This window comes from Esox lucius, chromosome 23 (genome assembly GCF_011004845.1).
Source record: "Esox lucius isolate fEsoLuc1 chromosome 23, fEsoLuc1.pri, whole genome shotgun sequence".
Taxonomy (NCBI): domain Eukaryota; kingdom Metazoa; phylum Chordata; class Actinopteri; order Esociformes; family Esocidae; genus Esox; species Esox lucius.
Window position 1 is genome coordinate 13,974,082 of NC_047591.1, and position 60,948 is coordinate 14,035,029.

Here is a 60,948-nt window from a genome sequence, read left to right on the forward strand (position 1 = left end):
CTATTACAAACAAGGTAGCACCGGCCTCGGAGGCTCCCCTGGGGATGGGGTTCGCTCCATAGTCGAGCGGAGCGGCAATACAGAGGGTCAGAACGGATGGGGGAAGGAAACGCACGGACGGCCTGCCTCATACATGTTTCAGACAGTGTGACCGAGCAGCTGACTTAGCTCAGAGGGAGGGCTAGAGGCTGAGCCGAATGGACTCGTATCCTGGGGCGGTTCCTTACATGAAGGCCCAGCAGGCGTCCCTCGCCTTGCATCGCCAGGATACTCACAACCGCCCCGGGCTCAAAGAGGAGATCCACAACTGGGACTGTCAGGGAAAGGAAGGTTATCGGGCAGTGAGACCCAGTGTGCCTCCGCCAGACGGTGGAGCTCGTTTAGGCTGCACTGCCCCTGAGGAGCCACCACACGTGTTGGCCAAAAACACCCAGGAGAAGGTAAGGGACCGGTTCTAAGGCCTGGAATGGAGGTGGATGTTAGAGAGTTTTGTCGATGGTGCCCGGATACATTAGAATTATGTACATACGAACTAATGTATTCATGTAATTAAATGGATCAGCCAAAGGACTAAAATGATGATGTACATAGTTCAAAGAACTAGACAGTATTGTGCAAGTATTTGTATGGTAAGAAACTGTGAAGTCATGATCATGACACAAGCTTGAACTTCCTAAATTAAGACCACTGACTGCTTGCTTAAAAATCTCTGCCACTGGCAAAACCATTACTCTATTCATTACTATACAGCAATGTAAGATACTGTATTGCAGAAACTAAGGTCTAAAGGGTCCCTGTTGAGAAGCTACTCGGGGACTCCACAGCCAATCAGCTGAGAGCACTCAGCACATCATTAACGACAATACATCATTAAGGAGCTCTGCAGTCAACTTGAACAACAATCAGACATGTCCCTGACTAAAGAATGGTACTTGAGCCTAATTGAAAAGATGTCAGAAAGAGCTCCTCAGGCAACAATTAATAAAATGCAGTAAAACAATTGCTCATACATACAGTACGAGTCGTTTGGACATACCTTCTCGTTTATAGAATCTCTTTTTTATAAATTTTTGTTACTATTCTCCACATCATAGAATAATAGTGAAGACATCAAAGCTATGAAATAACACAAATGGAATCAGGTAGGAACCAAAAAATATATGATAAAAAAAGGGTGTTAAACAAATCAAAATAAAAAAATTTGTTTACTACATGATTCCATGTGTTCCACAATGTTTTATACTATCGATTATTATTCAACAACATGGAAAATAGTAAAGATAAAGAACTACCCTTGATATGTCCAAACGTTTGACTGGGACAAAACATAATGACCGGCACATCCCGCCAACACCTTGGTATAATGATCGTGTTATGGTATGTCACATTTAGCAGACGTTTTTATGTAAATCAACATGCATGCATTTCACATAGGGGGGTGGGGGGGTCGTTGCCAAACGAACACACAAGCCTGGCTTTACAAGCACCACGGTCTACCAACAGACGAAGGCAGTGGAGAGAAAATGCCAGTAACCACCCGTCATCTCCACAGGCACTACGCTTTCTATTCTTCCACATCCCTGAACACAACACCACATCTTCAGCAGAGGCAACTGCATTGGTTTCCATCTCCTTAAGATAATGTTCATCTTTTAGGTGCAGGATTGCTCCGAGATGAAATACCACAGATATTGCTAGTGTACACTGGGAAATCAATAATACATCAACACTGACATCAGACTTCCTGAAGATACAACCTGGGAGACCGGTATGAATGGGGTAAGAGTGGATCCTCCATGTCAGGCCATGAGAGATGTAAACTTGACTGGAAATGCTCTCTTCGGGCAATAAAACTTTTATGGATACAGCCTTGCATTTTATATAGTACACACAGTCTCTCTTGGTACTTCAACAGCTCAAGAAGATTAGTACTTCCTATGTTTCATCCAAAGTGCGACATTCTGCTTAAAAGTAACAATTGGCCGAAGACTGCAGAAATATTAACTTACTGATTAAGAATTTACTGTCAGTAGCTTCCTGCTCACCACAGAAAAGGAGCCGGTGTGTTAGTTAGCAGTGTACAAATGCGTGAAATTCCCTATATCTAATCAATATCAAACCAGTGAGCTCAACTCACCCTGTTTTCTGGGACTTCTCCATATTTACATCTAATTTTCAGCTGATTTCTATAACATCTCCTCCATATTTCATCAGACATCCGGTCTTTATCATCAAATCAATTGTATTTATAAAGCCCTTTTTACATCAGTAGTTGTCACAAAGTGCTTTTACAAAACACCCGGCCTTAAACCCCAAGCAGCAAACAACAGTAGTGTTGAATTTCAGTGGCCAGGAAAAACTCCCTAAGAAGGTTGAAATTTAGGAAGAAACCTAGAGAGAACCCAGGCTCAGAGGGGTGACCAGTCCTCTTCTGGCTGTGAACATATTAAGAGCACAAATTGTAATAATTAATAGTCCAGGTCAGAAGCATGACCAGATGGACAGAGGACAGGGACAACACGAGGAAGGGGGAGGTGTCAGCACAGTGGCAGCTGTAATCGTCAGGTATCGTCTTGATCTGCAAAACAACCAAGAGGACTGAATGAGGACCACGTATTGCCAGCAGAGTACAGCCCAATTGCACAACAGAGAGACAACAACAAGCCAGTGACTCTGTCCCCAAATGGCATTTAAGGGAGGGCATCCCAGTGGCAATGAGAGCCCACCTGGCAAGACAGCAATGGTGGACAGTATCAAGCCTTTCTGGCCACCTTCACACCCCTGGGCCAGACTACACTTAATCATAGACCATGCTGTAGTCTTTAGTAGAAACTTGAAATTATTAGCCTTAATTGGCAAATAATTCCACAATAGTGGAGCTCTAACAGAGAAGGCCCTGCCTCTCTGTTTGTTTAGAAATTCTAGGTACAATTAAAAGGCCTGCATCTTGCGATCTAAGGTTACGCGTAGGTATGTATGGCTGGATAATTTCAGTGAGGTAAGTAGGAGCAAGTCCATGTATTGATTTATAGGTTAACAATAACTATTATTTATAGGCCCTAACCCTAACTGTCAGCCAGTGTAAAGAGGCTAGTACTGGAGTAATGTGTTCAATTTTATTTTGTTCTAGTTAGGATTCTAGCAGCCGTGAGCAGCACTAATTGACGTTTATTTATTGATTTTTCAGGGTAACCGAAAAGAAGAGCATTGCAATAATCTCATCTAGAAGAAACAAAAGCATGGATTCGTTTTTCTGCATCGGTTTTTAATAGAAAGTTTCTGATTTTTGCAATGTTTCGAAATGAAAATAAGCAACTCGAGACATATTTTATATGTTCATCAAAGAAGAGGTCAGGGTCAAGGGTAACGCCAAGGTTTCTTACAGTTATTTGGGATACGACCATGCAGCCGTCGAGGTTCACAGTGAGATCGGCCAACAAAGCTCTTTGTTTCTTGGGTCCTAAAACAAGCATTTATGTTTTTCTTGAGTTTAAAAGCAAGTTCTCTGTCATCCACTTCCTAATATCTGAAATGCATGCTTCCAAAGTAACTAATTAAGGGGCTTCTCCATGCTTCATTGAAATATATAACTATGTGTAATCAGCATAACATTGAAAATTGACATAGTGATTCCGGATTACATCACCCAGAGGCAGCATATATAGTGAGAACAATAATGGGCCCAGAACCGAGCCTTGAGGAACACCAAAACATACCTTTAATTTGTTAGAGGACATCCCATCCACACATACGAACTGATATTTTTCAGATAAATAAGATTTAAACCAGAATAGAACATGTCCACGTAGCCCAAAATGGGTTTCCAGTCTCTCTAAGAGGGAGTGATCAATAGTGTCAAACGCAGCAATAAGATCAAGAAGCAACAGGACGGATGCGGAACCTTTGTCTGAGGCCATTAGAAGGTCTTTTGTTACCTTCACGAGTGCAGTCTCAGTACTATGATGGGGTCTGAAACTGGACTGGAGCATTTCATGATTTTTATTTGTCTTCAGGAAGGCATTCAGTTGTTGGGAAACAAATTTTATTTTGAGAGGAACGGGAGGTTCTATAGTGACCTAAAATTGTTTAATATGTCAGGATCCAGATTAGATTTTTTTAGAAGAGGCTTTCCGCTATTTTTTGTGAGTTTGGTACACATGCAGAGGAAAGGGAGCAATTTATTATGTTCAACATTGGCTGACCTAGCAAAGGAAATAGCTCCTTAAGTAATTTTGTTGGAATCGGGTCTAGCTGACAGTTTGTGGGTTTAGAACTCATTACAAATTTAGTGAATGTGTCAAGCGACATGGGATAAAAAAATTTAAGTGTCCCCATTGACACCTGGTCAGGGAGGTTTAGGACATTCTCAGGACAATTGAGATTTTGGGGATTATAACTATTTAAGGAGTCAGTTATTTGTTTTCTAATGGTGATGATCTTTTCATCAAAGTAGTTCATGTATTCATTACAGCTAAAGTGAAGACCCAGTTCACTTATTGAGCGTTGCTTTTTTGTTAACTTTGCTACTGTATCGAACAGAAATGCTGGATTGTTTTTGTTTGCCTCAGTCAGGTTGGAGAAATAAGCTGATCGAGCAGATGTGAGTGCTTTTCGGTACTGTAGTGTACCAGGCTAGTCTGAATACTTCCAACTTGGTGGAGCGTCACTTTCCCTACAATTTTCTGGAGGCTTGCTTGACTGCTCTAGTATTGTCTGTGTACCAGGGAGCAAGTTTCTGGTTGCATATTTCTGGTGCAACCGTATCTAATGTATTTTGAGTTTAGATCCTCGATTTGATCGTTTGCAGATTTATTTACTGTCATTGATGAGAGAGTTTGTAAGAATATCAAGAAATCTATTTTATAGTACGGCTATTTTATATTTTATAGTACGGCTTTTGAAACTCATTGTTTGCGGAGCAAGTGGATTTCTTGTTTTAACGGCAAATGTAATAAGACAGTGATCCGAAATTCCAGGATTTTGGGGGGGAAATTATTAGATCTACAATATCTTGCCAGGACTAAATCTAAGGTATGATTGTAGCAGTGCGTTGGACCAGAGACATGTTGGATAAAACCCATTGAGTCAATTATGGCTTCAAAGGCTTTTTGAAGAGGGTCATTAACTTTTCAATATGAATATTGAAATCACCATAGATTTGAATACTGTATACCATGACTACAAGGTTAGACAAGAATTCTGGAAACTCATTGAGGAACATGGTGTATGGCCTGGGGGGCCTGTAAATAATAGCTATGTAAAACGATTTATCAGCCTGGTTTACTTTCATGAGTATAACTTCAAAAGAATGAAAATCAGTGATGTGTTTGGGAGTACATTTATATTTACTGTCATAAATATTAGCAACACCCCCTCCTTTTTCGGGATGCACAGGGGATATGATCACTAGTATAGCCAGGAGGAGAGGACTCATTTAGGGCAGTAAATTGATCAGGCTTTAGCCACCTTTCACACAAGCCAATAACATCTAGTTTATGATCCGAGATGAATTCATTTACTGCAACTGCCTTTGGAGCAAGGGATCTAACATTTAGGGGTCCCATTTTGAGATGCGAGGTGATACAGTCATTTTTATTTGTGACCGAGGTGGAGGTAAGGCTTTATCTTAATAAGGTTGCTATTGTAAGCACTACCTTGTTTAACTTTTCTCAGCCTGGAACGAGTCACAATGGCAATAGGTAAAACTGTACCAACTACTCTGGCTATTCTATCAACAGACTCCACTATGCTCCTGTAAATGTTCCTAAATAAAAGAATAGCACCACTCCAGCTAGGATGGAGTCTGTCGCTCCTCAGCAGATCAGGCCATGTCCTATTTCTGGGAGAGTCCCAAAAAGAGAGTCAGTTATCTACAAACCTCCTGCGACGGGCAGAACTCGGTTTTCAGGCAGCGATCGAGTTGTGCAAGTCTGCTGTAGTGCTCGTCACCACCCCTAGCTGGGAGGGGGCCAGACAATTACTCGATGCCCACACATCTTTCTAGCTAGTTTACACGCTGATGCTATGTTCTACTTCGTAACCTCTGACTGTTTCATCCTAACGTCGTTGGTGCCAACGTGAATAACAATATCACTGTACTCTATACTTGCCAGTTTTAGACTTGCCAGCACTAACCCCAGATTTGCGGCTACGTCGGTGGCTCTGCCCCCCAGAAAACAGTGTACGTTCGCAGGCTGATACTTTAGTCTAATACTGCGGGTAATGGAATTGCCTATGACTAAAGTTTTCAGTTTTTCCGGGCAACCCGGTAGAAAATACCTGCCGGTCATTCCCCTCCAAAGACGACTCGGGCCTTGACTCCGACTCCAGTGGGGAAAACCTGTTGAAAACCTCATTCGGCTCTAGCAGCGACATAGGTTTAACTGGTCCACGGCATTTCTTCTCAGTGTCCAAAAGAAAGTTCTTGCCCGGATTCGAGAAAGTTTGGCAGGTAGCCAGGTAGGTAACAGAAAGCAGCGTACAGCACGTCAACAGTCCCACAATCTGTTTATCTAACTGATAGAGAGACGATAAATTAAGGACTAGCTAATGAAGCGAGGATGTATCTCTCTTCCTCCCACTCCTTGAAATTAAAAGTAAAACATTGTCATCCTCTGCCTATTGATGTCCCACAAACTCTGCTATACAAAGCCATGTGGAAATGTCAAAGCAATTTGTTTGTGTGTCAGCACAATACAGAACTCAAGGAGCAATAAATAATGTCCCGATTCAGAAATTACTAAAGAGCAAACATAGGGCTCCACTTGTGATCTATAGTATATCATCGAAACGACATGTACACAAAATAACTGTCTTCAGAATAAGTCTGAGTTTCAGTCTCTCTATTACTGTAGAAAAACTATATTCCACGTATGAACACATTAAAGTAATTTTTTTATAGGATGTATAAAATATTAGTCTTGAGTAGAACTGTGCAATTTAGAGACCATAAACATTCAACAAGTTAGTCTTATGTCTTTACACCCACCCCTTGCTTGTGCAAACAACAGGGGAGCAATAGAGAATAAATGAGAAAGCTCTTCTCGCCTAAAAGGACTGAGATGGGACTATTAACAATTCGTGAAGTTGGATATGAAAAACAAATACGTTAAGGGTACTTGCCAGAAAGCATTTAGTAAGGGGAATAATGGCTCAGCCCTTCCACTGAAGATGGTCTCAGTAGCAGATTACAAGCAACACTTAGGCAAGAAAGTGAAGCCGCCAACAACAGTTTTACCAGAACATTAACTAAATAACAAGATGGAGACAAGTAGAAAAGAAAAGTCTGCATTAAATGAAGGGACATAATCAGCTACTATACTGCATGATTCATAGGTCAGGAAAATTGCTAAAAAAGGAACCACTCAAACCTCCACTTCTGCGAAGTCAAGCACAAAACCAATTCCCTGCTCACTTGTTGCCCGTCACAAAACTCTTTTTAAACAACCTTGACAACAACTTAACTTAAAAAGACACCTAAAAGCTTAGAATCTCCCATCACCCCACGCTGACCTTCAGATCAATGATCCCAAAGGACTTTCATCAACAGGGATGTTAAAACATTTCAGCATCTCGTCCCCTCCATTTCTAGCTAATGGCCCTGGCTGATGTGGTTCTACAGCAGGAGATGGAATTAATTGGCTTTTTGGGGGAGAAAACATACACACACAGACTTATGGCACATCCTCATGCATGCACCCATGCACACACACAAACACGGCTGGTTTCTGCTACATCATTTGGACTGAACAAATCTGGTAAGACGTCCGGAAAAATCCAAGGGGATGGAATTAATTGGCTTTTTTGGGAGAAGAATTTCACATACATGGTATACGCCCATGTCTGGAGCCACAATCACATGTACGGACGGAGGCAGGCATGCGCAAAACCTTTGACTGCTACTGAACATTTCGGAAATAATTACTAAAACATCAAAAGTAAGTTCATAGTCTTTAAATAATTAAATGCAAAAACAACATCTTCCCAATGACTCACTTCTAGGAGACCCCATTTAACTTGCTATGGAACAATCGTTTTTAAGACACATTGGATTGTCAAGGTTATAGCAATACATTGCACATTGCAAAACTATCTACGAAGAATAAAAAGGCCATTGAAATTAGCATAAAATGACATAACAGATAACCAAATGAGATATGAGAACCAAAATACAATCATTATACATCAGGGACTGAGTAAATGTTTCTAATGTGTGTATACAATACAGTATGTGAAAGTTTTGATTGCATTGGAATTTCCAAAGAAATACTGGGTTCAAGATAGTTATGTCCTGCTATTGTCCACCTGGGAGACAGTCAGAATTAAATAGACTAACATTTTTTTTTATAGTCTACGACAATCCAATCCCATCTGCTTTAAATTCTGGCCTAGATTAACAGATAGGGGTTAGTTTGGTCCATTTATGAAAACAGTGAAACTAAATTGACTGTAGTTTGATACATTTTTGGCTCTTCAGGTAAGGAATTGGCCCTCGGAAAGGATTAGGGCCAAAGGGAGAGGACCACACAGTGAAAAACTATTTATATGCACACAGTAGCCTAGCTTGGAGGCAGTGAACATTTTAATAGAGTGCAAAGCTATTCTCTTCAAAGATTCCAATTAAATTACCTCAGATGATCTGATAAGCGATTCAAGTTAATAGGAGAATTAACGTGGAGACTGAATAGGAACAGGTATTTGCTCTCCTATTACTCATGCACAAAGACCAGTGGAGCGTCTAAGTACCATTGTGCACATATTCCAAATTCCAAGACTCTAGCTACTGGATGAAACAGTCCATTTCAGGCCTGTGGCTGGTCTATGGAGCACCTCAGATAAATCCAATGTGATTCTGACTAATTTAATCTTATTGCAACTGAAAACTACGATAGATACTAACATGCCTACACATAGCCCTAGCAAACCTCCTGCCAAAATTTCTATCAAGCAGCTCTGTGGCTGCCAGAGCCATTAGCTACAAGTTAGCACCAGCTCTGATAGAGCAGAGAAAAGAAGGGGATGGATGCCCAAGAACACTGAGACACCATTTGGGCCAGTTTCATAACTGGCTCTGATCAGGCTTCCATCCAAATCCACCATCCCTCGAGTCTGAAGACATTATGATTCCACACAACTGAGCAGGGAACATCACAAAGCGCTACAGTCTCCAATTCACAGAATGTCAACAAAGCAGCACTGGAACAGGGTCTGAGAGAAACAGAGAGAAAGGAAGGTTTGGTAAGACCAAGGCCTGATTAATAAAGGAGTCACAGGGGCCGAGGCCCAAGGGACCAAGCTCATACGCCCCTTTAATAGCTTTTTTCCTACTGAATGTAATAGGTTATTATTATATTAACAGGTCAATCACTATTTACTGTCATGCTATTATTTACCAAAAATGTTTAATTTTTGACTTCCTTAATCTAAACTACAGACAGGATAGTGTTGAGTCACAGATCTTGGGATGAGTACCAAAACATATTTTACAGCATTAAAGGTCCCCAAGAAAACAGTGGCCTCCAACATTTTTAAATGGAAGAACTTTGGAACCACCAACACTAACTAGATCTGGCCACCTGATCAAACAAAGCCATCAGGGGAGAAGGGCCATGGTCAGGGAGGGGATGGCCACAGCTCCAGAAAACCTTTCAGAAGGACAATTATCTCTGCAGCACTTAGCCAATAAGGTAGATTTCCCAGACGGAAGCCACTTCTTAAAAGGCACAACAGCCTGCTCATACGGTTCTCCAAATGGCACCTTAAAGACTCTCAGGGGGCCATGCTATGACTTTTACTGAGCAGTGGCTTCTGTCAGGCTACAAGTAAAAATAATAAAAAATAACCCAAAAAACATTTTAATTGTGATCTCAAATTGTGAGTGTAGATTTAGAAACAAGTTGTATTTAAATGTATTGATGGAATTAAAGTGCAAGAGTGTATGTTCAGCTCTTTCAATTTTGGGAATTACAATTCGTAGTCAGCTCTAGTTGCCCTTGCACTTAAGTTGCAGCCCAAGCACGTGTAAATTTTTTAAGTGTTTAAATACACAGATGTGCCAAAACATTATGAACACCTGCCTAACATGCTGTTGGTCTTCCACGTGCCACAGTAGACCTTGTGTCGGTATGGACCAGACTGCATAGCCTTTGTTGGCCTTGAGCATCGATGAGCCTTGGGTGCCCAACACCATGTCGCCGGTTTGTCCGTCCTCTGACCACTGTGGGCAAGTACTCACTGTTGACCAGGAGCATCCAACACGCCTTGTCATTTCAGAGATGCTCTGGCCATAACAATACAGCCCTTGTCAAAGTCACTCAGGTCTGTACTCTGGACCATTTGTCCAGCATACAACACGTTGACTACGAGAACTGATTAGATGATAAGCGAACAATCTACCCAGACCTTGATATGTGCCCTTGTAAGGAGATGGTCAACATTATTTGGGTCATTCTACAAAATGGGTGCTCTTTGTGTCCCTCTGATATATTTTAATATAATATGGACTATGTTCAAATTAAGCATTTATACTTCAAAGGTTTCATTATATGAGTTTGTTTCTGTTAATATAAGATGCAAATGAATAATATAATGACATAATTAAGCAATAAAAAACCTTTGTATAACTTTTGAAATACTAAATTTGCCCTGTCCCGCAGCATAGTTGTTCAATGACTGAAAGCCATTTTAGTATAAAGAAATGTGTTAATAAACAAAATGCATTCGTAAAACTTACACATGTCCTTTTCTTAAAATATATATTTCAAGACTGGCATATTAATAATTTACTTTAAAAGATAATTTTGTGTTCCTACATCTTCTGTCAAGTGACATCATCTTCCTCTTGGAAACAGCATAGCCTGAGGTGAAGTGTCTCCTTCAATTATTAAAATGTTCTCATATTTTTCTGTTTGACCAAGGGGAAGCTCAATATTGTTTCATTTCAAGATTATTGTTAAAAACTACAAAATAACTGTCATCAGTGCTGACCTTGTGGTCTCATTAACTTCTTCACATTGCTTGCAATGGCTAGTTGAGGCCTAACCCTGTTACCGTGAACCCTGTTACCTTTTTAATGGTAACAGGGCTGACATAATGGTAACAGGGTTCATGAACAATATTACGTTTTAACAGCTCTATGCAATTAGGAGAAATTTATTGATTCATCTACTTGCATCTTCAAGAGAATCGCTCTACCCTAGTATCATTTTGGCCATCGAAGATGTAAAAGTAAAAAGAGTGAAAGGCCAATTAGTCACAGTGAGATTTAATGTTACAGATCTAATATGTTAGTAAAGTGCTTTGGAGTATAAATAGCAAGTTCTTGGTTAAATATTGGAAAAAATAAATTTTCCTAAGTGTTAGAAATGTCAAAATAGAAGGTGTGTTTTAATAATCATTAATATGTTGTATTTCTGTTAGTCATTTGTTTTAACTTCTTTAAATAATTATGCAAAGTTTGGTAACAAGGTTGACATCGAGTACAACAGTATTAATATTAAAACATCCTGAGATGGCACGATAAATTTATGACACAGTTAAACATGTCCTCTCTACAACAGAATGCCAAAGAGCCCCCTAAAAAGAATTTGAAAAAACAACTTCTCAAAAGTGAAATTGCACCTGTTTTGTAGAATGCTATTACACTTTTTGTGGAAAAATAAACCTATACACAATACAATTGTATTTTGTGTTTCACTTGGCTGACCGTTCCTGTTCTATTGTGAACATTATTTAAGGAATTGTCCGAAGCTTGAGAAGAATAGGAGATGAAGAGGAATGCAGCATTCCCTAAAATGAGGGCTTTGAAGGGAGGACAACTAGCTACTGCTCTGAACTTTGTGCAGTGAGCATTCTAGAGCCCAAGTGGGTACCACACAGATGAAGAAAGAAGTCTAGCAGATTTTTTTTACCCCAGATTTGCCCTTTACAAGATCAACTCCATCCCTATCCTCGGATTACCTCATTCTGCTCAAGCCATGACTTGACCTCATCTTTGGAATATTTAGCACTCCAAGTGCTTTGAGATTCAATATAGAATAATATTAATTATTAGTTCTACAGTGATTCTGGAAAAGGGATATTTTGAAACATTTATTTTTTGGGAATTGTTTGACCTATATGTTATTTACCTTGTCTTGTTGGGGTACCCAATCTTTTTTTCACCAGGTACTAGAGCACATTCAGAAAGACTACTGCATCCCAGAACAGCACACAGAAGGTCTGACTGAAAAAATCCCAACCATAAATCCCAACGCATACGGACTTAACAGCAACACTTCTTATAATCTTTCTGGCAAAGCTATACTTAGCTCCCAGCAAGCAAACATTACTTAGGAAAAACTCTTAGATCTCTGCCATCCCTGATGCTAGCTAGCTTAAGAAATTAGCTTTTGCTGTAAGAGAAGTTATTTGACCGTAAGCTATTTACTCACAACACTTCAGTTCTTGTTCCAATCTTGGTTAATGAATATGCTAAACACACTTTAAATATTGCAGCCTCATATCCATGTATGCTCTATATTGGCAGCCGCTGTACTCTCTTACTGTTCTATGAAAAGTTTAGGCAGAACATTTTGTTCCCAGACATTTCGGTACACTTTGTGCTGTAGCCTGGGTGGTGCTGAGTTAGAATGTCAGAGGTGATGTCCGTTCAATATAGGCTACATATCAGAGTAGTATGAGTTTATCAATTTCTAATGGATTACAGAGGAAACCTAACAGTGATTACAACTGCTTTAATTATGGCTTTTTCTTCCCCTGAAAATTTACCCGCACACCTCTAAGGAAGTGAACAAACTGCATCTTTGCGTGTCTTGAGAAAAATAACTTTAATGGAAGGGGGCCTATGACATATTTAGTAAGAGGCCTAAGGGGAAGCCATTACATTTTGTAGCTGTATTGGTGCTGATGAAAGGGAGAAGACACGCTGACAAGCCCCCAGCGTACCAGGTCATGCCGTGTGCTCTCCAAACACTGATACAGCCTGCACTGGGGCGGATCTGGAGGTGATCGCTAAGAGCTTGATTTACTGCGAAGGAACACAATTGGCAAATATAAACCACAGGAATAATATATTCTATCGAACTCTCCTTCCTAATTAAGGCCTTGGGCAAATACAAGTTTACATGGCTCTTCTTGTCCGTGTCATTGACCAATTTAATGGGAAGTAATGTCTTGGACACCTGATACAGCATGATACCACCTCTGACAATTAAAATTGGCACACTTTATTAACAGGTTACCGGGCCCCAATGCCCAACACGGACTGGTTTACAGAGAGATCGATCCACTGACATACAGCCTGTCAGCTCGTAATGGGTTTAAAACTATCACGTCTGTCCAACTCTGCATAACGTGCATTAAAAAGCACATAATCATTGAGTGCACATCGAAGGTACCCCTAAGGACTAGCATGGGCTAGGGCATGGCGGGAGAGGTGCGGTGGAGGGAGTAGAGAGATTGCTGGCTAACTATTACACTGACATCTTTAGTTATTCTTCCATACCCATGGAAGAAGTTTGTCAATGTGACGCCATCGTCAGGGCTGGTATTGACCAGGGGTGGGTAGAGTACTGAAAATCTGTACTCAAGTAAAATTACTGTTACTCAAATGTACTCAAGTAAAGGTTGAAGTACCACCTGAAAAAACTACTCAAGTGAGAGTAAAAGAGTACTTGGTCAAAACACTACTTGAGTACTAGTTACATATATTGTTCAAGTCATTATAACACCATAGTAACAACAAGGGGAAATTATTTAAGAAAGTTCAAACGAAAAAATTCATTTTTAGTGTTTGAATAGGTATCTGTTTTCCAGAGCCCATAGCAATGCAGAATAGAAAAACAAAATAAATTGCAAAAGTAAATAATACTGCATTTCTAATATTAATCTGTGTTGCAAATAAGATTCTTGCTAATTAAGGCCATTATACATGGTAAAAAAGTGATGTGTAGTGATGCTCAGTACATCTTGTCAATCAAATATTTGTTGTTAGTAAGTCAGGTCTTGGGTGGGATGACTGACTGCATTGCAACCTAGTTAGCAGCAATTGCTTTCAACTAAAATCTAGCTAGCTAGATTGGCTGCTAACTAAAGTGCATTACTAAATAATAAAGTTCTGGTCAGGCCCAATGAACCAATACAAATATACTAACAAGTTGTAGTGCAGTGGCGGCTGCTGGTCTTTCAAAGAGGGGAAGCTCATTTTCGGCCTACATTATAACGCTCTGATGGTCTTCATTTGTAGTCACACTCTGGGTTTTTGGGGTCTTTTGGACCCCAGACAATAACATTTAATTTTGTAACAGAACAATATATATATATGTATATATATATTTTTTTACAAATATAATTTTAGCTTCGCTAAAATCAGGTCGACAATATTAGCACTGTCTGCCATCTTGCGCAGTTTCACCCGTGTACCACGCTAGCCTAGCCTACTACTATATGAATGAATGAACTTACTATCTAATAAATATATATTAAACTTTGTAAAACTGAAACAATGATTGTGGTGTAGCCTATAATTGTGTGAAAAGTATGATGCAAATTGGCTAGCAATTTCGCCAAACAAATATCAAGAAATAATTTGTTTTTCGAATACACTTGAGAAATCCGCGATGGGACTGAGCGCAAAATAGTTTCAGTGACTTCTTATAGTACAGACCGCTGTCAGTCAAAAAGAGATGCAGTTTGACAGATCATCAGATCCTCCAATCATCACGCGGAAGCCCGGAGTCCGGGCCAGCCCACTCCTCATTCACCCCCAGAGACGCTGAGCGTCCATGGGCGGGACATAATCGCATCATTTATCCAAACACCGTCTACTTTCGGAGCACTGAAAAAAACTGTTCTGAGCAGCCCCATTGAAGTCAATGGACGCTCGGCTTCAACAGGGAAATGCACTGTGACGCTGCGGGATTGTATGAGAAGAAAATCGAGTCAGCCGACCTGTAGCTGATTCTGAACGTGTTTTAACGCATTTTTAGTCAATAAAATGTTTACACAAAAGTATATTTGACCATTTTTTTTTTTGACATTATAGGGGACGCCGAGCTTCCCTTATAGTCTTAAAGAAATCCCCATTGTTGTAGTGTTATTATATATTGTAGGTTAGCTAGAATATTACATTATCATTAGGATATAGTAAATGTTGTTATAATGTACTTACCTGTTCAATGACAAAAAAGTTGAATCTAAAAAAATAAAGATAACAAAAAAATAAGAAGTTAATAATAGGATTTAGCTGGCTAAGTAGCGCGAGCTGGTTCGCTAACCTTACCTCTGTGCTTGCTGAGCTATGATTATTCGTTTTTGAAAGCATAGATGGTTGCGTCTTTGGGAATAAAAAGACAGCATTTAATGATGACAGTGTTTGCCTAATTTAAATTTAAATCGAAACATGTCTGCAACTGTGGCCAGGGATTGGGATTCCTAGTCAACGTCCTCCAATTGACAACTTCCCATGTCGGTGTCTGTCATTTAATTAGCTACGTCTGTGCGCGCACTCCGATGCCGATTTAAAGGAGCAGAAGGGAACACCCAAACTCAAATCAAATCACGAAACAAAAAACTCAATATTTTTTGACAAACGACTTTAGACAAAATTGTTACGAAAGAGTAGATGAAATATAACGGAGGAAAGAGTACGATATATATTTTTTTAAATACTTGAGTAAGAGTAAAGAGTACAGCCCCCAGAGAGTAACTAGAAAAGTACTCATTCCTCTGAAACTGTACTCTTTTACTCATTTGCGTTACTAGTAACACGTTACTACCCACCCCTGGTATTGGCCCCGTTAAGTTAGACGTGAACAAATGCGCAGACTTTCAAGTCACCCCCGCCAGCGAGATGCACCTTGGCAAATGCGCCGCGACTTCACCAGGTGATGACCGAGACACTAAAGAGATCTGCCTCCACAGGGCCTGGACAGACATTACAGAGATAGAGCCCTGTCTGTATCTACACTACCGATTAAAGTCTGTGTCTGAGGGACTTGGGAATAATAAGCGGAGTGGCGTGAAGGATACATTTAATTGAACTTAGATTCCTGCCTCCATAAGTGAACGGGGGAAACCTTGATTCTGACTTGAATGACAGATGGAGTTCTGATGCATTCTACAGGAGACTTGTCAAAGGGGGATAGCAGGAGTGGAGACATTATCGCTGTCATAATGGAATCAGTCAGCCCTGAGTGCCAGAGATTCTATTACTCAGTCCCTCCATCTATCTACTGCTCTGGCGGGAAGGAACACATACTGCCTAAAGAAAGTAAATAAATCAGCACACCAGACAATAGAAGATCCTTCAAGACTTCACAGCACCATGGGCAATGCACGGACAGGGTGTGAATGAGTTGTGAATGAGCTGAACGCATTTATTTGATGGACCCAGAAGAGATGGCTGGATCTTCGTGGATTCTTTTGACACTTCATAAAGATATTTAAACTACTCCATATGCTCGGACAGAGTATTCAGAAAATATTAATTTAAACCACGGTGCCAAATAAAACAAAAAACTACTGTACCTGGTCTTGAATCTCGGAGATCTTCAATGACGTTGAAACCCTATTATTCCTCCTGAGAGTTTTAGAGGCCGTAAGCAGGCGAGCCAAGCTCCAACAACAACACATTTGTTACATTTTCCACTTGAATGCATTCCATTTCAGCTAATGCTTTGGAAAAAGATGTTCCATTAACTCAATTATGGCTTAGCTGTAACATCTGAAGGAGAAGGCAAGACACTCAACAGAAATAACTAAACATGACAAAACATGAAACTAGAAGAAATTTTACAGGTGGGAACTAAATCCAAAACAATGACCAACAATACACATGGGAAGAAGAAACTGGGCCAGTGAGCAGAGAGAGACACTGGTGAGGATGATGACAATAATGAACAGGTGTCTGAGCTCCAACTGAGGGAGAGAGGGCATTGAATCTCACTGGCACAGCAAGCCTGCCGTGCCGGGACATGACATTAACATAGTACATTTGGACAGAATTCAATTAACCCTGAATGACAATACATCCTAATTAGACTTGATCTGGCAAGCCCTCTACTATTTAAAACAGGCAACACTAATATGTCCAATGCTAGATTGTGCCTTTAATGTGCTCATCTTTTTAGTTTTGAGCTCTGTTGCCGGCCCCTTCAATCTTGTGATGTGATCAGCCACCCTCATGAATACCCTCACCTCTACTGTACTTTCCTCCTGTGAATACAACTCTACCTTGAAACGGGCAAGATTGCAGATACTAGGTGGATATACAGCACCTAATAAACTGTCCACCGAGTGTATGTTCACTACAATATACGAAAGGGTATATACCATTTAATGGGCTTCTTTCTAGTTCAGTACATTCACTGTAATATTGCACCAGATCAGAAACCTTCAAGCTAGAGCTACTAGTTTGCTTATCTAATCTCACGGTTTAATTTTAACCACTAACAGTAGTTACAGGGCAACCCACTACACACACCCCAAAAAAGACGATAAAGACACTGTCCACTACCGGCCTGGAATATTATGCCTCCTATAGCAATATCTATTCCTCAGCTGTTTTACCGACTCTTTCAAAGATCACAGAAATTGACTATCTAGAATGAAACAATGAACAAGCTGTTAGTGTTCAGAACATAACATTATAACTAACTGTGTAGGCATATGTTGTTTTTCAGTAAAGACACGTTCTGCTGGTGCTCCTCCACACATCCACGCGTCCCCCAGTCGTTGTTCAGCAGCTTGCGCTTCTGTAGCTGGCAGCCACGCTGCAGAGTACCAAGGCGCCGTAACGGCGTTCATAAAACCCCTTTTATTCCTAATTAAAATGTACCTAATAGCGTTCCAGACGCAATTGATTTCTCTACAAATAACTATTTAGCTGAGAATGCTTAAAGCCAGTGGGCCCAATGGATTCAGGGCCAAGGCTGTGGCTCTGTACATATTAGCTTGAGTACAAACAAAGCGGTTTTGATAAGTAAACAGCCCGTCAGACGTACTGGATGTCACTGTCACTACTTCTCTCCACAAAAACTCGGTACCTGAGTTTGGCTGAAATGACCTGTTGGCAACTTTAATCCGGTCCACTCTAATCCCCCACCTCCCTGCTTCAACATCTCCCTCCTACTCCCCGGGGCCATATCAAAAGACAGAGACGGGGAAGAAAGAGGAGGAAGCTGGGGCTCAGGTCAACACATGCTTCCTTGACAGCCTTTAATCCTGATCTCCAGTCCGGGGGAAGTTGTAACGCTGTGACCGCTGAACTGAATCTTAATTAAAGTCTGCCATTGAAAATTCCTTCAGCGCTTATGCAATGAAACTATACAAGGAGGTAAGCCAGGCCACCTATTTATTTCACTGTTCTGATCAAATTTGTAGGGCAGCTTACCAATATGCCAGATTTACAGAGGGAGCCCCTGATAGAAAGACAGAATTGTTATTCTGATTTGATACTTCATCAGGATGTGTTTTGAGCTGGTTGATCACAACTTGACTCTATGGATTCTTGGTAGCTACACAAGAAACACAGGCTAACGGATAGCATGTGTGTACATGCTCACACACTAATTACTGCCACTATATAATGGACACAAATCTGCTCTTTCTATTTCCCACTACCTAGGTGACCATACATTTTGTTGAATAACTTCGATAACCATTAACATTGTTATTTGTGAAAGGTTATTTCACAGAAATATATATTGGACTTAATCACGTATGAGGTTGCATAACCACTTAGGAAAAAAAAAACCTAGCGGTTAAACTAGGTGCAGTTCTCTTTGCCATGCAGACGGTGGGAGTAGAGTTCAAGGAAAAAGAATGAGACCAATTGATCTTCATTATGACTGACACAAGTAAAATAGCCCTTTCTCTTCACTTCGTGAGTATATGAAACCAGACCAACTGCCCGATGGAGTGCACTTGTTCAAACATATTTATATTTTACTTTACCCTACTATCACAAATAGCCTTATGCTAAGCAGCACATCAAAGAGACTAGCTTCTAGACTACCTCCAGTATTGAGTACTGGGGATGGCCTCCATTGTCTAGTGAAATGAGGTAAGCTGAGGACTTGATTATAGTGGTTTGATTATGAAGCGGGAACTCCCTCCCTGGTCTGGGCAGATAGAGACGGAAATGCCTGAGTGCATGTCTACCAGGCCTAAGGAGAGAGGCCATTTATAGGCTAAATGAAAACGCAGAGGCGATGAATCCTTTCTTGTTTATCATCAGCTTAAATCAGTTTTTCCCTATAAATATAAAGTATTTTGCTGCCCCTGCAAAGACAAAAGAAAACGAAGCGCTTTGTATTTCCAAGCAGAATTTCCTTGCCAATCAACAATGGAAAGACAGACCTCCATTTCATTTCCAAACAGACTTCTAAATGCGTTAATCGTGTAGGCACCCAATCAGAGACGAGAGAGGAGACGAGCGTCGAACAGAACTCGGAGCAGCTGTCAGAGTTTATCTCAATGTTTCACAGCTCTGGAGTAATTGATTTCTCCTTTATTCTCTGGGACACAGACAGCGGAAGGCTTCAGACACAGGCAGGGGAATGAGAGGCACGAGTTTGATTAACAGAACACTCCATCCTAATGCAAACACTTCACAGGGCTGCCACTACCCTATCCCCACACACAGTATGCTGCCTCTCATTCTCTCACTATCTCTTCTCTCTTTCTACTCTCTTTCATCACTCCAGCTGCCTTGAGTTACGGACCATAATGGCAGCTTGTCTATCAGCCACAGGTTAAACTGGGTGAAATGGGCAACGTATTCTACATTTACATTTTAGTCATTTAACTGACACTCTTATCAGAAGCAACTTACATTGTTGATTGTATAGGCTACATTTAGTACCTTTAGTTCTTTACACATTTGAATACAATTGTTTTTTTGTGGGGGTAGAAGGGATGAATAAGCCAGACTGGGGATGATTAGATGGCTATGATAAGATGGCCAGACTGGTCAGGACTCACCTGCTCTTAGAATATGTGCCATGGGATCTAGATGGTAGTATTAACATCTACCCTGCTTAGCTTCAGAATTCATAGAGCTGGCCATAGTTTCTAAATCTAAAGATGCTATATTGAATTACTTCAGGGAAAGCTTGCAATGTGGGCCAGAGCAGGGTGTGAAAAATCCAGTTTTACTTGTATCATTTCTTAACATCTAAAGGGAAAAACCTAAGTTTCAGCCTACGTCTTGACACCGGAATTGGTTCTGGGCTCCAGCACTTCAGTTGGTGGTGAATCACCAAAACGAGCTGCATACAAATAAAGAACTTTGCCGACGGAAAAAAACGCAGACCACCTAATAGTGCTGTCCACACACTCACAGAACACAATGCTGAACACAGGGATGTTTCCTCCAAAGCACAGGTTGGAAAATCCTTTTAGTCTTTTAACAACACATATCTAAGATTGTTTAGGCCACAAAAAAGCTTTAAATTACTGACTGTGACAAACACTGGAATATCTTTGGTTTCTGTCTGGAGGTAGTAGTATTAAATAGGCTACCTAAAATAAGCCTTGAGTTGGGTTCAGTTATGTGGAATTGCATGAAAATTAGCATGAACTGTTCCTATATACCTCAGATTAAATGATGCTGTACAGGTTCAGCAGGTTCACTCAAAGCAAAAATAAATTAAAGCTATAAAAGGGGTTTTGAAACCACGGCTCTAAACTCATGCCAAATAATGTCCCAGTGTTCTAGACTGTCCCCACTGCATCACAATGGATTTGATCGGCATCCATTGCGGTTTTAATGGTGTAATCAGCTAATGTGTTTTGGAGATAATTTAGAGCTAAAATTACACTATTTTATTCCTGCTATGTATACAAAGCTGATTTTCACAACAATCTGGCTGCGAAAACAATTTCTTAAGATAATAAATGTTGTTGTTAATATTTCAATATGAAAAGTTGGAATTGAAAACTTAAATTATTTAGAACTTAAAAATGTAATTAGAAAACATTTCCACTAGCAAGAAAATGTCATCCACCAGACAGAGCTTCCAGCATTCATGCTCCAATCCTGACGACCACACTGATGTTGAAACTGGTGTTTAATCCTGTAAAATCACTTAAAGCTTAAATAGTGTGCCTCTTTCTTTGTGTGCATCTTAAATTTTATTATCTGATAGGCAGCACCTCTACCAACCCTTTTGGATATGTCTCACTTCGTACCTTCTAGTCAGCCAATTTCCAGTCCGTCCCTACTCATAGTAAATAACTGAGTGCTTACTTGTCCCACTTCACCCATGTTAAGGGTGTATAATATGCATGTACATCCCATTCATCCAGAGCCACCCTTGAGAATGGGATCAGTCAAGGGATCAGCTATTATTTTGCTCAACCTGGAACAATTAGGGTTTGGACGAAACGTGGGTTTGCAGAAGGCCAGTTGCTTAAGAACATTATATTCCCCAAAAAAAGGGATGTTTTACCTTCTCATCTACGATTCAACCTAGCAATGCACAGGTGTTTGATTCCTAAACTGGCTTGTCTGGCCTGTTATTTTGACCCTACACTTGACCTTTTCTAATTGTATCTATTCACACATCCACTCTCCACTACTCTTAGTGGACTGCCAAACAATGCAGTTCATCTCCAAGAATAAATAGGCCCTTTAACAGAAGTGCAATTGGGTACCACTTTAGCATAATCATTATACTTCACACACGTACATTAGCCCTGTTCCAGTGAGCTGCGCATTTTAACTGACAGGGATTCAATCCATCCAGACTTACTCCTAAAAACCAATGTCGCTAAAATTTTTATTGCGTCCTTTTGAATAAATGTGTATCAAGTGGACAGGGAAGATTTTTTGTGTTTCTCACATTTCATAATTGCAATAAATTATACAAAAACCTTTGTTTTAGAATGTATCATGTTTGATGACTACCATTGAAGGTTAAGTTAAATGGGCTAATAATTTTATCAAAACATTGTAATGAAAAAAAGAAAAAAAAAAAGAGCTAGGATGGATGGTGTTCCAACTGGGAGGGTTACTGACCAGGTTCACAACATTCCAAGGACTGTCAGGGGGCAAAAAACATAAGATGCAATAAGTGATGAACGCTGATGTCAGATGGTACATACTAAAAAGTTGTCTGTTTGAGTCAAGCATTAATTAGTGAAGTCTGAAACAGATCAGGGCCTGGTCTCCTCACAGTAAGTTAGTGCTGTGTAGTGCAGACTGCTGACTGGGATGCATTCATTCCAGAACAACAACCATTCAGCCTAGTTGCAAAGCATTAAGTATAACAGATTCTTTTGAAGAAAATGCCCATTGTATTTATTGGACAAAACGGGGATGTAACGACCTGTGTGTAGCCAGTAAAAAAGTTGGAATAGAAATTCTGCAACGAAAGCATTTTTGATCGGCAAAAAACATCATGCCCTCAACTTTCCTCGGTGGAGAAGAATGTGCCTGGCAGATGACCCACGTCTAAAAGCATCAGGGAGGCAATGCAGTGGTCACACTCCCCCATACCAGCACGATTCCTCATTCAACTCATCTGCCAGAAGCCTATCAGAGAGCGACACTCACAGACATCATTTCAAAGAAATGCTGTGCTCCGTCTCAAGCGGTTTGTTCTGGAACATCAGTTTGAAAGGGAGACTTCGTTCAGGTCAAGCTCATATGGACATGGACTGATTTATTTCCTGTAACTCGTGGATTTGAACAAAAGACAAGAAAATATCACACAAAGACGTCGATCTCTCTCTGCTCCAGTTGCATAATTTCAACACTGGAAATTACACAGCCCTTCCCTCAAGCTTTTATTTTGTAAAGTCAGAGGCAGAGGAGAGAGAAACAGACCATGACAGACAGTTTTCTGTTGGTCCTTGAAAGGCAACTTGCTAGGTGTTTATAAACTGACTAAGAGGTCATAACATGGTGAAAGAGCAAGTTCTATAGTTCACCTGAAGTGGGGGCCCTTCCACAAAAAAGGCAGCACAGTGAACAATATGAGGGAGTTATTTTTTCCCCCTCTGCCAGTGACGCGTTCACCACAAACAGCCCAGACAGTATAATGAAGAATCAATGGCTGCCGCTCGTTATTTATTCAGGACACAACACACACGGCTCCAGGCTCAGACAGTTGGAGGAGGGCTTCGCTTCTGCCGCCGCTACGAGTTAGATAAAGACACAAGCAATACTCAGGTCATCCAGATTGAGGGCATGGCTGAATACAGAAGCTCTAGGTACGGATTGCCGTTCTGGGGGCACAAAGCACCTAGGTTAGACGGCAGCCACACAGGTTTGTGCGCACAGTGTGTAGCTGTATACGAAGGCACTACAATAGACAGCATGCAAGTGTTCACCGCTAAGGAGGCTCAGTGTTGACAGACAACGGTGTGTCTTTGTTAAAAGATGGACCTTGAGTGAAGTTCTAGCAGCCGACAGGAAAACAAACGACTGTCACACAGTGATTCATTTGAAGATTTTTTTTTTATTTACGTTTACAGACTTTTCCTCACAACAATGCCAGAGAGAAAGCGTTTGTCTTTTGTTGCCGTTGCGTTGTAAATCTTTGAAAGAAACCAAGAGAAAGGCGGCCATTTGGGAGAGCAAAATAGTAGCAGAGGCAGTGGTAAAATGTGGCGGAGCCAGCAGGGCCACTAATCAAACCCAGAGCGAGAGGAACGATTACTTCCCCGATCCACAGTCTCAACCCTAAATCCCTATACCCGCTGTTCAGAACACCCCACCCCGATCCAATTTATCTAATACAAAACAGACAAACTGCAGCAACAAAGAAATGCAGATCAGAACATGTTCAAAACTCACTCAAAGAAATATGCAAATCTTAATTCCTGCCCTAAAGGTCAAGGTTTACACGACGTCATCATATTTTCATACACAGCAATGGTTTCATTAACAGAATAATCAATATTTTTAACATTCATTTTTTTTTTAATAGCCAACACGGTGATTAGTCAAGAGGGTATGTACGCTATGACATTACTAGGGTACTCTTGGGATCAAATGTTTAGTGTGATATGTTTTGAGTGAAGGGTTACGTAGAGACTGAGTAACCAATATTATCAGTGACCTAAACAGGGATTAACCCCACCCCCCCCCCCCCCCCCCCCCCCCCCCCCCGCCCCATACAGTACAACGACCCCACCCCAGGTCAAACACAGGACAGTCAGGCAGATCTACAGCACACAACCATTGGAACGGGGATGCCACACAGTGATAATGGAAGGAATCTTTACAACCGCTCTCTCCTCTCTAGTACAACTGACATTTGTAAAATGAATATAATAAACAAGTGCCGTTGGAATATTGAGAAGAGCAAAACAAAATGTTAAACCATATTGGTTTATTATTAAATATGTCTGGGTTTACTGCCAACCTTTAAGGGGGTAGGGAGGGGAGTGGCGTGCCGAGCACACAAGATTTGACAGCTATCGTAATTTGAAGAGTTAAGCTCTAATCATTTTTACATTGCATGCTTTGTGTGCTCAGGGTCCAAGCCTGGGTGCTACCCCTCAGTGTGTTTGGTCCCCGAGGGAGACACGAATGACATGTCCATCCAATCAATGGCTACTGAAAATAGTCAAGAAGAGAAAGAATCCCCAAAACATAAAAAAAAATAAAATTAGTGAAAACCAAAGAAAACCCAGCAAACAGACAAAGCAGTGTTGAAGACCGAGGACGGGGGAAGGGGCGTTGAAGACCGAGGACGGGGGAAGGGGCGTTGAAGACAGAGGACGGGGGAAGGGGCGTTGAAGACAGAGGACGGGGGAAGGGGCGTTGAAGACAGAGGACGGGGGAAGGGGCGTTGAAGACAGAGGACGGGGGAAGGGGCGTTGAAGACAGAGGACGGGGGAAGGGGCGTGTCCGCCAGTCTGTCCCAGGAACCACTGCTGTCCGTCTGTCCCTTATAGGCCCCCGGCTTACTTGAGGAGAGCCTTGATGGCGTCGGTCTCGGCAGCTTCAAAGGCGCTCAGGCCGTCTGGTCCTTTCCGCTCCTTGTCCGCTCCCTGAGAGAGAGAAAGACAGACCGACATGGTGGCAGGACATTACAGCGGGTCATTAAGGGGTCCACCCAAGGCTAAGGCTAGAATCGCAGACCCTCCACCCACTTGAAGTCACCGGTTCACTCTGTGAGGAAGTAGACCATCAATCAATCACATTTATTTATAAAGCCCTTTTTACAACAGCAGTTGTCACAAAGTGCTTTTACAGAAACACCCGGCCTTAAACCCCAAGGAGCAAACAACAGTAGTGTTGAATTTCAGTGGCTAGGAAAAACTCCAGAAGGAGGACGAATTTTAGGAAGAAACCTAGAGAGGACCCAGGCTCAGAGGGGTGACCAGTCCTCTTCTGGCTGTGCCGGGTGAGATATTAAGAGTCCAAATGGAATAATTAATAAATGCATGTGGGCTAAATCCAGAGTCTATTTCAATTTAGACTAGGTCAGAAGTATGACCAGATGGACAAGGACAGCAACGGGCCCCCCAAACCAGGTACTCCACAGATGTGGACCAGGACCTAATGTCCTCCTAAAGGACCAATGTCCTACACACCACAGCCAGGATGTACTGCTGGACTCCGCCTCTCTCAAAGCACATTATAATGGACAGTCCTAACATCTAATCACCTATTTTGCATGGCTTATTATAACAATATTAAATAAATCTGTGCCGTATCTAGCTTTGGCCGGTATCCTTATTATTATGGGCTGGCCAGCATTACAATATTGTTGTAAATCAGCCACGTCGACAGTTTTACTGTCAATGGTAACAACACTACTTTGTGCAAAGAGCGTAGTTGGGCATTACACAGCTGGGCAAAGTGCCAAATTGCCTACATATTCTAGTTTGCCATAGAGGCCCATTTTAATCACTTTGACTGTGTTGGATGATTATTGCCTTTTGCCATGGAGGCCCATTTTAATCATCAGCTTTTCCATGTCGAATGACTATTGCCGTTTGCAGCGGACACTCTGCTGTTGAGCTTGGGGTTTTAAAAGCTTAAATTGGCCTTTTATTCCAGCCCCAATTCCACTGAATGGGAATCGTTAGACTGGCCATATAGCCTACGCTTTCAACATCAACCAGCAAATCAATCTAGGAGGACAGTAAGAAAGCACAGCAGACATTTTTGTATTTGAACAGCCCAAATGAAATAGCCCTACAAGTGAGCAAAGTTGGACTTTGATTTAGCGAGTGAACAAGGCGGGAATTTTTGTAAATTGGGCCAGCACTTAAGATGGCTATCCAAACTGCATCCGGTTTTGATGGGGATTCCCAAAGGGAAAGTGGCTAAGGCTAGTGCTTAGCGGGGCTGGCACAAAATCACAACAGGACAATAAATGACATTGCCCAACACTAATCCTTATCCAATCCCCTCTTGAATGTAAAAACAAGCCATGCAAACACCCCTCAACATGGACTCGAGAGGGGAGGTTTTCGCTGTGCCGTTAACGCACGTTTCCAGTGCACGTGACAAACTTTGATTCGGTGAGACCCGGAGGGAATGTCAATGAGAGCAAAGGGGAATGTAGCATGGGCTGCCAACAACAGAGGGGCCTTGTCAGGAGAAGACCAGCCAATGGGTGGTGAGGCATTACCAGAGCGACAACAACGTTAATGGAAAAGCAGGAGCGAGGACACTGTAGGGAGACTTGTCCCTTTGTCTGGCCTGCCAACTCCAGCCTCTTAGCGGGGGCTTACGGAGCTGGGGCAGAAAACACGCCATTGTTGCGTGGAGAAGCCTGAGCCACTGAGTGAGAAAATGCGATAGAGTGGGAAGTTATGTGAGTGGTGTGTGTGAGTTAGTGAGAGGCTGTGTGTCGTGCCACAGGGGCAGCGGAGCGAGGCCCAGGCTACACGGATTAAACAGGATTGGGTGGATACCCTCCCAAACAGGCATCTTTAATTGGGGAAAAAAGACAAGTTTGTCCTGACGCAACTTTATGAAAAGTAACAAAAACACAGACAGGATCAGTGACGTGTGTTGACTAGCGTCAGTGACAGTGCGTGACCTTCCATAGCGGGGTGACAGTAACACGGCAGCTCAGAGCACTGGTAAAAGCGGTTACACAAATCATCAACCTGCAGGTCATAAGGCATATTGAGAAGAAAAAGCCTTTGGAAGGTGTGTTACCGACGCATCTTCAGGCCCGGGCCATGCGGATTGACTGCACAAAAAACCAAGGCCAAAGACGTGGAGGATGAGGCAAATCTCTGAGAGGAAATCATTAGCTAGTAGCTTTCGCTGGCGGGGGGGGGGGGGGGGGGGGGGTGGAGGGCCTTTATGTACCAGCGCTCCACTGGCCTCATTTACTCCGTAGCAAACAGCCAACCTTCACCATGTGACCCTCACCAACGGTCAAATCCTAGGTGTGGTCAATACTCGGCGCGGGGGAACGCTGCTAGCAGACACCTACAGCGGGCTTCCAGCAACAGATAATGAGCGCTCCCGGACTCATTACAGCGCCGAAACCGGCCAGCTCTATCGTCCCGTGAAGACCACCTTGTGTTGTTGTTGTCGTCGTCATCGTGCACTGCCACTGCTTTTCACACTCCCCTGGGTTCTGCTGGGGAGGGGGGGGGGGGGACAAAGCCCGACCCATCCCCAGTCCCTTGGTTACATTATCTATCAGGGACATCCACCGGTCACCACTTACAGTAATGAGCTAGTCTGAATGGAAGTAATGATGATGGCCTGCAAACACCTGACCGTCTAAACAGAATCCGACCAGGAAGCCATCGAAGACAGCCCCGGCGGCTGAGTGAGACGTAGGCCGGCCCTAATGAATAGGAATGGCCCAGTCATATAAGGGACTGCAACCTGAAGCAACTGAGCAGAACAATGACACGGTGGGTACGCCAGAGCCAGCGGTAATAGGGTAAATGGCCAAGTTTTCCATTAAGTCTGCACAACGCAATAATTGAGAGGAAAGGAGAGCCTGCCCATGCATAATCAACCAGGACCTGTGTCGCCCTGAGGAATGGTTATAAATGCAAGGCTTACAGGAGTCTATTGACTTGCTCTCCTCCAGTCAAGCACTGTGGGGCTGTACGAAAGGAATACTTTCTATGGCCCTAAACGAGAGAGGAAAATAAAGGAGAGGGATCGATGTCCGTGTCAGGACGGAGCAGCGCAAATCTGCTGGTTGTACTCCGCTCAATGAAGAGGGAGGGGAGAGGACAGCTAATTGACTGAAACAACGCAGGTGAGGACGGAACACAAACAGGGTGTGTGCGGGTGCTGAAATGAAATCAATTTTAGGCTATAGAAATTCCAAGAGCACTGGATGTCAGTCCACAGAAGACCGGATCCTCCTCTAAAGTTGGGAGAAGCTCAGTAGTGTTGTTGAAACCCCAGTACCAGCATGGCTTAACAAGTCTCTGGTTACTAGCTAACCATAAGCTACATTTAGATGGAGGAAAAGGTCGTTGGCAACATCTGACTAACTCAATTCCTGATACCTATGTGGTAAGTCCATCAAAACTGTTAAATTATAAAAACGTAAAAGTGTGTGCCCCGTTTTTTGTGATCTGAAATAAAATTAGAGAAACATTCTACAGACACAAAAAGCGTATTTCTCAAAGTGTGCCCAAGTTTGCTTGCAAAGTTAGTGTTCATTATTCCATTGTCAAGATAATCCCTCCACCTGACAGATGTGGCATATCAACAAGCTGCTTAAACAGCATGATCATTACACAGGTGCGCCTTGTGCGGAGGACAAAAAAATTCCCCTAAAATCCAGTCCAGTTTTATCCCAACACACAATGCCACAGATGCATCCAGCTTTGAGGGAGCGTTCAAATGGCATGTTGACAGCAGAAACGTCCACCAGAGCTGTTGCCAGATCATTGAATGTTCATCTACCATAAGCAGTCCTCATTTTAGATAATTTGGCAGAACATACAATTGGCTTCATAACCACACACCACATGTAACAACGCCATCCCAGGACCTCCACATCAAGCTTTCTTGTCCGAGTGATCATCAGAGACAAGCCACCTGGTGCTTGCACGACCGATACATTTCAGCATAAACTGTCAGAGAGCGTCTCAGTGAAGCTTAATTACATGCCAGTCGTCATCACTAGACCGGACTGCAGTTTGGCATCGTAACCAACTTCAAAAAGGCTAAAGAGTACCTTCAATTGCCACTGGCATGCTCAAGAACATTGCTCTTCGTAGATTGATCCCGATTTCAACGGTACTGTCATTAACTCAGTAAAACCTGAGAACTTTACATGTAGGGTTTATATTTTTGTTCACAATACATTGTAACTGATTTGTGCGTTTCAACCAGCTTCAAAAATAGTTTTGTCTGCTTTAATATTTTACCCCGCATGTGATCACCACATCATAGTCAAGCTGCCTAAAAGGCGAAAGATTTAATTCTGCACATTCAAATGAGTTACTGATTCTCCATATGAATGATGTTAATGGACTCCTGGCCTAATCTATTTATATACACTGTTAATTCATAATTAACAAGCCTTGATCTCCAGTGGCTTTTGGACTGTAGTCAAGTGAGCGCCTCTCCCTCAGCCTGCTGGCTGGCTAGGCATCAAAACAGGGTTAACAGGCTTTTCATAATGCAGGACCCCCAACCACAGCGCCCACGAGAAGGGCCAGGGGAAGCCCCCAGGGCACACTGCAGAGACGATAAAGCATGTTTCACAGGGACCCTCAGATAGGTCTGATCCAATAGGAGTCACCATGAATCACACCTAATTCTGGAAGTAATGAGCGGGCATGGTTCAATTCCGCCACGTTTCTTGAAGCTGAACCAACATGCAGACATGAATGAATGGGAAGATATTAAAGCACTACTGCTCTTAAGGTGTAATGACGGGAAGGGTAAAGACAACTGAAGTGATAGCGTTTCAGTCTCACTGCTGATTTGTGCTTCTGACCTTTAGGCAGCGCTGTTTTAATCCCTCCCCTATTGGTTAAGGGAGCTGAAATGTGTGATCGGGCAGCTGTGCAACACAAACCAACTAATATCACCATATCGGGCATGATCCCTTATCAGATATGCCCTAGGCTGTCTGTGACCCGGACTGGTTTAATGACAGACACAACCTTCTTGAATCTGCCCGAGAGAACTTAAATTGCTAATAGACCGCAGCGAGACTGCTGGTGCAGGTGATTTGTTGTGTTGCCGGCATACAAAGAAGGCTGACGATTGGCAGTTGAACATAGGCAAGTAGTGGCGTGTTTTGGCGTTGGTGAGAAAGTAGTCCCATCACAGGTACAACTGCTAAGGACACCTGCATAACTCCTGAAGCGATGTGGTGTGTCCAGGCTGATTCAAACTGGCTGGGACTCCAATTGCTTACACAAAGGGAATACTAGCCTTTTTCAGTCGAACAATTGAAAAATCAAAGCAAACTTTGTAGGCTATATTTCATAAACAACTTCAACTGTGACAACCCCCCCCCACCCCACCCCCACCACCCACCCCCCCAAAAAAAATGCATGAATGGTGGAAAACGCAAAGCAGGCAAACTGGACAAAGTGCAAACAATTTAAAACTGGATGGAAGAGCAATTAAACGGGTTCTGGGTATGGATGGTCATCCGATCACAAAGCTGTAAATGGGGTCCGACACACACACCTACACACACACACACACACACACGTTTGTACAGCTACCCTCATGGGGACCAGAAAATAGAAATTGCATGCTCCCTTGCCCTAAACTTAACCCTAAACCTAACCTCAATCTCAATAATGTAACATTTATGCCTAAACTTTACCTAGATGTAATGCCTTACCTTAACCCTAAACTTAACCAACAACGCCTGGACCTTAAAGAAACCCCAATTCTAACTATAAAATCAATTGTAAGTTTGACCCTAAACCTAAACCCTGAGCCGGAAATTGACTTTTGCCTCATGGGGACTGGCAAAAGGTCCCAATTAAGTGATTTTTTTCTGGTTTGACTATACTCATTGGGACATTTGTTCCCCATTCGTTCAGTAAGACCTAACCCACACACACACACACACACACACACACACACACACACACAATCAATCAACACACACACACCTACACCCACACAGATCACATCGCGCGCTAAAGCCGTTTGTAATTCTAATGACATGTCTGAGCTCCTGAGAGAGAGCAGGGACATAAAAAAAAGCACAATCACAGAAGGTAATGAAAGAGAAGTCCATATCACGCTTCTACCCTATGAGGGTGAGTAACATCCATTTCACAGCACTTTGGCTTGTAATCAGAGGGAGACGCAGAGAAGAGAGGGTGAGAGAGAGGCATAGCTAGAGAGAGAACGGGACTCCACAGGGCTGACTGTTAGATAACTCAGGGACCTGTCAATTCTACGTGGCTGCCGCCACAGGTACCGCAACAAGGCAATGCACCATGATAAGCGATAAGCTACCAGCTGGGAAAACGTTTGCTTAATCTAAACGAAATCCAGTGACTGGGTGTAAGTCTACTCTAAGAGGTGCCTGAATAATTTTTTGTATACATACACAGTGTTTCACAAAACTGAAGTCAAAAATCACTACACTGCCCCTTAATCTTTTAGATTTTCACTTATTTGAAACATTTGTTTTACCTGAACAATACCCCAAAACAAACATAGCCTACATTATGATTTGTGGTTATCACAAATACTGAAATCCTAAAAAGAAAAAAGCTTAACAAAAGTACAATGGCTCTATTAATAAATAACTCAATGATCTTGTCCATGCCATGACCATACATACAAATGTAATACAGAAACTGCATTAAAAGCAACACCATGTGTGTTTTTATAGAGCAGAAAACAAGAAGTGGTTGCTTACAAGAAGTTCTGTTAGGACATCCAAAGAGCCAAGACAAACGGTGAAAGCGTCTGTACCAAAATAATATCCTATAACTAAACTATGGCCCTCCTCGGATTTTCCATGGATCTGAAACAATCAAAGGGACACTCAGCTCCAAGGCATCCATTGACAAGCCTACCAGACGCAAAAAAACTCCTCATCTTACCATAAGGCAAGTGACATTGGCAAGTTCCAGGCGTTAGATAACGAGATAAATGTTGATGCCCTTACCGGATTTGAAGCCAGGTCTCCCATGTGAGTCTTTAACCACAACACCACAGTGCTATACGTTTCCCCAGTGCCAGTAAAGCAACACAACATTAGATTTTGTTACGTAGCAACAATACGTTTGAATACTTCGCTAGACACCATTAGGCATTGTGTTAAATTGACTAACGTTTCTTATGAAGTTGTCCTCCACCACAAATATCATCTATAAAATGTATGGCTTTTGACAGCTTATTAGCCAGTAATAGGCTTACTAGATTTTCTTTCATTCAAGAATGACAATAACTGACTTTTTCATCAAGTGAAAAGACGAGAGAATCAGGGAAACCCCTACTCTTTTCCTGCCAAAGGGGTTTTGGGCAGTAAAAGACGCATGGATGCGTACTTCGAATATCCACCAGAAATAGTCGCAATATAACCATGAACAGGTTTATTTTAGGCTTATAACGCAGCTACTGAAGGTTGTGCTTTGGCTGTGATGAGAGTCAAACACGGGACCTATTGGTTACAGGTCTGCGTCTCTAACCATTATGCTATTTAACAAGGGGTAGTTAGTCAGTCAGTCAGACACACACACATTTGCTCTTCTTGGCCAGGATCCACATACGCGGCCCGGCAAAGATTCATTACGAGAACTTGAAGTTAACCAAAAGCACATTGTGATCAATGGGAAAATCTTTAAGTGACATGAAATCTGAAATCTATGAGAGAAAACAGAATGAGAACAGTGCACAGAGACTTCGGATCAGACACCTACACACTGAAACCCAATTAGCAACAGGTGTGGCATTTGAGTAATGCAAACTCTCCTGTAGGCTTACTGATAAACATGACATAACCGCTACTTGCCACCGACCAAGGGTGGTATGGAGCGACTCACCCTGACAGACAGTTACGTAGTTAAAATCTGTCCAGTTATCAACATGTTGCTGATCGGAATCACCAAGGCACTACCGCTAATATCCTGTTGAGAAACAGCTAACTGTTCCCATAACTTCTCACATCAGCAATTTTTTGTCAATAGATGACTGAATGTACGGGTTGCACATTTGATTAGGCTACCCCAATGGGTTCATCATTAGCAAAATCAAAGTGTTGACAACACTAACTCGGATTCAACACCATCACCAGACCAACAACGTTTATGGAAACCATAAAAGCTGGAAACCACTTTTGGTCTGGATTTTTTTTTTCACATTGTCACATCTACTGTACATAGCTCCCCCTGTGTTGATTCACCAAGACAGTTAAACTTAACCATCTACTGGTATAAGGCATTCATGCATTGCATTGAAGGGGGCTGCAAACCACTTTTCTGAAATGAAAAGACACAGGTGTGTAAAAACCCAACCAGGATGTGATCACTTGGTTGCCAGGCTAGGATTCTGATTTATTTACGTGCAATTGAACAAAAAACATGGTAGAACTAGCTCACTTTGTGCCACTATGTTTCATCTTGAAATAAACATGATAATGTCTCTTTAGAAAACTGTTTCAGCAATTATTCAAGCCATCAACAGCACCTACACAAGCCTAAGAGGGAGTCTGTGAGCAGTTGACAACCAAACCACTAGGAAATGCATGTGTGCTTATTTTCACAATATATGCTACTAGGTACCAAAGCAGTAGTTTGTTATGTTAGCTAGCTACCATAATCAAGACCCATATAAAAATAGGCAAACCAGGTAGACGTTAAATGTGTCTTTTGTCTGATTGTCGAGTTCTCGTCTATATACAGAGCCTTCGGAAAGTATTCAGCCTCTTCGGTTTCTCCACATTTTGTTGTGTTACAGAATTTACATCACATCAAATTTTTGAAATGTGAAAATATCCCTTGTACATAGGTATTGAGTAAATGGCTTATTTCTAGCAGTCACAAAAATTTCATGGCAGAAAAAAATAACAATTATGTCTGCTTTACTTCTGGTCCACCTAAATACTTCTGAATTAATCGCAGTGGCAGATGTTACTTGTTTTTTTAATAAGAGCAGATAGAAAAGCATTGCTGTGGCCAGCTAGTAACAGCAGCATGTGTTAGTCTTAGTGTTGACCGACCCATGTTGATCAGGAAGTGTATTCCAGGGCAGAAAATGGTATTCGAGCTGGGGCGTGCTAGTGGGAGAGCAGCATAAACTGAGCTAAACATCACTAACCAATAAACAGCAGCAGTAGTGCATGATTATATCTGGGAACATTCCAGACTATCCAGTGCTCTCAACACAAAACACTGGGGCAGGCCGGGCCAGGCACTCACTACTGGGACTCTATTGTAGCCCTTTGTCATAGGAGTTAGCTCATCAGCACTTGTTTTGTTTCTGTTTGCATGCGTGTGCGCGTGCGCGTTTACCTTTTCTAGCAGAATCTTGACACAGGAGCAGTGACCCTCGTAAGTGGCAGAAAGAAGTGGAGTGATGCCGTGTTTGTCGGGGGCCTGTGGGAGACAGTCAGAATGGGGAAGCAGACAGAAAGTGAACAGGTTTGTGTGTAGACTGGCGTCATACATAAGTGGATCACTGGGCCGTTCCTGCCTCCTACACAAGGGCACATCTCATTATCGCAGCAAATAATTCCTGAGAGAGAGCAGATTTTTTTTGCCTCTCTTATCATTTCAATGAATTACTCAGAAGGAAGTCACTCTGCCAGCACATTTATCTTCTCAGTTCCAGAGCCCAGGCCTTATCTATAAGGAGTGTTGGGGGGGGGGGGGGCAGCGAGTTGAACAACATTTAGAAGTTTTGTTAGTGATACACCGTTCTGCTCTCTTTCTAGTCTCATAACAGCTACATGGATTGATGTGAAAATGAGAACTGTTGTAGAGATCCCACATTGATACGGATGATGGAGGCTGGGGAAGGAGCCAGTTCTACAGCCCCACGTGTTGGTTCACCTGCACACGGCATCAAGGTACGGCATTCCCGCTGTTGCCATCATCTCTGTCTATCTGGGAATAAAGGGAACGCGAGCCAAACGCAGGTTCATTTAGCTAGTGATGGGTAAATATATCAACCTTAACAGCCACATTGGCGAGTGGCCATCGAGCGCAAAGGGGGGGGGGGGGGGGGGGGGGGGCGGACATCCACCCAGAATCTACTAACCTACAGCAACACCACAGCATGAATAACGGAGTCCTCTAACCAGATACTCAAACCAGGCTCCATTTGCACATGCAAGATTTTGCAAAAGAGAGCATGCTGCTGAATGAGTGGACATGGGCTATTTTCAACTCACAGATAAAACCGTAAGCACAGGCCAGCAGCGCAAGACTCACTGTTGAACATTTAACATGGCATCTGCTGTCCTGGGGGGGGGGGTTGAGAAACAGAACCCCAAAAGCATTAGTCATAAAGACTGTGTTTCAGTATGCCTATTGTAATAAAAGACCCTAATAACGTACACACTCAGTGCTTAAGCATGCACATCCATTTTCAGTGACACTTGGCCTTTTTTCACTTTTTAACAAAATGGCTGGTAAAATATCCAAGCGGTCGGTACACTAACACCGGGGCCAAAAGAAAGTTTACTTTCCTCCCCATATGCATCCCCCTACAAAGTAAGGCATATGTTGGCTGAACCACAGAATGCCAAGAAACTACCCCGGACAAGCAATTCTGCAAGGTAGTGTTCCATATGAAATTAACCAACGTCTGGTGTACCAAAACTCAATAACGCTGTAGGATTGATCCAAGGCATTAGGCCCAGTTAGCAAGCTCTCCAAACAAACGGACATATGTATGTGGGAGCGTAACGAGAATTATTGGCCGGTAAGAGGCCGGTGACGGCCATAAGCACATACATGCCAGTACTGCCATATTGAAAGACTGAGGGGACTGACGATGAACTAAAGCCTCAACAGGTTCAGAACAGTTGTATTCCTAATAACAACCGCATGATATGCTAGGTAAAACAACATTAGCGCAAACATTAAAATACAATATTTACATTTTTCATTTGGCAGAGGCTTTTATCCAGATTCACGTCCAGACACAGTTACAATAGGGGCCTCTACCCTATACCTTGTTCATATCACAACCCTTCTTCTATCCTCTACTCCAGTGTAAAAGCAGATCAATTCTCTCCACTGCAGTGTGATGGTGTGTCTAGGCTCAGGGGAGCATTCTATCAGAATGTGGTCTGGCCAGTGTGGTGGTGTGTCTAGGCTCAGGGGAGCGTTCTGACAGAATATATAGTCGGACCACTTAGAGTGCGCCTCTCTGTATACCGACAGAATGAGCTGAGGAGGAGGCTTCAGGAGAAAGACAAGTCCAACAAAACTGGAATCCTTTCACTCCAAACAGCCAGCAATCTTTACGTGTCTAAACAACACAGACTACGGCAGTAAAATCATTACTATGCAGATGATTATAGGGCTTGACTATAGTAGAAGCATTGTATGAGTGGATTAGAACCAAGGGAATGCGGTTTTCCCTCGTGCTATTAGTTTACACAACAGGCAAATTAATGCAAACATGCAAGAACAGGGCAACGTTCCTACTTCCCTTTCTTGGTTGTCTGTCATCATTGGTACAGTATCTCTAACGAGTAGATGAGCAAAAACATTTGTTATTACCAGATGTTAATAGCACATAGAAGGGAGTTCGGGCAGTTTAACACCAGCACGCCAATAACAACTGTATCGGGCCTACAGAAGATGAACAGCAGCGCTCCCAGTAGCAGTGCTTACATTAACGTCGGCTCCCTTGGAGAGAAGGAACTCCAGCATCTCGGCCTGGCCGCAGTCAGCAGCGTAGTGGAGGGGCTTCCTGCCCCCCTCCAGGGTCCTGTTCACATCCTCCTCCTGGAAACACACAAACACACACCGTTACGATACCATCGCCAACTACACAACTCCCCCCTCCCGTCGAGACTTGAGGTCACCCAAGAGCTGGAAAGTAAACAGGAACAACATGAAAAACCCTCGCACGGACATGAAGACGATACGATCGTACGTGGAATCCATTCCTGTCATGCGGTACTCGGTTAACCCGTCGCTCCACCCCCCCCAAAAGCCAGCGCACAAACGCACCAAACAATACGACCCCCTCCCTGAGCCTCTCCACTGTGGTATTGTCAGGCCTCAAAACGGCCAAGCCTGAAGCAGAGAGGAAAGACAGATAGCGCTCTGATACACCACCGCCCCCACACGCAGCCTATTGTGTGGAGCGCCAGGCTAGCACCGGAGAGACAGTAGGCTACCCATTATAGAGACCTGTCAATCAGAGCAAGCAGCGCAGTCAGTGCCACATCATAACGCCTTCCATCATAACGCCCTCAGCTCTGCATTAGCCCACTTCCCGATGGCTGGCATTGTCAAGAGAAAGAGGAACGACATGTGTTTACCTGCTTATATATCCTGCTACCAAGCATGAACTAACCTTATGTCGGCTTTGAAGCATTTCTGTTGTACCACACCGGGCTAGCTACATGAGGGAGTTCAGAAGTATAATTAACAGCTCTACAGGTTACGGAGACGCACCAGCGTACAGGGGAACATGGAGAGGCTAGCCACCGCGGAGTCTGTGAAAACGCACCAGAGAAACCTATTCGATTACACGAGGCATCAGTACAACAGAGTGAAACCGGAGCGGGAATCGAATGAGAGCAACAGCAGGTTTATCCTACACCTTTATGTTGGTCACCAGGAGATCTGAAAAGGCAACCCGCAGCTGAGGCAGCCTTCATTCAATTGGGCGCCATGGCTCGGGAAAAAGTAGCCTACTGTTGATCCATGTGTCCGATACACAGCTTACGCATTTCAAACTGTGATTTAGACCCGTGGTTTGGGAACAACTGATTTAGACTAACGCAGGCTGACCAGAGCCTGGTCAGCATGACTCATTCCAGAGAAAACGATGCAAGTTGTGCTTTGTGTAGTTTGAATTTGAATAAGTAAATACAGGTCCCTATAACAATTTCTATGACAGCAATGTCTGGCCAAATAGCTTTAGGTTCCTGTATATTACAGCATAAGAATGTGACAACTGTGTTACATTTTTCTAACAAAACCTACATTAACTCAGTTACAAAACTGTCTTGCACCACCTGCACAGCTCACAGACAGATGGCCTGACATTCGCCTCTGAAATTCTCTGATGCAAAGAATTCATGGTTCCTTCAATTGACGGCACACTGTCCAGGTCCTGCTGAAGCCCACAAAAACATAACCACGCCACCAGTGCTATGAGGTTTCTCTTTGGTGAATGCAGTCATCACGAGGCCCATGTCACCCAAGACGTTCCACTTAGACTCATCGGCCCATAGACAACTGTCCCAGACCTGTTGAGGATCACCCAGGGGCTTTCTGGCAAATCCAAAACAAGCATTCAGGCTCTTCTTAATGAGCAGTGGTTTATTTGCTAAACAGCCAGGAATCCCAGTCGTGCCCAGTGCCTTTCAGCTGGTGGATTCATGAGCACTGACTTGAGCTGATGTGAGATGCCTGCAGTCGCCTGGATGTTGTGCTTTGGGACTTCCTGGATGAATTTCCACATTGCTCTGGGAAAGATTGTCAGGACAGCCACTCTGGGAAATACTGACTGACTTTGGTGAAGCCCCGAAGCCTTAAAATGGCATTGAAACACATTCCAGAGTAATATCCAGGAATTTATTTGGTTCACGGCATGATGTGGCTTTCAGTCTCAAGACATGGGCCAAATTCAGCCCAATACATATTTTGCAGGGCTGGCCCAAATCAGGCCTGACTGACTATCCTGGCAAAAAAACACCAGATAATCTTTATAATTAATAACTTTGAACTACCTAGCACACCAAACAGATGAAACAAACACCTAGGTGTTGTAATTTGTCTCTCAGACTCCCCCCCCCAGACAATACACAAAGATCTGACCAAATTAAATGTGAAAATGGGACACAGAACTCCTGACGGGGGCAAATACTTATTCCACAGCACTGTAGCCTACAGCAGCACCACATCACCCACAGAGCCCCTCCATGGTCTGCCTCTGGTATGATCACCCACAGAGCCCCTCCATGGTCTGCCTCTGGTATGATCACCTTAAATCACTCAAGGTCAAGGACAACACACGAACACAGCCGAAAATGAGATTCCACTTCCTCATTTTACACCAAATAAAACTAAATCCATTAGCCATGGTGGATTCTTATCTCCTAGTAGTTTCCAAACCTACAGGAGCTACGCCTGTGGGCTAACTGAAATTGTATCATTAGATTTGAGGGATAAGGGCAACTGCAGTGGATCACAGCCTTTAATATCCACATACATAATTAAATGTCTGAGCTGCCCGCATTTGAACAATCAAAATGACTATGGCTATTGGCAAGGAAAAAATGCTATGGGAAAGGAAAAGCCCATTCATCGTCATAAAAGAAACGGTCAAAACTAAATTTGTATCCTATTGCAAAGTAGACTGCAATCAGGGCTTATTGTAAATCGATGAGCAGCGCAGCACCCCATTGCAATAGAAACATTTCTTGTTCCTGGAAATAGCCACACTTCCTTTTGATAAGACTGAATTTTGATTAGACTGAAGTATAAAAAGTTGAAAAGAAAGCACATCAGCAGCTTACAATTTGATAAGTTAACGCAACACAAAATCAAATATTACACCACCCAAACACCTGTATTTACACAGTTATAAGCAAATCAATATTAATAAGAGATTTATAAATTAAATGTTCACACCCAGAGAACTAAAGAAAAATTTAATTAAAACATTGAAATAACTGAACATTAAATGCTACAGGTGTCCAGATTGAGTATACAGGCAACAATATTAAATATGAAAGCTGTTTGAACCACTCTGTCTTCATTTGGCGCAGTAAGCAACCTGCAGGGCAGCATGCCAAATGGCCCATTCCCTTATTTTCACATTTGCAATAGGTCATATCCTACATGCTCAGAAACATACAGTATGTGGTAGACTATTAACTTATTGCAAAATAACAATTAAAACTGTAGAACAAGGGACAGAGGAGAACAGCAAGCAGCATGTAATGTCTAATTGGGTAGGCTGACCCTTTTCACGATCAACCATAATATTCTTCATTCTATTGGTCTAATGGAATTCCATTTCAGGAAGTCTGTTTTTGCTAAAAATAATAATGAGAGAATTGCAAAACAATTGCAAGAGAGGTTAACTGCATTAGAAAGGAGGAAATTACTCCTTGCTGAACTAAACCTCACCATTGACTTCAGTAAATACAGCTGCAGTAAATATTACCATGACAAGCTAAACTTGAATGGGTTTTTTGTGAATATGCTATCAGTAATATAGTTAAATAAGCTGTCAGTAAACGGATTTATAACATCTGTGAACTGTGGACATTTGTCAGGTTGTCTCACAAGCAACTTAAAAATATACTGTGTTCATAATAAAAGCAACAGCAGATATACTATTGAATATGCCATTTACGCATTCTTCATAAACAATTTCTTATGACCGAGCTTAAAGCAGTGTAGCACAGTGAGCGAAACAATCTGAAAGTATCCTAAGGGAAACAAATCTCCCAAACAGTTTACATATTAACTAACAAAATTATTTGAAAGGCTACTATTACAAACCCTTATAACAATTTCATTTACATGGACTCGGGCCCTGAAAACGAGCTGCAAATATCTTACCCAGGTAAAAAACCTCACTGGAGGGGAGGACCTTGACACCATCAATATGACGGCTGGAGTCACTGATGCTAACCAGGGTGCTAGTTCCAAATAAGATGACAGTGTTTTTGCAGTTCAACTGCAGGAAACCTCACTCCATCCACACTTCAATGTCATGTAGTCAACTGACCACAAACAGTATTGCCTGTGTCAGCCAATGTGGCAAATACCCATCAGAGGACCATCAGCATAACAGTGAGAGATGAGTCCATGTTTCCTTGTGGTGGCATGTAGGCTTGTTCGCACCAAGCCTTGAGGGCACTCCCCATCAGACTCTCCATTACCGCTGTCTGACCGTCAAGGGCTGATGGATACGGATTTGGAGTGATTTACCTATTCTTTAGCAGGGGGATCTTATCCAGAGCTCCTTACAGCGGAGCGTGCATACATAAAAAAAAAAAATGGTACACGATATTAAGTGAGACTGGACCTGGACCTGGACCTGTCATGTAGGGTCTGACAGGCTAAAAGCTTCTTTGTGGGGTCCAGCACAATACCGAGGATGACCGTGTCAAAGGCTGCACTAAGATCATGGAGCTCAACTGGCAGCCAGAGTGACAGTATTCATGACCAGGTCATTTGTGAACATTAGGCCTAACAATGCCCTGAAACCTGACAATAAGGGCTCTAGCAATTTGTAAATGGCCATACTGTTCTTTATATAAAATATAAATTGCCAGCTATTCCCAGGTTGCTTCAATTCATAGTTCTAGATGAGTACACTCGAGCTCTGGTCAGCCAACACTAGTCTCCACCCAATTGCATTGTAAAAGGGAAAGTTGAGTTAGCTTGGCCAGAGTAAGTTAAAACCTGGCTGAATAGTTAAAACCAACCAAATCTAACCCATCTACACTCACAATTCAACTGTCAAAACAACGAGGCCCGAGACTTGACTAAAGATATACTTACACTACAGACAGCTAGCTTAACCATCAATGACTGATTTCCAAGTCGCAAAGCTAACCAGCCGTCTAATTAATATGTACTCTACTTGACCCCAACATGACATCGCCTTGTGTGCAGACATAAAACCATTATAGTCTATATACAACTAGTTAGGCTATCCAAATACCCCAGCTAAAATGGACAGACACTTACACGCTGAAGTAATTAGATCGCCACAAGCTGTTTCACAGAGTGGGATGCAACAACGAGTAGCCAGTGTAGTGATAGCAATTTGTGTCGCATGCTAGCTAACAACTGTATCTACCTAACGCCGTACCTAGTAACGCTATAAAAACCGTTACCCATTCTAGCATGCAATCTCATTTGCTTTTCAAACGTATATAAATTGTAACTTTACATTATCTAACTACAGTGAGTTGCCTGGTAGGTAGCTAACTAGTAAACTAGTGAACAGATAGCTTACTACCTAGCTAAGTTCTCTTGTAGTGTACAGTAGTTAGCTGGGGTAGCTAACCTTGCAACGCCACAGCTGAATAAATACAAAACGTCGCTGATTTGCGAGTAGATTATATCTTACCTTCATTAAGGACTTAACCTCGTCCAGGTCTCCATTTTTCAAGGCCCACGTCAATTCTTTATCCCCCATTTTTCTTGTGTTCAACAGTTCACTGCGGCTTCCCTGTAGAGAAAAGGCAGCTGTCAAGCTAGGCTAACGTTAGCTGGCTGACTGGTTATCAAACTTTAAGGCCAGGCAAGCAAAGCACCACAGATCCCTTGTTGGTCAAGGGAATAGTGTGTAAAATTTGCAGTGTAACAGAAATGTAATTATTTGTCAGGATGAGCACCTGGTACTTTTAGAGTGCAAGCAATTGTTGAAATTGTTAAAAAAAAAAGAAAGTTTCAAAGACACAGCAGTGCAGGGATCCGCCTTTCTCTCATGAAGCATTTCCGATGCCGCATACCCGGAAGTTCTCAGATAGGCTTTGGTTTCCACTAGAAGCTATAGTTACACAGTCAGATTCCACAGTCACAAAATCAACATGTGAATCAATAGGTTAGGTTTAAAATAACACTATTATTTATTTAAAATAGGCCTGGTACCAGGGTTATGACATTCAGGGTATGGAATCTGGTATAGAAAGCAGTGGTGAGAAACAAAACGTTTCATAGGTCATTCCACAAAATTAATTTGAAAATAAAGTAATAACACCATACAAAGTGAATTACATAATTATCTCCACAATTACCTCCCATTGTTAACTGACATTTCTTCTGATATTCACAATCAGAATCACCTTTAATCACTAGAAGAGGCTACACTTACACTAAGTCAGAATATTTAATACTTGGTGCAATGGTGCTTCTAGTGGTAGACAACATATTGGGAGAGACCAAATTCATCTGAGAAGACTATTTTAGAGTCTATTTAGACTACAACTATTGTCATAATCACAATTTAATTTAAATAACATTAACATTAAATCAAAATACACTTTTCCATTCACAGTAGCAACTAGTTACTCTTGCTGCTCTGTACACATAGCTTTTGCTAGACTGCTGACCTGGAAGGCGTACAGTATACACTCACTGACAGTGTTGTTTTTCTGGTCACTTACACAGCTCTCTCCATTGAACAAGGGCTGTTACTGGTGATAGAAGAATTGGTTGGGTGCCAGTGTGAGATGTTTTTAGTTGCTTCCGAGCAAAGACAAAATCTGATTCCATTTACGGAGCTGGAAGGACTTAGCATTTTCACGTCATTATAGTTTTATTCAGGTGAACAAGACTTGAGACGACATTTGCATCAGAGATACATTGAGAATGGCAATTGTCGCCCTCCACCTTCCGAGATGGGACACTTCCTATGGTTGCTGAGGTCTAAAGATTATGTCTCGCTCAATGTGTATTGGAGTGTAATGAGTGGTGACATAGAAAGTTAGGTTCTGAAGTCCTTCCGTCTCAGAATTAGAAAAAAAACATGGTGTCATTGGGAAGCAATTAAAACACTGGCACCTCAAAACATTTTACCAAACTATAACCAAAAACAGCATTTGTTCAAAGAAGAGGGCAATGTTAATGAAACAACATAGTCAGTGAGTTTATATGCTTTCAGTTACCTTTCCAAAAGTCTGCCAATAATTCAGAGCACTGTCAAATTGAGGGTTTTTGGCATAATATATAAGGGGTATACAATACAAACTCAATCCTCTCACAAAACCTCTAATGATCAAACAAAACAATTAAGAGAGTTAAGTTCCTCATTTGATGGCTTGAGCTGTTACTGCTCCACAGTTGGTGAAGAACCAAAGGCCACAAGCCATGCATGAAATTAAGGAAGTGCTTCTATCTTTATATAAAAATTGTTGTTGTGATAAGTAATAGAATTCTATCTCCATTTTACTGCTCCAGCTATACATTTGGAAGCAAGAATGAGGAATAATTTGTAGTTCTGCCGGTCAATGCCCGGCATAACATTAGACTGTCCTAATGTACCAATGCATACTTTCTAAGATAGATGGAGATCACACATACTACAGCTTAAAGCTCTAAAGGATAGAAATTAAGGCCATATTAAAAATTGTGTGAAGTACCCCTTTAGATTCAATCGATGTGAAAGATCCAAAGGGACAACAAGAAGTTCAAGGCTATAATATATCATGATTTCTAGCCTCTTCCCCAGGGCCCCCCCCCCCCAAACACCCCCACCCCCCCACCAACATTCATTCCACCCTCTGCTACCCCCACGCTTCCCCTCATCCCATGCTATGAAACGGCTTTATATGTCCCCTTCTCCAGTTTTCTCTGTGATAGATGGCCACTGACAAAGCTGTTTGTAACACTATTATTACAAGAAATACGCACACGAGAACAGACACACAAAAAATAATAATCTGGCCGGCAGACCAAAAGGAACTATTAAAATCACCATTTTGAGAAAACTCAATAGGGCTCTGTGTTGGGAATAAGTTAAAGCCATGGTCTAGCCCATCTCCTCTGCCACCACCTGCCAGCAGCACAGCCACTACGTACCCCCAATGGTCTAAGCCTGGAGGATATACAGTACACATGTCACTTGTGTGGGAAGAGACCCAAGGTAGCCATTAAAGCTGGTTAATGCAGTTGTAATAAACTCAAGAGTACAGGTTAGTCACCACATGGGGATGAGGACACCAGCCATTACTGTCTACGTTCCTCTGCTTGGAACGCTGTTGTCTCATCCATGTCTCAAACAAGTCCCTGTTGAGTGATGAGAAGGTCACATGGTGCCAGATACGTGAGCAGCGGCATGATACAACATGTTGTCGCCTGATTGAAGATAGACTCAGCGGAATGACATTGTCAGCAGCACTGCAGATGTTTTGTTGGGGCAATATTCAAGACTTGAAGTCAGACAGAATTTGCACCTGTGCACAGGTTTGTTCACGTGACTTCAATACACATCGAGCAAATGCAATCCATTCAGACTGCATTGAATCGGCTCCGTGGCTTGGTCAGTGATTGATTTTGAATATCAACATATTGGAGATTATAAATGGGGGGAAAGGGCTCATTCATCCACTCTTGCTTATACTCAGGTTCCTGCTTGCTGTGCTGAGATTCTCTCTCTCTCTCTTCTCTCTCTCTCTCTCTCTCTCTCTCTCTCATCACGCCTAGAATAATGTTTTGGGATGTTAGTTCTATCTTGAAAAGTAAGACCTTGTGTGATCATCACATTGTGTGAAGTAAAAATAACACAATCCTCAAGATTCCATGCATCGGTTTCATTATTGCCACCATTCATATTGCTTGCATCACTCCTACTTTAAAATCATGGTGGTATATATGGTTTAATAGATCTTGTTTGCATTATTTTATACAGGTCAGATTTGAGTTACACACTTAACTGTAACCATTACTTTATTACAGTTTGTTGCTATGAGCGTGATGATTCTTACCTTACCAACCTTACCTTAATTGTAAACATGTGTTGTTCCAATGTATCTGTCCAACCCCTCTGACAGCAGGTGCTTGGCTGAGATGCAGTTAATTAATAAACCACAGTTTGGTGGTTAACATTTACCTGCTTGTTGTTCCAATACTGATCAACTCTCTCATGAGAATGGAACTGCTATCTGTGCATCTCTGTTAAAAATCATGAATGGCTCCCTATGTTCCAGGTATGTATCGAAATCCGTTAATAAATTGGCAGACGTGAAGCCAAAATTTGACTGATCAAAATAAAAATAAAGTCTATACTTACTCTTCCATTCTTCTGTTAAAATGTAAAAGCTCACCGCTTTCCTGAAGTTATTCCAGAAGTTGCCTGAAACTCTCCAGTCTGAATTTAGACAACATCATACTACTCTGAGACTGCATAGTAGTCATAGAGACTGCACTTGTGAAGTCTGTCCATTATTTCTTAATGGTGTAAGACCAAGTCTCTTTGTCTGTCCTTGTGTTTCTTGACCTTAGTGTTGCCTTCGATACCACAGATCATCAATTATTTTTGGAAAGATTTCTGCTTGGTTTAGATCTTAGGTATTGAATATATATATATATATATATATATATATATATATATATATATATATATATATATATATATATAGATCAGTTTGCATAAGTAATGGTCTGCCCTCTGACAAATCAAAGGTTCGATTTGATGTTCTTCAGGGCTGTTTTGGGTCAAACTACTAAATGACTCATGATATCTCCATCTTAAAACAATTCCATCATATACAATGTAGCGATTTGATGGTCATTGCCCCTACTAATAAGTTTGTCTGTTAGTGGCAAGTGTTATGGACTAAAGCCGTGCCAGGGAACCCTAACTCTTCAAAATAATCCTATTAGCCTACCAAAGGTCAAAACCCCAGTTCATGCTAAAAGGGAAACTTTGCTAAAACCCTTATCGCTGTCTTCAGGGTTTGCTGATCATGTTTTACATACATCTCTAAATGTCACATCTCTAAATGTGCACATTGTGCAGGCTCATCCAATCCTATGTTTTGGTCAGATGTTTGTTTACTTAAGCTTAAGTCTTACTTGAGCTGTCACATTGGATTTTAATTCACTACCCTGCAAGCACATAGCCTAGCTGGCTGCCCCCTCTTCTGAGATAGCATGGTCCTACATGGGTGTTTTTAGCTCCTGAACATTACTTAGGATGTCTCCTCTCCAACATTCACTCACAGATCCATGGTTATATGTGTAATATTTTTTTAGCTGCCAAGTAATCATCTACACATTGATGAGGTATACTGGTTGTTATGTAGCAGATCTATTCCTTAGCGAGGAACTATTAAAACAGCACATTTTGGGCAACAAAAAGGGCAACAAAAAGGCAGAAACATTAATAGACAGTGCATTTGTTTTCTTAAAATGAAAATAGTAATATATCATTTTCAGCCAATATCATCTTTAAATATTGAAATTATTTTTTGAAACATTTCCTCACCATGTAAGAGTCTTGCTACTGATCTGGCTTAACTTTGTTTTTATGACACAGCAAAGATTAAAAACAACAACGTTTCTACATCCTCTTATTTAATTAAAGCTAAATTTTCAGAGGCCATGTCAAAAAAAAAAGAAATCTGCAACCAAGTATTTCCCCCCGCCTCTAACCAGGCAAGGCCATTTATTCTCACAGCGACGGGCCCTAATTCAACTTGAAGGTGTACAATACTTAATTGTGCTGCAAGACCTCTTGAAGTGCGTGGATGAGAGACAGGTGCTTCCAGTGTGCATCCGGGGATGACAGTGGGTGATTGGGGCAGTTTTCCTTAATTCCAGTGTTCACCTGCCAAAGTAGAGGTAACAAACCTCTAGTTCACCCTTCATGCTTTCCTTATCATCCTCCCTCATCCTCCTGCTCTTACTGCTCACTCTTGTTCATCCCGTATCTTTTCGTCCCGCTCTCTCACCCTAGCATAGCAAACCCATCTTCGGTTTTGTGTCACGCTCTGATTCCTGGAAGACCACCTCTACCTCTCTGGCCGTGTCAGAGTGAGTTTTGTGTCAGAGTCAAAGAACTGCCAGATAATCCATGTGCCGACCATGTTGCTGTAATCCCTCGCTCTCAGTTCAACATGGGCTTGACAATTCTTACTTGCTGATGATTAGTGAGAGAGACAGAAACGGCTTCATACAGCAAGCAAGCAGGCCCCCGAATGTACCAAGACCATACTATTTAGCTTCATGATGATATACTACTTCTCTTTCATTTCTAGAGTATTGACAGTTAGCTGTTTCCCAATTTCCCAGTTGCCAAAATGGGACACCCGGTTGCTGTCAAACAGGAACTCTCCTTTAGACCATTTCCATTGGAAATAAGTATTTATAAAAATCTTTAAAAAACGAAGAAATACATGTAACTTAGTAAAGTATTAGTTTAAGGGTGTGCACACTTATGCAATCAGGTTATTGTATTTTTCCTTTTACCCCTCGAAGAATTCAGTTTGTCTTTCAATTGAATTGTTCACATTATAGGTCACATTAAAAGAAACATTTCTGACATGATTTATCTTTGTCTCATTCTTTTACATCACAAAAACCTGGCATTTTAAAAGGGTGGTGTAGATTTATATATCCACTGTAGGTTGGGGGGTAGCATTTACCTAAAAGGGACATCATTAATTTGGCACCAGTGAGTCTAAGTTTGTATACATAATTAGAGACAGAATGCGAAGGTCACAGAGATGAATGTTGAATGTGCCACTATGGACAAAGTGAATAGCAGTCTGGTAAAAGACATCTAATTTATTGAAGAGATTTTAAGCAGAAAGCACACCGACTAAGTGGCCAGAGATGAGGATTGGCAGAACGGTCCTCTTTAGAAGGATACACTAGACAGTATCAGTAAGGGATTCCTTGTTGCCAGAACAGCATCTTGTACCCGACTGCTGTCTTTCCTCTGGATCCAGGCAGAGTCAGTCTCTGGATGGGAGGCCAGTTGCAGCTGGAAGTGATGTTTAAGGGCCAGTGGGGGGCACCTTCCTGGGTTTATATCAATCCCCCAGGACACAACAAACAGTACTTGAAGTATTACTCCATCTTGGATCCAATCACCATTGCTAATTGTTTATAACCAAAGAGTTTTAAATGTTTTAAAGTTTTGACAGTAGAGTTGTGCTGCAGAGTTATGCTTTCTCCCAGTTTGCTTTTAGAGAATATCAAACAAAATGCACATTGGAAAAGTAGTAAAGGGGAATAGGGAGACATTGAGAACAGGAAGTTTGTGGTCTAGTTCTCTCTTCCCCTACGTACAACTGAACCTTTGTTTCTGGATGGCAGAATTTCAACAGCACATGTACAGTATGTCAGCATGGCTCAATAACCATTATCATTCTGTTGACATGTTCAGAGACAATTAAGCCATTATAAACAGTATGTTGGCTGCACATCACATATAACCTAATCTACACTCTGTTTCCCCAAGCAACTGGGGAATAGGAAATAAGTCATGTAAATGAATTTAATAGTGTAATTTGCTTGTACTGTGCAATATACTGTATATATTGTATGTAATTAACAAAAAGGTAATAAAGGCTTAACATGTTCTCTTTATATGACATTGACAGTTTTATAGAAAGCATGCCAGTGAAAAACAGTCAAAGGCACTGAAAGACCAGAGGTCATCATCAATAGTGAGGCAAGAAGGTTTTGTACAGACTGGGTCTAACCTATGAGCATGTGTGACTCTAAGCCTCTATTAAAAGCAGTGTAAATATAGATCTGTGGTTATGCCACTGCCCTGACTTCCGCTTCTGCCTCCTTCTACAGGTTAGGTCTGGGATAGTGCAATGCTGCAACACCATATCAAAGTGTGGCTGCGTGGGTGCAGAGAAAATAAACAGGCCACTGGACAGAACTCTGTCTACAAAGGCACCAATAGGTCATTTGAACTGCATTCCCACCTGCCTAGACCTCGTTATAAGTGAGCTCAAAGAACGATGAATAAGCACATAAAAGACAAACACAACAGCTGAGATTCACCTATGATCACTTGCATCAATGTTGGAATGCTGTGCCACTGAAGGAGCAGTGTATTCTGGATACACATACAACAGGTGAACCTGTTTGTGAAACTGTTGTTTATTACAATGGCCATTAGTAGCACAATGACAAAACAAATCCAGTTAAATCCAGTTCAAGCTATAAAATTATAGAAACATGTTCTACTGCATGCAGCAGAGTCTAAGGTTAACACAGTATGGAACTGAAAAATTATGATAAATAAAAGAACGCATGTATGCATATTTTTGATACAAAATAATATATGCTCATCTTTTGGAAAAAAATTTGTCAAATACGCTTTTGAGGGCTTGTGTTTTTGATTTTGTAACATTTCAGTTTCATCTTGAACGTAGCCTTCTTCCCTGTGTTAGTCCTAATGCGTTTCACCTGTATTGCTGTTCACCTGCTCTGTAACAGTTCCTATATCGTTCAGTTCTATTTGTAGCTTCTTCTTTCATACCAATTCTAGTGTCGACCAGTGTACCAGACCATTCCCTTCAGATTAGTGCTTTGACCACGACTCTGCCTTAGACCTTTGGTACCTTTGCCTCTGCCTTATCTGACCTTCTTGTGTAGCAACCTTTTGCTTGCCCTATGTTTCTGGATTTTGGATTGGGTTGTTATTAAAACATCATAGCGCTCTGCGCTTGGATCCACTCTCTTGTCCGTGTATTCATTACAACGCTTTTACGCACAATAACACTAAAGCCACGTTCATCGCAAAGTAATCTCAAATAATCTTCCATAAGTTATAGGGGAAAGCTACGTATGTCCAACAACTTCATATCAAGACCCAAAATGATCAATGAAACATTTGTCTTAAAACAATTGCATGTGTTGACTTAGCAATCTGAATTAAACAGAAAAAGAATGGCTTGGACATCAGAGGGATTCCCTGACGAATACATGCATGGACATTGAGGTCTATGCATTACAATGCATTTATGTAGTACATTACAATCAAATAATCTATACAGCTCTGTCTGCAACTACATAGTAGTGCATGAAATAATCCTCACTGTCCCGAGTTGACCTCTACCACCTTCGATCATTGGCCGACGCTCCCATCAAGCAGTGCTCTGTCCCGTCATCCATCACACAGGTAGCCCTGTCATGCCATTGGCCGCCCCTGATCACCCCTGACTGGGCATGTCTGGGGGCTTGTGCTGCACGTGTTTGATGTGGCTGCTGATAGGATGTGACAAGTTTATTAGGCACAAATCAGAGGGCTCGGTTTCATTCTCCGCTGGACGTGTGAGCGATGTTGGCCGCGAGCACCGTTTTCTTTCACTCCTGCTTGCGCTCTTTATCTCCTTTCGTTCTTTTTCTTATTATCTGTGCCGCTCCCTCACCATCCAGCAGTTCTCCCTTGGGATGTAGTGTCTCCTGGCCTCTGTTATCCAGGGAATAAATCCAAGTCTATCACAGAAAGCAGCCAATCACCCACCACTACGGACCTCAAACCATCATAACCTTCTTCATGTCTCACAGCGGAGGAAAGGAGGCATATTGGTGCAATGACGTCGGTTCCACGTTCACCACACATCCTTGTAAACTGTTGGCTAAACCAAAGGAGAACACCCATTTTAGGTTGATAAAAATGTCAGTGTATTTTGAGCAGAGTAAAATCATGTTGATACTACAACCTAAGGTTCAGCTGAAAATATGGTAAAACAAAATATGAATGTATAATATATGAATAATTATTCTGTTGGCATATATTCCACTTACTGGACTTCTTTGATGATTTGTCCAACACAGTAAAGAATGAATAAATCCCTTTGTCAATATGTCACAGAATAAGTTCTACAGACGGAGGCCTGGGAGATTAGCAGTGCCTTGTGGAAAAGCGTCTCACTCGAGTGCCAATGGAAATCATCCAATTTCTGCCTCCAAGTTTAGGGTGATAGAGGGAGTTAGAGACAGAGGGGGGGGGGGGCAAATTGGATTATGTGAATAAACATTTCCACACACTTTAACACAATTTCCTTGCATATGTTTACAGATCCCATTCATCAAATGACTGGTCCTTAGTGTACTGTTCAGGTGTTGAATGGACAAATGTATGTGGGTAGCCAGCAGGTGGGTATGTGTCTATAAACCTTTGGTTCAACAGTTTAACCAATCTTTCATATTTTGTTACCTCCCCCAATTGTTCCTTACATGGGGGCAGGAATGTAACCAGAGAAGAGTGCTGGTTAGCCAAAGACGGGTAAGATCCAGCCTTTGATACCGGGACAACCTAAGACAGGCACAGCCGTGCATCTGGCCATATCATATATACGTGCACACACGTTACAGTGTGCTGATCAAAGAAGATAAGGACATGAAATTGATTAAGGAACATTGCTTTCTAGGCCTGTGGACGGCTGACCTAAGTGCAAGCTTATTTATGTTCCCCTTTGAGTCTAATTTGGCTTGTCCCGGGGTGTGAGCCTGGTGCCTACGTTGGATCGCCGTGCTCTGGTCAGCACTGGCAAGGACAGTTCCGTTTTACTGTCTGTCTGAGTTGAAATGATGCCAATACAGAAGGTTTCCAGATGGATCAGGGCTGGTCTACACCCAGAAGAAGAACAAAAAGCATTCCGCGGCAGTCGTCTTTCCCAGGAATGGTGCCTCTCCACAAATCAGGCGTTCTTAGTTTAACGGCTATGAGACTTTGGGAAGACTTCAATTCCTTCAGCAACATACAATGTACGAAACAGAATCGTTTGTACAAGTAAACAACTTGAGTGCTGATTAGTCAGGTTTAGTTTGCTAGTGAACGCACGTTGGAGAGGAACAACCAGAAAGCCTATTAGTCAGTCGGCCAGACAGGATTATGGCGCTGCATGCTGTAAGGAGGGGTGACCCTTAACTAGCAGGGACTTTTGATGGCAGATTGAGATTATACAAGCCAGCTAATATTTTAAATCTGCATCATTTTATGTGATGTGTGCATTGCAGTTATGTAACTACTGATCTGCTTTTGCTGCTGCTTTCTGTAGATGTTTGTTTCTAGATAAAGTTTACCCCAATCTTAGATGCAAATAATCACTGTAGCTGTAGTAATCTCAATCATTCTATCAAATTACCTTCTGGTTCATTTGAGTAATTTATGTTGTAGGCTACTAAATAAAACAAAATGATGTTTTTGTTTTATTTAATAGCCTAGGAATATGAATTAAAATGTCGATATAGTTGAAGAAACAGTACTCTGGACCCTGAAATATGCATGCATTGCGCAATTTCGATTTTCTTTTAAATTTTAAACTGTGAAAAACCTCTTAGCCCCTTGATGCCTGAGCCCTGGATGCAATGATACTCTGGTCACATCCCTGCTCCTACAGACCAACTGGGTTAAAGACGGCTTGGACCTGACTTTCACTGAAGGACAACGACTTAACCCTGAGTCTTGTACGTTTGCTACAGTGTGAGTGAGTAGGCTAAATAATATATCTTCAACATTTTGTCTCACTTTCTCGTGAAAGTAGACAGCACACCGCCATGAGCTCAGGTGGTTTCACAGTGTGGAATTGACATTTTCAGAGGCTTAGGAAAACATTAGAAGGAGAGGGGCTCAACATTGCATCACCTCTGACTGCTAAACCAAAAAGGGGGCCAGAAGACCTCCAACAGTCTTCTATTTCTGGGTGTTTAGATTCAGGTGGTTTGTTCACTGGTTTCAAATTGGGAGTAGTCAACACAGAGCACAAGAACGCTCCCACACTGACTTGCTGTTAGACTGAATATGGTCAATAATTACCCATGTCATCTATTAATTTTTACCAGAGTTGCCCAACCCTGCAACGCTCAGGAACGTCATCCAGTAGGCTTTTTCCCCCAACCCCATTTTAGCAAACCTGATTCTAATAAAACAAATGAAAAGCTAAATCAGTTAAAAACTGGGGTTGGATGGAGAACCTACAGAACACGGCAAAGCATCCTCGATTTTGCCCAGTTGTAGGTCTCCACAGAGATTCTATAAAGAAACTGAACCTACCTCCATGCTTACTCCACAACGATTTCTCAAAGCATAGCTCAACGAGAGCTGAGAGCACACCGCCATTTAGAATCATCATCGTGAGATAAGAGTGGTATGATCAAATAAATGAATCAGAGAAGAGTGAAGCACCCTTTTAACACACAGCCCGCCATCTAATTACAATGGGCATGATGGAGTTCCAGGCTGGTTTACATTACCGGAGAGAGAACAAAATGCTGGATAGACTTACCTTGGTTTGCATAGACATTTCCATACTGTTTGAATTTTCACCGGCATGTCCGTCGGTCATGGGAAAATCAACTGATATGCGTGCACAGCGCACAGAAACCTCCAGTTCTGTCAGAATTGTCTTCACACTTGTGGCGTGTCGAGCGATCAATATCTGCAAGTTTACACGACAAAATAATCTAGTGTCTCAAGCTATGGATATCTGCAAGTTTACAAGACAAAATAATCTAGCGTCTCGACTTGTCTTTGAAACATCTGGAAAAATGTGGTGTAATGTAAAAACGCTATACTGTATGTGGTGTGTGATGATGGCCGTATGACCATCGGACAAGTAAAAAAAACTGCTAGATCAAATCCCGGAGACAACAATAAAGAAAATGTGTTCTGTCCTTGTTCGAAACAATGAATTGCTCCCTGTACCTTTCCATTGTGGAGGGGTTGAGTTACATGCGTAAGCCAAATTTCAAATTTGAACATTGTATGTGCTGTACGTGGCCTGCATAAAAATGTGTGTTTATATGTGTGTGCGTAACAGAGTGCCACAGCTCCTTGTTGTGCTGCCTGTGAGGTTGGCTGAGTGAGGCTTATGGTGGGTGGGTTGCAGGCCTGTCCTCCACAATTTGTGCAGGTGGCAGAATTTACAGCATAATGTAGAGTTCCTCCCAGGTTAATCACCCAGCAGCTGAGAGCGGCACGGCAGGAGGACTAAAGCACCGTGGATGGGCCACGCAAAATTCAATTAATGGAAGACGGCCTCATTAGCACTTGGTCTGTTGGTCCATAGACTGTTGGGAATTTCCTCGCCACTGATGGCTTTAGAGCGAAGGCTAGGCTTTAGAAGAGAAACGTTTTAACCCTTTCAAAAGTTAAACAGCCAAAGGTTGGTTTACTAAAAGTTGCTATGTTGATTTCTTTTAGTTTGCCCACAGAACATCAGAGTCTCACTGATAAGTGATCTGATCAGCACAGTAACGCATAAATCAAGTATAGGCTTTACCATCATTCAAAAAACACCTCCGGGTTCTCCACTCTTAATTATATCCAATTACGAGTATGATGTGTGACAAACGGATACGATGACGGATCTGAGCATGACGAGATCGGCACACCCCTAGTTACAATGACCCAAAGCACAAAGCTAAAGCTACAGTGGAATTATCCTTGAGGGGCCTAGTCAGAGCCCATATCAAAATCCAATCCAAAATGTGCGGCATGACTCCATGGACACGCCCCAAGGAATTTGAGACAGCTTCAACAATTTGGAATAAAGATTAGTTAAATAATGTCAAATCTAGCTGTGCTAGGTCTTTAAAATAGATAGAGACCAATCCTAAAAACCCTACAAAAAAGATTGCCAGTGCTCACCTTATATCTTTTAAGATAATCTAAAATGAACACAGCAAACAGTCTGCAGGGATGCTGCTCACAAGCTACATCAATGAGTAAGGTGTCCTTGACTACTACCCACCTAGCTATCCTGCGATTAATGTACTAAATGTAAGTCACTCTGGATAAGAGGATTTGCTAAATTACTCTACAAAAATACTTCCTCCAGGTATTCACTGATTGAGTGGATAGTTATCCAATGATTATATTAAAATGTTGTATGTGGAATATGCAAATCACTGGATAACTGGAAAATAATTGTTATTTAAATGGAGGAAACATGGAGGTACTGAGATCACAAAATGTGAAATGGCCCGTACTTTATCAACTGACTACCAAATTTAGAAGGATAACAGACAGCGTGGCCGACAGCAGGTGGTCAAACCAGAAACGTGGGGGAGGGTTGAGTCATGCCTGCAACACAGACCTAAGTAGTGCATGTTACTTACCATGAGATGTTGCAGAAAATGTGTCTCTCATTGCTGCTAGCTCCCTCCTTAGTCATGCATTTAGAATCCATCCCATAATCTGCATGTGCACTGTTGCTAATACAGCTAGCTGGCTGTAATCTTACATTTGTGTTGTTCCGTTAAAAGTTGGGTTGGTAGTGTAGCGATACAAAATCAGCAAGGTGTTTAGTTAGACTATTCCAATGAAATTCCAATGGTTTTGTCATAGAAATATATAAAACTCATAACTACTTTACCCACTGGCTACCTCATTTACCTGACTAGAATTTCTGCACATAGGCAGCCTTTGGTCTTGTGCCACCAACCGCTCAGGTGGCAATTCCCCGGTCCTGAGAAGTAATCTTCATTAAGGTTCTGACAAGGGGGAACGTCATGGGCTGCACAGAGGGCCACAAGGGACTACCGGTGGCCCTTGTCTTTCACATGTGATGGTGTTTCCCACCATGCCTACAGAACTGATGGAAATTATCTTGGTATCACTCTGCCAGATAAGCATGGGCTTCACATAGTTTATATTTAATCCAGGAAGTATTTGGGAGTGATTATCTACCAGAAGACTGTTCTCATTAGCATAATCCCTACCCACGCTAGTAAAGTGGTAGACTCGTGCACAGCACAAACAAAGTCTGGCCTTCTTGTTTCCTGTTCAGAAGGTTCCAGCATATATGAATCACTGATGCATTCTGTTAATGTTTTAAGAAAAATTAGCTAATTAATAAATGTTCAATACATTCAGTTTATTCCCTACTAAGCTCTCAGTTTTTTTATTGTTGAATACCATTTGTAGGACCCTACTGGCTGAAATTGCCTTTCTGTGCACACTAAAATCCCCTTCTGTGCACATTAAAATCCCCTTCTGTGCACATTAAAATCCCCTTCTGTGCACATTAAAATCCCCTTCTGTGCACACTAAAATCCCCTTGAGTGCACACTAAAATCCCCTTGAGTGTACACTAAAATCCCCTTGAGTGCACACTAAAATCCCCTTGAGTGTACACTAAAATCCCCTCCTGTGCACACTAAAATCCCCTTTAGTGCACACTAAAATCCCCTTTAGTGCACACTAAAATCTCCTTGAGTGCACACTAAAATCCCCTCCTGTGCACACTAAAATCCCCTCCTGTGCACACTAAAATCCCCTTGTGTGCACACTAAAATCCCCTCCTGTGCACACTAAAATCCCCTTGAGTGCACACTAAAATCCCCTTGAGTGCACACTAAAATCCCCTTGAGTGCACACTAAAATCCCCTCCTGTGCACACTAAAATCCCCTTGAGTGCTCAATTCATCACTTGTTCTTTGTCTCATAAGGTGCTGGTCTAAAACCTGTTCCCTCCCCCTCTAATCATAATTTTCACAGTTTCAATCTCCTTCCCAAGCTAATCTAGGGAACCGAATCAGGAACAAGAGAGAGAAGATTGTGACTTTCTTCAGAGCTACCCTTGAGAGTGGCCATGATTTGCCCACTTAAAACATTTTGTACTAGATTTATATCCTAGCATTTTTACATTCCTTATACAATTGTATGGTAACCGGTTGCAATAAGTCTGTACATTTTCTAAACATAAAGTTTGTTGAGAAAACCCACTAGTACATTATCTTGTGAAAATCCTATTGCAGCTGGTATACAATGAATTGAACTTGGGGAACTGAGGACCTCAGTTGAGTCTTTTTATGTTAAGTGTTAGGATTAGGGGTTAAGGTTAGGCGTTAGGTAAAATAAAACTTTCAATGTGGAAAAAAGTGTCAGAATTACAGTTTTTTACGATTGTTAACAAGCATTATTGCAGATACATGTGCAAAACTCTAAATACAGTTCACAACAACACTATGCGACAACATGTGTATCCGTTTTCATTGCTTTGACACAAAATGCATTAAATGGCAATCTCTTTCAATTGTCATAAATACTCATATTTACCAACAAAACCCTATGTAGTCACAGAACATTTAGCAAATGTTAAGATACCCTTATCATAACAGTTAAACTAAGTAAAAAATCTACTCAAAATCTAATAAGACTGCCATTTTTTACAAAATTGAAATTCAAAAATAAAAATAATCATAATAATGATTAATTAATCAGTTGATTTTCATTCTATGTTATGTAAGTGAAGACCTACCCAGGCCATACGGTGTGATGTGGATGAGAACTTGTGGCCCAATGCAGCAGACAGGGTTGACTAGCATTGTTATGTATCTGTTTCATTGGGACAATATGCTATGTACACTCACCTAAAGGATTATTAAGAACACCATACTAATACAGTGTTTGACCCCCTTTCGCCTTCAGAACTGCCTTAATTCTACGTGCATTGATTCAACAAGGTGCTGAAAGCATTCTTTAGAAATGTTGGCCCATATTGATAGGATAGCATCTTGCAGTTGATGGAGATTTGTGGGATGCACATCCAGGGCACGAAGCTCCCGTTCCACCACATCCCAAAGATGCTCTATTGGGTTGAGATCTGGTGACTGTGGGGGCCATTTCAGTACAGTGAACTCATTGTCATGTTCAAGAAACCAATTTTAAATGATTCAAGCTTTTGTGACATGGTGCATTATCCTGCTGGAAGTACCCATCAGAGGATGGGTACATGGTGGTCATAAAGGGATGGACATGGTCAGAAACAATGCTCAGGTAGGCCGTGGCATTTAAACGATGGCCAATTGGCACTAAGGGGCCTAAAGTGTGCCAAGAAAACATCCCCCACACCATTACACCACCACCACCAGCCTGCACAGTGGTAACAAGGCATGATGGATCCATGTTCTCATTCTGTTTACGCCAAATTCAGACACTACCATCTGAATGTCTCAACAGAAATCTAGACTCATCAGACCAGGCAGCATTCTTCCAGTCTTCAAATGTCCAATTTTGGAGAGCTCGTGCAAATTGTAGCCTCTTTTTCCTATTTGTAGTGAAGAGGAGTTGTACCCGGTGGGGTCTTCTGCTGTTGTAGCCCATCCGCCTCAATGTTGTGCGTGTTGTGGCTTCACAAATGCTTTGCTGCATACCTCGGTTGTAACGAGTGGTTATTTCAGTCAAAGTTGCTCTTCTATCAGCTTGAATCAGTCGGCCCATTCTCCTCTGACCTCTAGCATCAACAAGGCATTTTCGCCCACAGGACTGCCGCATGCTGGACGTTTTTCCCTTTTCACAGCATTCTTTGTAAACCCTAGAAATGGTTGTGCGGGAAAATCCCAGTAACTGAGCAGATTGTGAAATACTCAGACCGGCCCGTCTGGCACCAACAACCATGCCATGCTCAAAATTGCTAAAATCACCTTTCTTTCCCATTCTGACATTCAGTTTGGAGTGACCAGGACCACACCCCTAAATGCATTGAAGCAACTGCCATGTGATTGGTTGATTAGTTATTGCATTAATGAGAAATTTAACAGGTGTTCCTAATAATCCTTTAGGTGAGTGTATATATGACAAACATATCAAGGGTTGACTGCCGTGGTGAAAAAACATTTAAACATTTTGAGTTTTGCACATGTATCCCAAGTATTGAACAATGCATGTTAGCAATCATAAAAAAAAAAAAGTCCTCACAAGTATAGCACAACAACAACAAGTACAAGAGCCTGAGTGTGTTTTGTTTCCGGAATTAATGGTGCAGTTTATTTACATAATTGTAAAATCTGTGGGCTGGAGCCAGACTTCAGGAGCAGGTAGGTAACTGATGAAGGTTGGCATTCCTTCCTATCCTCCTTTCCGGGAACGACTGAAATTTCACAACATTAAGAACATAGAGGCCTCAGGAATCACTATCTCTACAGCCATACTTTTCTTAATGGTACATTTTGTGGTTGTTGCCTTAGCAGCCATGAGGTGAAGGGTGGAAAAAAGAGTGGCGAAAATGGGGGCTGTTTTATCATGCGTTAGAAACACCGCTCTCCGAAATGTGTGGATTTTCTTTTTTATAGCTGAAAGGCAGCAATGACACCAGGTCCATCACACTTGATAGTATATGCCTAGAAAGGCAGAGTAGCAGGCTGTATCTTCTGGTATTGATGTGCTGTCAGCAGTAGATCATCAATCTCTAAAGTTATCCTTCAGTGGGACCACATAAACCTATGCTCCTATCAGGCACAATTATTCAGGAAGCATAATTCTGCCTTCTTTGCTGTAAGCAGCTACTCCTCGACCTAGAATGTGATGCTTGAATATACCGTAAATATTTGTCATTTGTAAGATTAATTTCATTGTATGAACTAAGCCTGTTGCAATCTGGTGATGCTATTTTAAAGGTCTTACGAAGTCTATGCCTGTTACTATGTCTGTCTTGTGCATATTAATGCCTGTTACTATGCCTGTCTTGTGCTGGAATTAATGGACTTTCGTCACAAATGATGTAGAATGGACTCACAATTATGTAGAAAGGCCTTAGTCACAATGCACCATGCTGCCAAATGAAAAAATATGGGTAACAAAACCAATGACTGTTAACAGGTTTCTAGAGAGGTTTCCTATCACCTCAAAAGTACTGTATCTCTGGCTGAAGGCAGTAGACAGTGAGGAAAACACAAATGTAATATTATTACTCCATTTTCAGAATTCACACATAGGACCATCCACAATTAACATTACCGTACCCTAGCCGCTGCAATGCTACAGAGTGATTTAAGATATATTTGAAAAGGAGCTTGTCTGATACATTTCCATTCATTTTCAAATTCCCAGAGTTTCTGTTTGCTTGAGTGTTGTTGTGTTTGTGTGTGGTTGTGTGTAGTTGTGTTTGTTTCGGTGTGTGTGTGGTTGTGTTTCTGTGTATTTGGTTGTGTGTGGTAATGTTTGATTGTGTGTGGTTGTGATTGTGTGTGGTTGTGTTTGATGGTGTGTGTGTGGTTGTGGTTGTGTTTGTGGGTGGTTGTGTTTGTTTGTGTGGTTGTGTTTGATTATGGGTTGTGGTTGTGTGTGCTGTAGCAGTTGTTCATCTGTAAACTCCCATTATGGACATTGTGACGCCTCTATCAGCAGTGGTAATTAGTTCCAGTCTTGGTTGATAAATGAGAAATTAGATGTTTGGTGAGGAAACGTTCTAGGCCTGCCAGGTTTGGACACATGCAGTGTTTATGAGTAATTTCCAATTGATTCCCGGGAGAAGCCCACTGCTCTGCCCCAGCAGTAACACACCAAATCTAACTAAACAGTAGAATTGAGCCAATAACAGTTTGATGATTCTTTTATTAGCTGATTCTGTGACTTTGACTCTGAGCTGTTTGAGCTGGACTTAACTAAAAAAGTGCAAACGCTTGAGAAACACTATTTTG

The 60,948-nt window shown here is 41.9% G+C and overlaps 1 protein-coding gene and 1 long non-coding RNA gene across 2 annotated transcripts; both read right to left on the reverse strand.

The window, feature by feature from the left end:
- Positions 1-24,111: 24,111 nt before the first annotated feature.
- Positions 24,112-42,577, reverse strand: mtpn (myotrophin). The gene is made up of 5 exons (XM_010892590.5): positions 42,447-42,577; positions 42,179-42,280; positions 36,739-36,852; positions 34,405-34,488; positions 24,112-25,005 (listed from the first exon to the last, which is right to left on the reverse strand). The coding sequence occupies exons 2-5, from the start codon at positions 42,245-42,247 to the stop codon at positions 24,919-24,921; spliced, it is 354 nt and encodes a 117-aa protein (XP_010890892.1). The 5' UTR covers positions 42,248-42,280; positions 42,447-42,577; the 3' UTR covers positions 24,112-24,918.
- Positions 42,578-49,353: 6,776 nt separating this feature from the next.
- LOC117593780 lies at positions 49,354-55,261 on the reverse strand. The gene is made up of 3 exons (XR_004575202.1): positions 53,811-55,261; positions 51,328-51,482; positions 49,354-51,158 (listed from the first exon to the last, which is right to left on the reverse strand). It is a non-coding gene; the product is annotated as an uncharacterized LOC117593780 (long non-coding RNA).
- Positions 55,262-60,948: the final 5,687 nt, after the last annotated feature.

Bases quoted from the DNA above. Each gene is read 5' to 3' on its own strand.
- mtpn (XM_010892590.5), bottom strand. From the start codon at position 42,247: ATGGGGGATAAAGAATTGACGTGGGCCTTGAAAAATGGAGACCTGGAC. The intron at 36,853-42,178 runs GTAAGATATAAT...GTGTGTTTCCAG, and splicing joins AGGTTAAGTCCTTAATGAAG to GAGGAGGATGTGAACAGGAC. The intron at 25,006-34,404 runs GTAAACGCGCAC...TCTCTCTCTCAG, and splicing joins TCAAGATTCTGCTAGAAAAG to GGAGCGGACAAGGAGCGGAA.